This window comes from Bos grunniens, chromosome 4 (assembly GCF_055505025.1).
Source record: "Bos grunniens cultivar Pamir isolate PY7600 chromosome 4, Bosgru_T2T1.0, whole genome shotgun sequence".
In the NCBI taxonomy this organism is placed as follows: domain Eukaryota; kingdom Metazoa; phylum Chordata; class Mammalia; order Artiodactyla; family Bovidae; genus Bos; species Bos grunniens.
This window is the reverse complement of record NC_141168.1, coordinates 3,036,192-3,106,325: the sequence shown is the minus strand read 5'-3', so window position 1 is coordinate 3,106,325 and position 70,134 is coordinate 3,036,192. Positions and strand designations below refer to the sequence as shown.

The 70,134-nt window shown below is 54.6% G+C and overlaps 1 protein-coding gene across 3 annotated transcripts; it reads left to right on the top strand.

Annotated features, from left to right (window-relative positions):
* Nucleotides 1–18,240: 18,240 nt before the first annotated feature.
* INSIG1 (insulin induced gene 1) lies at nt 18,241–30,975 on the top strand. 3 transcript variants are annotated; one of them, XM_086398143.1, is made up of 6 exons: nt 18,241–18,329; nt 18,970–19,401; nt 21,511–21,635; nt 22,820–22,986; nt 23,526–23,625; nt 29,101–30,975. In XM_086398143.1, the coding sequence occupies exons 2-6, from the start codon at nt 18,993–18,995 to the stop codon at nt 29,128–29,130; spliced, it is 831 nt and encodes a 276-aa protein (XP_086254269.1). In that variant the 5' UTR covers nt 18,241–18,329; nt 18,970–18,992; the 3' UTR covers nt 29,131–30,975. The 3 variants fall into 3 exon arrangements, with proteins under 3 accessions (XP_086254269.1, XP_086254268.1, XP_086254270.1); XM_086398142.1 differs by lacking the exon at nt 23,526–23,625; XM_086398144.1 differs by lacking the exons at nt 21,511–21,635; nt 22,820–22,986; nt 23,526–23,625.
* The last annotated feature ends 39,159 nt before the right edge of the window (nt 30,976–70,134 follow it).

Here is a 70,134-nt window from a genome sequence, read left to right as displayed (position 1 = left end):
AAGTGCCTTTCTTACCGCACACCCTTCAGAACCAGTTTGGATCAACCACATGACTTGTGGAGACAAGTTTCACCAACGCGGCATGAAGGGAGCAGACCCCCTCTGCTCTAGACTGTGTTCAGCCATGTGGTTGTCACAGGTCTGTAAGAGATCCCATAGCCCTGCCTATGCTCGCAGGATGCCCATTACAAAGACTGAGCGTGCCTGCCAAGTCGTGTCTGACTCTATGAGACCCCATGGACTGTAGCCCATCAGGCTCCTCTGCTCATGGGATTTCCCAGGCAAGAATACTGGAGTGGGTTGCCATTTCCTCCTCCAGGGGATCTCCTGATCCAGGGATCAAACCCAGGTGTCTTGTGTCTCCCGCACTGGCTGGAAGATTCTTTACCACTGTGCCCCCTGTAACCGAGTAAATACGTGAGGGGCCAGAGACCACAGTGCCAGGAGCCGACACGACCCAGAAAAGGGCTTTGTGCGGTTCCCAGATCCTGGCACATCCTCTTTATCATGTGTGCAAATAAACAACCTCAACATCGTGGGGTTTATACCAGTGTACATGTAACACATACAACAGCTGTAGTGTAAGTAGGGTGGGGAAAACAGGCTTTTTATACAGTTGCAATTTTTTACATTTATGTGAGATAATATGACATTAACTCTAAAGAGACAGGGACCACCAGGGAATGTACATTATAACCCCTCGAACAACACTCGTTCAGTCACTTTGTGACTCTTTGTGACCCCACAGACTATAGCCCACCAGGCTCCTCTGTCCATGGGATTCTCCAGGCAAGAATACTGGAGTGGGTTGCCATGCCCTCCTCCAGGGGATCTTCCTGGATCAGAGATTGAACCCGGGTCTCCTACACTGGCAGGTGGATTCTTTTAACACTGAGCTACCAGCAAAGCAACCACTAAGAAAATGCAAGCAAGGATAACAGATACATTTAAAGGGAATTCTAAAACTCAACCACCTTTTAAACAAGGACAATCAGGCTACAAATAGCAAAATGATGGACATCATATCACATCACTAATTACAATAAACGTAGAGGATCAGACTCTCCAAAGAAAAGACAGAGATATTCAGAGTGCATTTTAAGAAGCGAGACCTAGTTGATACGCTGTTTATAAGAGACGTACTTATAATACACAGATAAGCTGAAAGTACAGGGTGGGGAAAGGCACGTACTGTCAGTAACTATGTCAACATCAGATCAAAGACACTTGAAGACGGAGTGTCCCCAGGAGTAAAGAGGGGCATTTCATGATAACAAAAGGGTCAATTTGTCACAAAGTCCTAACAGACACAAAGGTTTATGCGCTTCATAACAGAGCTTCGAGCTACATGTGGCAAGACTGGGCAGACGGAAGGGAGAGGCGGACAGAGGCCCAGGGAGCCTGCATGCGTGCGGGTCAGCATACAGACACAGGCCCCAGGCCAGCAGCCCCGGGCATGCTCTGCGTAAACCACCTACCGATCAAGAGAAAAACCCTGCCCCTCCGGAGCCGAGAGCTCCCAATGCTATCAGGTGAATGCGGGCAGCCGGGGAAGTCCCCTGCTCCTCGCTGCCTGCCGGGGGGTTCTTGGTGGTGAGTTTGGCTGCAAGAGGCATGTTGTTTCCAGCTGCTGATGGGTGACTAGGTAAGCTGAAACCGACCCTGGGCGTGTCAGGGGGCCGCTCTGGAGGTGGTCCCATCTCCCTCTGAGGTGGAGGTCATCTGCTCCCTAGGTGAGGTCACAGGGCGTCCGCACACCCGGACTCCTCCTGGCTGGTCCCGCTTGGGGCAACCCTCTGATCAGAGCATAGCAATGACCTTGAGTGTGGGAAGGCGGGGACTCACCTCTTTTCTCAGCTCGGAATACAGAGAAAGTTTACACCCAGGAAACAAGTCCAATACTCAGTGATAATCACTGAATTACAATTCCCCAAACTTTACCTGGGATTCCCTGGTAGCTCAACTGGTAAAGAATCTGCCTGCAATGCAGGAGACCCCAGTTTGATTCCTGGGTTGGGAAGGTCTCCTGCAGAAGGGAATGGCTACACACTCCAGTATTCTTGGGTTTCCCTGGTGGCTCAGCTGATAAAGAATCCACGTGCAATTCAGGAGACCTGGGTTCGATCCCTGGGATGGGAAGATCCCTTAGAGAAGGGAACGGCAACCCACTATATAGTCCATGGGGTTGCAAAGAGTCAGACACAACTGAGCAACTTTCACTCATTCACTCAAACTTGACTTATTGCAAAGGGAAGAAGTCCACTAGCAGATTAAATTGCTTTCCAGCAAAATTAAACATGTAACGAGAACAAACTAAATCTAGCCCCAGTGAAGTGTGCCTGCCTTGTTCATGCATAGCCACAAGTCTTATACACTCATTTTAAAACAGCAACCCAAGGTCTAAAAGTGTAAGCAGTGGAAGGAGTTCCTATTAAACCACAGTTCAGCTCTGGTTTAAAAAATAATAAGAATAACAGGGAACCAGGAAGTCACTGCGAATGAAAAGCAGAACAAGAGCCATTTGTCCCGGGAGGGACTGATGGAAGGTGAAGAGGAGAGGTGAGATTATCCCTCATTATTTTTTGCTTCCACCTGAGGAGCCACAGCAGCACTGCACCAGAGAGGAGAGCGGGAGGAATGTCAATCCCACGCTCAGAAACCAGACTGGCTGGCAACACGCGATCAGGAACGGCACACATTCAGCAGGATGTGCAGGTCCATTATTTCATGGATAAGTGTTGGAATGTATCCTGAGGAAACAAGGATGAAGATGCACCTAGGTATTCAGCAATGAAGATACTGGGCTCCCTGGTGCCTCAGTCAGTAAAGAATTCGCCTGCAGTGCAGGGGACTCAGGTTCAACCCCTGGGTCAGGAAGATCCCCTGGAGAAAGGAATGACAACCCAGTCTGGGGAGATGCCATGGGTGGAGGAGCCTGGAAGGCTACAGTGCATGGGGTTGCAAGAGTCAGACACGACTTAGAGACTAAACCACCACTGCTATGAAGATACTGTTGAAGCTTTGTTTATGATACTAAAATGTATGAGGCTCTCTATAAATGTTCAGTGATAAGACATGATAAGAAATCACACACACAGACACTCACACATACTCACACTCACACACACTCACACTCACACACACACACATCTATGCAGCAGGAAACTTGTTGCTGAAAAATGTGTACTTCTTACCCTGAATGATGTTTACCCTGGATTGTTGGAGGCGGGGCTAAGTTGAGAAACGAGACAGAATATTACATCCTGTAGAGTTCTAATAGTAAAATCTTTTTCCTTTTGGCCGTGCTCTTCGGCATGTGAGATCTAGCTCCCTGATCCGGGATCAAACCAGGGCCCCTCCATTAGGAGTGCAGGGTCTTAACCACTGGACCACGAGGGAAGTACCATAGTTATGAGATCTTGTCCGTAAACTTACATGTGTACTTGTGCATACAAGATGCTATCCATGACTATTCCTGGGTTTCGGGATTATAGGTGATTTCTGTGTTCCAGTTTTTACTTCTGAGTTTCCTACAGGAATAAAACCTACTGCCCATAACTCTACTGTACCTAGTAACCAAGCCCAGTGAAAAGACAAGCACAAATTTGACCCTGTTTGGGGCTTTCCTGATATTACGGGATAGCTCTCCTCCTGTGATCCTAACCCCCCTAGCTCGGGGCACTCAGTGACCAGCCTTCCAGGGATCTGGGAGAAGTGGCCGTGTCCCTCATTCTCCTGGAAGCTGGAAGCCCCACAGCACCTGGTGGGCCTTGAAGATGGTTTTCAGAAGCATTGGTGTCATCGCTGGTAACCTGAGGCGAGGGCTAGCGGTCTTGCAGAGACTTCTGGAAGCCTCTTGCTGGGAGAAGAGGTGGTGGTGGTCCCACAGAGACCTAGTAGGACTCGGGTCTCCTGGGTCGTTTAAAGAAAGAAGCTTTGCTGAAAATACTCCCTGGAGGGGAGGCCAGGGTGAAGAAAACAAACAGGCGAGGGTGGGCGTCCACAGACCAGCCGTTGAAGGTGGCCGTTCCCACCCCAGAGCCGGTGGAGCTGGAGGGGCTACCGGGGGGCACGCGTGGTCATGGGCAAGAAGGGAGCAGGAACAGGGCACCCCAGCCTCATGCCACCCACCCTCCCGTCTCTGGCCAGCACCTCCCGCTGGCCAGAGCCCACCCCAGGCAGGCAGCAAGGGCGGGGGGCTCAGGGAGATGCAGCCTGCAGGGCAGACCCGTCTGCGGGCTGAGAGCAGGTGGGCGGCGCTGGGGATGAGGGACTCAGGGGAGCCTCCCGAGAGGACCCAGCCAGGGGCGACCCCCAGGGACCTGAGAGCACTCTCGTAACCCAGCTGGCCTTTTGGCCAATGCTGGCGTTTGGTGTGCAAAGACCGTTGACAATCAGAAGTCAAGCACCGGGAGAGCAAGGAAGAGAGGTCATCGAGGACGAAGGAAAGAAAAAGAAGCTTAAAGGGCAGATGACTCGTAGCAAGGGCCTTGCAGCCCCACAGGTGGTGCTGAGCGCGGCAGCTGAGGAGCCGGGAGGAGGGCCCCTCGGTCTCTCTCTCTCGTCGCTGTAACCAGGGGCCCCAGAAGGCAGACTCTGCAGTCACCAGAGGCAGAACGGAAAACCAGGTCACGGTCAGGTGTGCCTGCTTCTTCTTTTTGCCCACATTTAAACAACTGCGGTCAAACATATATAAAATGTACCATTTCAATGGCTTTTAAGTGCACCATTCAGCAGTATGAAGCACATTTATGTCGTTCCGTAACCATCACCACCATCCATCTCCAGAACCTTCCTAAATTGTAACCCTGTCTCCATTAAACACCAGCCCCTGGTAACCACCATCTTAAGTGTGCTTAGTCGCTCAGTCGTGTCCGACTCTCTGTGACCCCGCGGACTGCAGCCCTCCAGGCTCCTCTGTCTATGGCATTGCCCAGGCAAGAACACTGGAGTAGGTTGCCATGCCCTTCTCCAGGGGAGCTTCCCCACCCAGGGATGGAACCCGTGTCTCCTGCATTGGCAGACAGATTTTTTACCACTGAGCCCCCCTGGGAAGCCCAACCACCACCTGCTTTCCACAAATGTGACTCCTCCTGGGACCTCATATAAGTGAATCTCAACTGTTCTTGTGGCTCTTCACTTCAGCATAACGTCCTCAAGGTCCATCCCTGATGGTGCAGGTGACAGGATATCCTCACAAGTCCTTGTGAGGACCACAGCTTGTTTGCCCATCATCCATCGCTGGGCACGTATGTCCCTTCCATCCCTTGCTATTGTGAAGAGCGCTGCCGTGAGCACAGAGAGCAGACATCTGTTCCAACTCCTGCTTTCCCTCTTTTTCAGATATAAATCCGGAAGCGGAATTGCTGAATTGTATGGTAATTCTGTATTTAATTTTTGACAAGTCACTCTTCTGTTTTCCATGACGATGGTACCCCTGTACGTTACCACCACCAAGGCACAGGGTTCCGAGTCTCCACATCCTCGCCAACACCGGTTCTCTGTCGTTGTTTTTAATCATAGCCAACCTCGTGGGCGTGAGCTGGCATGTCACGATGGGGTTGACTTGCGCTTCCCTGGTGATTAGTGGTGCTGAGCCTGTTTTTGTGGGCTCGTTGGCCAACGGTATGTCTCCTTTGCTTCCTCCATCTTGTATACACGATCCTGTTGAAATCTGCTTGGGTCCAGAAGCCCGCGTATCCAACTGCCTTCCCACCGTCAGCCACTTACTGCCCACGGCCCCCTAGACGTTCATGTTTGACAATAAATCCACTCCTCTCCCCGCCCCCGACCCCACAGCCTGAGCTCCTTCTTCTCCAGGATCCAGGGGCACGAGCTGGATGGAGGCACTGCCACCCGGACCCACGGGGAGCCTCTGCGTCCCCAGGAAATTCCAGGAAACCTTCCTGTTAGGCGCCCGGCAGCCTCTGTCCTCCCCGCGTTCCTACCATCACCCACTTTGTCCCCTGAGCTCCATGTCTCCTGTCCTCCAAGCTCAACCCAAGCCTGGCTGGAAAACACGAGGTAATTTTTTTACTTTTTCTCTTTCTTGTTCATCTTGAACAAGGGCGCATATGAATGCCCTTTTTTTTTGTTTAAAGATTTTGTTGCCGGAAAGTGACGAGGGATTAAAAGCAACAAGCAAAGCAAGCCCAAACAGTAGAGGCACAGTCCCCAGGCTATAACTGTTGCTCAGGCCTTTGCATCTTTGGCCCTGAGGCCCGGGGTCTCTGCCCCACCTCGTCTCCCGGCTGAGGCCAAACGTGAGACACGCATCGTGTCTCCCCTCCTCCCTCACAGACTCTGGCCCGAAAGGCCACGTGGCAGGGGTCATGGGCTCCGTGCTCCCTGAGACCTTTCAGCAGCTGGCTCACGCAGATGGGCCACAGCCTCGACCAGCTGCACCCCGGGGATCCGGGGCCTGGAGGGGAGGAAGGACACAGCAAACCCCACATTCTGCCCCAGGCTCCCAGACTGTGGCTCCCCTCCACCCCACCACGTGAGCCAGCGCCGTGCTGTGGCTCGTCTCCCCACACAGCTACTGTTGCACCTGGTCTGGGCCCACCCAGGTCTCCAGTCTGATCATCTCCTGGAGCAGACAATGTGAGCGTCACCTCCCCACCCCGGCCCCGAGCTCGCGGGACACCCCACATCTGGAGCGGCAGGCACCCTAGGGCCGCACCAAGTGTCTCCAAACAGAAATTCATTTCTGCTAACATTTACCAAACAGGTTGACAGGGGCACCTCTGCTCAGCCTGACCGTCAGGTGCGGGCCACACCTGAAGTGCCGTGTCCAGGCACACGTGCGCACACCACCGTGAGGAGCGTGACGGTGGCACCATCCGTTGTGTCCAGTCCAGAGCACTGCAGGCCCTGGCGTGGCTTATAGGTAACCCTAACCTATAGGTGTGCCTGTCTGCTGTTGCTTCCTGGGGCCTCTGGAACAAAGACAAACCTAGACAGCATGTTAAAGACCAGAGACATCACTTCGCTGACAAAGGTCTGTATAGTCAAAGGTATGGTTTTTCCAGTAGTCATGTATGGATGTGAGAGTTGGACTATAAAGAAACCTGAGCGCCGAAGAATTGGTGCTTCCGAACTGTGGTGCTGGAGAAGCCCCTTGAGGGTCCCTTGGACTGCAAGGAGATCCAACCAGTCCACTCTAAAGGAGATCAGTCCTGAATATTCACTGGAAGGAATGATGGTGAAGCTGAAGCTCCGATACTTTGGCAACATGATGCAAAGAGCAGACTCATTGGAAAAGACCCGATGCTGGGAAAGACTGAGGGCGGGAGGAGAAGGGGACGACAGAGGATGAGATGGTGGGATGGCATCACCCACTGGATGGACATGAGTGTGAGCAAGCTCTGGGAGATAGTGAAGGACAGGGAACCCTGGCGTGCTGCAGTCCATGGGGTTACAAAGAGTCAGACACGACTGAGCAACTGAACAGCAACAGATACCTATTCTCTCACAGTTCTGGAGGGCAGAAGTCTAAACTTGAGGTGCATCAGACCGTGCTCCCTCTGGAGGCCCTGGGGGAGGGTCCCTCTTGCCCCCTCCAGCTGCAGGGGCCCAGGGCCGCCCTCGGCTTCCTGGGCTCACAGCCGCACCCTCCCTCGGCTCTCTTCCATCACGGCCTGGCCTTCCCAGGCATCTCCTCTCTCCGTGGCTCTTCCCCTCTTATGAGGACACCATCGTGCTGGGTTAAGGGCCAGCCCTGCTCCGGGATGACCTCATCATGACTAATCACAGCTACAGTGACCCAGTTTCCAAAGAAATCCTGTATTTGTCTTCTGAGGTCCCAGGAAGAACCTGAATGTGGGGGGACACTCTGGCCCGGGGCATCCTCTCAGCTACAAGCCCACCACCCCCCAAGTCACGGGGCCTCGAGGGTGGGCCCAGGCCTCCTGCACAGACCCTCTGGCCTAAGCAAGTCCACCTCAGAGGAGCCGACCCGCCCGGCCTCCGCCTCTCTGACCCCTGACCCCGTGGTCCGGGTGACTCCTCTGCACCACGGCCGCCGCCCAACCCCAGGGCCGCTCTGTGACTTGTGACCGTCTGCAGCTGCTGTCCCTCTGAATCTTCCTGTCTGCCTGGAGTCTCTCCTCCTCCAGACTCTCTATCCAGTAACGTGTGTGTAGGGGCCGGGTCGTGCCAGTGGTCAGAGCACAGATCCCCGCACGGAGGAGGGAACGCCGAGTTCTCTGCCTGACCCCCCGTCCTGGGAGGGCAGGGGGGTGGTCACTGTCCCTCCCTGAGCCCACTCAGCTTCCTCCTGGCCCTGTCTGGACTCTGAGAGCGCCACGAAGCACTCCTCAATGTGCCACCCTCCCAGCCCTGGGGTTCTTCCTTGTTCCACCCGGAAAAGCCCAGCTTCTCAAGCCTGGGATGCTGGCACAATGGACTCACCTCACCACCCTGCAGACCTTGTGGAGTCACGCCCTAAAAGGCGGAGGAGGCCCCCAGGCTGAAACCAGACTGCTCTCCGTCCAGCAGCTCCTCCTTCCTCCCCAACACCTCCCACACGCCTGAAACCCTGGCGGGCAGGCCCACCCGGTGGCCCACCCACCTGGCCCCAGGCCTCCCTTAGGGCACCCTCCTGGGGACAGCAAACATTCTCACCCAACCTCTGTCCAGCCTCTGCAGGCTCCTTGGGGGAATTGCCCACACTTTCTCCTCTTTCTTTCTCCCTTTGTCTACTGGACTCTTCCATCAGCGCCGAAAAACGGGTCTCTCTGAAGACCACGCTCCGCTCCAGCCTGGTTCTCCCCTCCTCATCCACACCTGCCTCCTCATGGAGCACCAGCGTGACTCTTTGCCGTGCCCCCAGCCCACATCGCTGCATCTTTCCGCCAGGAGCGAGCCTTTGTCCCTGCTGACTCCCCTTCCTGGAACACACCTCCTTGGATTTCTTCTTCTTCTTCTTTTTTTTTTTTTTAACATGGAAGAGATGTCTGTAAAGTTTGCGTGTAATCCTTGCTCAGGGGCCACGCTGATCTCTACATCCTCCCAGGTTAGTGGGCGTGCTGCCAAAGGGAGCGCCTCCCTGGCTTTCTCAACCATCCTTTCTTCCTACTGTGGGACCTTCCACCCCACTGCCCCCTGCCGCCTCTTGGCCTCCTCTCCACCCCCAGGCCGTCATGTCTTCATCCTTCGTCCCACGCGCTCTGCCTTGGCCCATCCTTGCCAGTGGCTCCAGTCACCGTAGGCAGTGGTTTCAGTGAGACTCACCAACAGCTTTCCACATCAAAGCCATTTGAAACAGGAGGGCAGGGGGCAGGGCACAACTTTTGAAGGAATGACACAGTCCAAGGCCACGACAGAAACTGATTAGAATCAAGTCCATCCAAGATGGAAGACAAGTCGACTAGACCTTGATCCTCAGTATAAGCTCCTTGTAACACATCAGCAAGCTAAACGACACACCCAGGGGTGCCATGACAGTTCCAAGGTCAACCATCAAAGATCAAAAGGGAGGTGGTGGCCCAATTCCTGGAAATCTCCACCCCATTCCCAAAATATTGCTGCTCTTGTTCAGTTGCTAAGTCAGGTCCAACTCTTTGTGACCCCATGCCCAAATTATTAATAGTTGGAATAATCTTCCTGCTCATTAGCCTATGAAATCACCCAGCCCATAAAAGCTAACTACAGCACATTTTGAGAAGTACCCACCCTCTGTGATGGCGCACACTGTGTCTGTGGAGTGGGTTTCTCTCTGAATAAACCCACTTCTTACCTCTCACTGTGTCTCTCGCTGAATTCTCTCTGCGATGAGACACCCAGAACCTGAACCACGTCTGTGATCTCAGGTGGAAGGCCATAGTTTTGGCTCAGCTTGAGTCCTGGAACATGGGTTCAGGGTTTCCCTGGTGGCGCTAGTGGTAAAGAACCAGCCTGCCAGTGAAGGATATAAGAGACTCGGGTTCCATCCCTGGGTCAGAAGATTCCCTGGAGGAGGGCATGGCAACCCACTCCAGTATTCTTGCCTGGAGAATCCCATGGACAGAGGAGCCTGGTGGGCTATTGCGCAGAGTCGGACACGACTGAGCGACTTAGCACACATGCTCACGGGTTCAAGTCCCAGTCTGAGGTAAAGGGCTTCCGGCATCTCTCCTGAATCTTCTGTTCCCTTTCTGAGTGACTCTGATCCGCCTGGACATACAGCAGCAGCCCTGGCCCCCTCCCACCACTGCCGAAACTGAGCTGTGCTCACTGTTGGCATGGACCCTGGCTGCCCAGTGGACACACGGGGGCGTTGAGTACCAGTCAGAACAGCAGAAGACACAGTGACTGCGAGGAAGAGGTGACCAGCCAGAGAAGGGAGTCAGAAGGCTAAAAGATACTCTTTCTTTTCTCCAAAAACATGTTTCTTTCTTGCAAAACATGTTTCTCCATAACCCATATGGGTGACATTGTTGGCATGACCAGCCCAGGGGATGGGTTTTTCTTGGGCTCCAAAAATCACTGCAAATGGTGACTGCACCCATGAAAATAAAAGACGCTTGCTCCTTGGGAGAAAAGCTATGACAACAACAAACCTAGACAACATATTAAAAAGCAAAGATATTACTTTACCAATAAAAGTCTATCTAGTCAAAGCTATGGTTTTTCCAGTAGTAAAGTATGGATGTGAGAGTTGGACTGTAAAGAAAGCTGAGCACCAAAGAACCAATGCTTTTGAACTGTGGTGCTGGAGAAGACTCTTGAGAGTCCCTTGAACTGCAAGGAGATCCAACCAGTCCATCCTAAAGGAAATCAGTCCTGAATATTAATTGGAAGGACTGATGATGAACCTGAAGCTCCAATACTTTGGCCACCTGATGCGAAGTACTGACTCACTGGAAAAGACCCTGATGCTGGAAAAGATTGAAGGCAGGAGGAGAAGGGGACGACAGAGGATGAGATGGTTGGATGGCATCATCGACTCGATGGATATGAGTTTGGGTAAGCTCCGGGAGTTGGTGATGGACAGGGAAGTCTGGCGTGCTGCAGTCCATGGGGTGGCAAAGAGTCAGACGCAAGTGACTGAACTGAACTGAACTGAGGGCTGGGGAGTGGAGGCTGGCAGGGTGGGGTGAAGAAGGATAAAGGGAATGATGTCTAGGCACAGTTTCTTTTTGGGTTGATGAAATGTTCTCAAATTGACTGGGGCTTCCCTGGTGGCTCAGATGGTAAAGAATCTGCCTGCAATGCAAGAGAGCCGGGTTTGATCCCTGGGTCAGGAAGATCCCCTGGAGAAGGGAATGGCTACACACTCCAGTATTCTTGCCTGGAGAATCCCATGGACAGAGGAGTCTGGTGGGCTACAGTCCATGGGGTCACAAAAAGTCGGACACAACTGAACGACTTTCACTTTCTTCTCAAATTGATTGTGGTGATGGTTTCACAATTCTGTGGATTTACTAAATGCTATTGAATTGTACAGTTTAAATGGGTGAATTACATGGTTTGTGAATTTTATCTCAATAAAGCTGTTAAAGAGTGATGATGTAGTCAATGCTGACTCAAAGATACTCACAAGCTCCAAAGAACTAATTCCACTGTATATGAAGTATTATTCTCCTTGTGTTTTGTTTTAAACACTCATACGTGAATAGGAAAAATATCTGGAAATACCCCCAAGAAGTTACAGTGAGTATCTCTAGGTGATGGCATTATGGATTTAAATATATATTTTCATATACTTTCTGTATGTCTTATAATAGGCACGTAATCTCTATTGAAAAATACTATACTTAATCATCTACCCTATTTTAAAAAATAGATTATTTAAATAGGTTATTTTTAAATGGCTATTAATGTTATCAAAAGTATATCATGAATAGAGACTAAAGTCCATAGATTGCTCACTGCATACACAACATCTCAAAGTCCTTAGAACACGTCCCCCTGCCCCCCTAATACACACCCCCATGATCCCACGATTTGTCTGTGTTCAGAAGACCTACTCAGCATCATGCCCTCAGTGGCTAATCTGGGGAGACAGCACAGCACTGGGCTTAGTTCGTAAGCGAAGGTAAACTCCTCTTGTGTAACAGCACATCTATAATTGAGAACTGTAATAAATGGTATTCTCATGAGCACATTTCCTCCGATACTCTACTCCGAGTCACTGGCTGGGGCTGGAGAGAACAGATCCCATTATGCTCAACAGAAAGACTCCATCGGTAACAGCCTCACTGCAGATGTTGGCATTTCAAACCATCAAAATACCTGGATATGGTTTCTGGTAGCAAGGCTCCAGTCTCCAAGGCAGTAAACTCAGCTCCTTCCATTGTCGTTCCCTGGACTGACTTCTTCATTCATGGGCCCAGACTCCACAGGCATTTAGCTTATCCAAACTCATCACTGGGGGTGCAGTGATGAATACCAGGTGAAGGCGAGGCCACACTGACAGCCCTAGCTGCTGCTGCTGCTGCTAAGTTGCTCAGCCGTGTCCAACTCTTAGCGACCCCATGAACTACAGCCTACCAGGCTCCTCCATCCACGGGATTTTCCAGGCAAGAGTACTGGAGTGGGTTGCCATTGCCTTCTCCAGACAGCCCTAGCAAGATCTGGCAAAACACAACCCATGGGCACCCCTCCTGCCTTCTCCCATATCCGAGGGGTCTCTGTGTGACTCCAGGAGGACCCTGGTTCAGAGTGTCACACGGAGAGGGGATGGAGAGGCAGAGGAAGGGCTGTATTAACATCGGCTTGGGTGGAGAGAGGAAGGCAACTGAGTGAACAGACCTTGATATGCCAATTACCTAGCGGAAGTGACAGCAGTCTCCCAGACAGCAGAGAGACAATGCAGGAGCCCATACCATTTTTATAAGGCATGTACTTGGTATTAAAACAAAGATACTGGGATAGTCTGGATGGCCAGGCAGAATGGCAGAGGGAAGAAAGATGAAGAAAACAATCTCAGATCCCGCAAGACAGGTACACTGCAATCTGCGCTGTCGGGAATGCCTGGGAACAGCAACTTGGTAGCTAAACACTGACCTGTCACCTCGTTGTCTTAAGCCTCACACATCTGAAAATCCCAGGTTTTGAAAGCGGATGTGCGAAAGAGAAGCTTCCTGCATTTTCTGGGGTTTCCCAGTTGAATCCATCGCACGCCTACATTTCAGAGTCATGGCCTGAGGTTAAGAGCTTGATTTATATCAGTGCTTCCTGACCTATGTGCATGGGACTTGAGCCAGACGGTGGAGTAGGGGAAACCCAGCATAGGCTTCTGATGGTTGAAGAAGGAATGACTCTCAGTTACACAGCATCCCATCATATTAGTGTGCCATCATTTATCGAGCCAGTTTCCCGTCAGTTGATAACTGGGCCAGCTTTTTGGAACTTTGTGGGTCCCAATGTTACTGTAATGGTATGTGTGTGTGTGTCTGTGTGTGTGTGTGTGTGTGTGTGTGTGTATACACACACATATATATTACATGCATATATACACACATATATATATTACATGCATATATGTGTATATATACATGTACTCTTTGTGACCCCGTGGGGTGTAGCCCACCTGGATCCTCTGTCCATGGGATTTCCCAGGCAAGAATACTGCACAGGTGGCTGTTGCGTTTTCCAGGGGATCTTCCTGACCCAGGGACAGAACTTGAGTCTCCTGCAATGGCAGGAGGATTCTTTACCATTGAGCCACCTGGGAGGCCCACAGACATCCTCGCTGTTGTTGTGAACAGCAACGGACTGCTATTCGGTCACTAAGTTGTGTCTGACTCTTTGTGACCACATAGACTGTAGCACGCCAGGCTTCCCTGTTCTTCACTATCTGCCAGCGCTTGCTCAAACTCACACCCATTGAGTCGGTGATGCCATCCAACCACCTTATCCTCTGTCACCTCATCCTTCTCCTGCCTTCAATCTTCCCCAGCATCAGGGTCTTTTCCAATGAGTCAGCTCTTTGCATCAGGTGGCTAAAGTATTGGAGCTTCAGCATCAGTCTTTCCAATGAATATTCAGGGCTGATTTCCTTTAGGATTGACTGCTTTGACCTCCTTGCAGTCCAAGGACTCTCAAGAGTCTTCTCCAACACCACAGTTCTAAAGCATCAGTTCTTCGGCGCTTAGCCTTCTCTACAGTCCAATTCTCATATCCATACATGACTACTGGAAAAACCACAGCTTTGACTATACATCCCTTTATTTACAAAGTGACGTCTCTGCCTTTTAATATGCTGTCTACGTTTGTCATAGCTTTCCTTCCAAGGAGCATCTTCTAATTTCATGCCTGCAGTCACTGTCCACAGTGATTTTGGAGCCCAAGAAAATAAAATCTGTCACTGTTTCCACTTTTTCCCCCATCTATTTGTCATATGATAATATATATTATATGTGTGTCTAGTGGCTCAGCAGTAAAAAAATCCTCCTTCAATGCAGGAGACACAAGTTCAATGCCTGGGTTGGGAAGACCCCTTGGAGGAAGGCATGGCAACCCACTTCAGTATTCTTGCCTGGAGAATCCCACGACTGAGGGGCCTGGCAGTCTACAGTCCACGGTGTCGCAAAGAGTCGGACATGACTGAATTGACTGAGCATACACGATGGTATGATCACTCACCTAGAGCCAGACATCCTGGAATGTGAAGTGGGCCTTAGAAAGCATCACTACAAACAAAGCTAGTGGAGGTGATGGAATTCCAGTTGAGCTATTCCAAATCCTGAAAGATGATGCTATAAAAGTGCTGCACTCAATACGCCAGCAAATTTGGAAAACTCAGCAGTGGCCATGGGACTGGAAAAGGTCAGTTTTCATTCCAATCCCAAAGAAAGGCAATGCCAAAGAATGCTCAAACTACCGCACAATTGCACTCATCTCACAAGCTAGTAAAGTAATGCTCAAAATTCTCCAAGCCAGGCTTCAGCAATATGTAAACCGTGAACTTCCTGATGTTCAAGCTGGTTTTAGAATAGGCAGAGGAACCAGAGATCAAATTGCCAACATCCGCTGGATCATGGAAAAAGCAAGAGAGTTCCAGAAAAACATCTATTTCTGTTTTATTGACTATGCCAAAGCCTTTGACTGTGTGGATCACAATAAACTGGAAAATTCTGAAAGAGATGGGAATACCAGACCACCTGACCTGCCTCTTGAGAAACCTATATGCAGGTCAGGAAGCAACAGTTAGAACTAGACACGGAACAATAGACTGGTTCCAAATAGGAAAAGGAGTACGTCAAGGCTGTATATTGTCACCCTGCTTATTTAACTTTTATGCAGAGTACATCATGAGAAACGCTGGACTGGACGAAACACAAGCTGGAATCAAGATTGCCGGGAGAAATATCAATAACCTCAGATATGCAGATGACACCACCCTTATGGCAGAAAGTGAAGAGGAACTAAAGAGCCTCTTGATGAAAGTGAAAAAGGAGAGTGAAAAAGTTGGCTTAAAGCTCAACATTCAGAAAACGAAGATCATGGCATCGGGTCCCATCACTTCATGGGAAATAGATGAGTTAACAGTGGAAACAGTGTCAGACTTTATTTTTTGAGGCTCCAAAATCACTGCAAGATGGTGACTGCAGCCATGAAATTAAAAGACGCTTACTGCTTGAAAGGAAAGTTATGACCAACCTAGATAGCATATCGAAAAGCAGAGACATTACTTTGCCAACAAAGGTCCATCTAGTCAAGGCTATGGTTTTTCCTGTGGTCATGTATGGATGTGAGAGTTGGACTTTGAAGAAAGCTGAGTGCCAAAGAATTGATGCTTTTGAACTGTGGTGTTGGAGAAGACTCCTGAGAGTCCCTTGGACTGCAAGGAGATCCAACCAGTCCATTCTGAAGGAGATCAGCCCTGGGTGTTCTTCGGAGGGAATGATGCTAAAGCTGAAGTTCCAGTACTTTGGCCACCTCGTGTGAAGAGTTGACTGATTGGAAAGGACTCTGATGCTGGGAGGGATTGGGGGCAGGAGGAAAAGGGGACAACAGAGGATGAGATGGCTGGATGGCATCACTGACTCGATGGACGTGAGTCTGAGTGAACTCCAGGAGTTGGTGATGGACAGGGAGGCCTGGCGTGCTGCAATTCATGGGGTCGAAAAGAGTCGGACACGACTGAGCCACTGAACTGAACTGAACTGATATATACCTACAGGGAAACATATCTCCATGGACTTATGCAGGAAATGAAAAGAATGGCCAGGATCCCAATTCCCTTGAGTCAAAAAAGCTTTGAACTTTTGGGAACAAAGTACATAGTGGTGACCAGGGCAGAGAGGGGAAAACCTGTCCTGCCCACCCAACAGGCAGAGCAGAAGATGGAAGACTCTTCTGTGCACACTCCTGCTTTGGCTGGGCCAGGCTCAAGCAATGGAAAATAAGTCACATTATTAGCAAATGCTGTCTTGATTGAACATAAGCATTCAAAAGCAGTTTTGGTTATAATCCAGTGTCAACAAGTCTTTTACGCTTTTATAGAAGTAGATTAGGTGAGGTTCATGCCAGGTTGGCACCTTGGACCGGGGTAGTGGGGGGGAGTAAGCGGGGAGGCGGCGGTGTATGACATCCACACAACCAGGCTGTGTCTAGCCAGTCAGGCAGAAGAGATTTAGAGAAACCAGTTCTGACGCTGGGATAACAGGAAATGTCTACTGAGCACTTCTCAAGTTACCTAGTGAAACATCCTTATGGGCCAGGAGAGTAAGCACACCCCCTGAAAGCATTACTTTTCCTTGAAGTCTCTGGATTATCGTTCGTGTGAATCCCATCCTCACCTCCACCCCCAAAACGAAGTTTGAGAAATGTTGGTGCCTCAGGAAGGCTTTTTTAATCTTCTGGCATTAAGTCAGAAACCCCAGTGTTGAAGAGATCACACAATATGGCATTTCACATTGCCTAAGCCTGTAGGGTCTCTTGGCTGTGAGCGGATTTGCTATTTAGAGCACAAACTTCCTCTCAATCTCTGCTCACCCGCAGACAGTGGGAAAAGGCCGGAGTTTTTCTACTGTTGTTCAAGGACATTTTAAATAATACAATCTTGCTCAACGAGATGTGAGTTTTCAGTTGGCATGGGGCCTGCCCTCCTGTTTAGATGGCCAAACTCATGTGGCAAACAGGATATAAATATATGACATCAACAAGATAAAATAATCTCATTTTTATCCCAAGTGGTTTTGATGGTTTGTTTTCCACTGAGAGACAGTTAGAAACTAGAAGAAACTATTTTATGAGTGAAGATTTCATCATTTACCTTTTCATAAAAGGGCTCGTGTCAGAAAAGTTTTCTGAACCACTCTGGTGCCTGAGAAACACGGTTGAGCCCTTAGACGTGCCAGCACCTTCTGGTCATTACAGGCACTAACCCACTTTATATCAGCAGGTTTGGTGGCCGGTCAGGAGCCTCAGACAGCAGGGCACTGAACGGAAGTCAGAGCATCACCACGTGACACGCCGGGGCAGAGAGTGACCATCTGGAGGGGAGGCTTTTGAACGGGTCATGCCTGGGACTGGGTCCGAAGACTAAGGTCTTCCACCACCGGACGCCAGGCCCGCGGCTGCCAACTGCTGGGAAACCGCCCTCCCGCGGCCGCCGTCCACCCGAGGCCTCGGGCGCTCTAGGCCAACCCCGTCCGTCCGTCCGTCCGTCAGTCAGCGCTCCTTCCCCTCGGCCGGTCTATCGGTCCGTCCGTCAGTCAATGCTCCCTCTCCTCGGCCGGTCCATCGGCCCGTCCGTCAGTCAGTCAGTGCTCCCTCCCCTCGGCCGGTCCATCGGCCCGTCCGTCCGTCCGTCAGTCAGTCAGTGCTCCCTCCCCTCGGCCGGTCCTGCGGGCCGTCCGTTAGCCAGCCCCCCTCCCCGGCTCCATCCTCTGCTCAGTCCGTAGGTCCCCCCGCCTGCCGTCCTCTCGCAGCTCTGTCAGTCGGCAACCCGCCCCCTCCCCCCGAGCCAGTCGGCCAGGCAGTCCCACATCACTCCCGTCACCCCCTACCCCCGCCCCCAGCTAGCGTCCGGCCCCCGGGCGCGCTCAGCCCGCCGTCCGTCCGTCCGCGCTCCCGAGCCAGCGCGCCCCGCGCGGGGCGGTGGTGGCGTGTAATGACGTCATATGGGCCGCCTGCCCGCGATTGGCCGCGGCCGCCTCACCAGACCCCGAGCGGCCGGGCACGCGGGCGGGGCGGAGCGCGCGGAAGCCACGCCCCCGGGCGGCGGGCCCGGCGGCCGGCCGGGCGCGGCCACGTGACCCGGGGCCCCGCCGCCCGCCTTATAAGCGGCGCGGCGCGCGGACCGCCGCGGGCCTGACTTCTGGTGGTCTGGGCCGGTACACTCCTCCGCGTCCCTCCTCCCTCGGCGAGCCCGCAGGCGGGCGCCCCTCGGCCAGGTACGCGGAGCGCGGCGAGGGCGGCGGGGTGGGGGCTCCGAGGCGGGCCGGACTGGGATGTCCGGGTGCCGACCCCTCCACTCCAGAGCCTCCCTTCTAGGCCGCTTTCCTTTGGGGGACTCTCGGGCCTGGGCCCCAGCCCTGACCCCAGCCCCGGTCCCTGCGCGGGGGCCCAGCACCCGCGACCCCCAGGTGCGCTCTGCTGGTGCGCCTCCCGGATCGGGAGGACCCCAGCAACTTGTCCTGGGACAACCTGCCCCAGGTCCTGCCTGGCTGAGTCCATCTCCTGCAGACGGACGGGGTCTGGAAAACTTCTGGACTGGACGGGCCAGAACTTCAGGGCTTCTGTGGAGGGGCGTCGTGGCGGGAGCGCAACGCTCAGATGCACCTAACCTGCCTGCCTCGGAAAGCAGTCGGTGCATCTGCCTGGCCGGGGCTGTGGGCAGGATCCTTGGCAGCTGCTCCCAACCCCGGGGCACCTGCCCGGTGTGACTAAGTCCCGGAGGGCCTTGGGGGTTTTCCTGGACCTGCTGGTGGTGAACCAGAGCAGAGCCCTCCTTGAGTGGGCCTCCCTGGACCTGACCTCCTTTGGAAGTGAACTTGATCTGGGTTCCACCTCCACGCCCCCTTTTCGTTCTAGGAAAGCCTGCAGGCGGGTGGCTCATGCCCAGACTGGACGACCACCTCTGGAGAGGTCCCTGTGCCAAGGGCACGAAGCTCAGAAGCCACCCGAGGGCCAGCGCCAGAGGGCTGGTGGCCAAAGCAGGAGAGATGATCAACTCCTCGGGGTCAGGCCCCTCTCTGCTGGCAGCCCATGGCGCCCTGGGCACTGACCCCGCTCACGGGCCTCAGAGCGCTGGTGTGGGGGGCCAGGGCAGCAGCGGCCACGTCAACAGCTGGCATCACCACTTGGTGCAGAGGAGCCTGGTGCTGTTCTCGGTGGGGGTGGTCCTGGCCTTGGTGCTCAACCTCCTGCAGGTCCAGAGGAACGTCACCCTGTTCCCGGACGAGGTCATCGCCACCATCTTCTCCTCCGCCTGGTGGGTTCCTCCGTGCTGCGGGACAGCAGCGGGTGAGTAGACACTGGAGATGTCTGTTGGGTTAGGAAGTGTGTTGGGCCTCTGAGAACTGTTTATTTGAGAATGGAACCATCCACAGAGGGGCGGTGTGCCTCTCCAGTGAGCGTATCTAGAGGAGAAGGGGCGAGAGGCAGGAGCCCAGATGCCAGGACTCTGGATGCTGGTGATGGGGACCAGGCGGGGCAGTGATTGGCTGTTCCTCGCCCGTGCCAGGCTGACCGAGGTCCTTCCCTCTTTCTGATCTGGCCCTGAGGACAGTGTTGAGGGGCCCACAGCTGTTACCCCGAGCAAGCCGCGCCATTGGCCACCAGCGGAACTGGTGAGCCGAGGAACTGCCACGTGATTGGCTGGCCCTGGGAACATGCTACCAGCCGGGCAACCGAAAACAAACCGTCACGTGGACGAGTGGGCAGAGCTGCCCCAGTGGCTTCTTGCACTTCCTTTTTCAGATGGCCCTGTGAACGTGTCAAAGCCAGGCCTTTCCCCTGCCCCCCTCCAAAAAAAAACACCGGGGTCCCTGGATGAAGGAAAACAAATCTTATTCAGAGTTTAGCCAGCCACAAAACCTGACCCAGAGTCTGCAGTCTTAACAGACTAGACAGATGGACTATACCTCTGAGTAAAATTTCTTGGTCGTCTGGCTGGTTTTAGGTAAAAACACTGAATTGATCTCAGCCCAGTAGGGCGCTTAGGACTTCTCTGGTCACCCAGCGTTTGCTGTGGCCTAAGGTCTGCCGGTGGTTGAAGTGCAGCGAGCAGCCTGCCCCTGGCGGGCGTCCTGGGCTAGGGGGCAGGACAGGTGTGGACCTGGGTGACCAGGCCGGCTCCTGGCTGCTCCGTGGTTGGCGTTTATGGACTGTTTGATATGTTCTGCTTCCCCTGGTCCTTACGAGACTCTGCTGCAGCTCCATTTCACAGCCGTGGGAACCACAAGGGGCCACGCCGAGTGGCAGGCCCGCCGTCCATAGCTGGGTGTGTCCCCTGCACTGGGAACGGTGCCTCGTCAGCAGCCTCCCTTAGAGCAGGGGCAGGCCCCAGGCTGGAGTGGGGACCCTCAGGGGAGGGGTGCTGTGGGGAGAAGGTTCGCACCGTTCTCAGGAAGGTGGGCTCCTGCTCTGTTTTCTAAGCCCTGCCAGCATGCCCTTTTGGGCACTAGGCCCAGATGTGCACTTCCGTCTTCATTCTCATATGATACAGTAGTTTTTTTGACTGAAACAGTTGATCTCAAAACCGTCGAACCATTTGGTTTAGGCTTTATTTGTAACAGAAGCTTCAAGGAATTCCAGGGATATCTGTACGTGATGTCTGGTACCCTAGCTGCTTTTTTTAAGCCATCGGTCAGGAGCATAAAGGGAAGATTCCATAGTACATTTTCACCTACTTGAATCTGAAAGGTTAAGGTTAAGATATAGTGACTTAAGTGATAGAACTGTTTGGGTTCCATTTTTCAAGACTCCAGAATTATGGGAATTCCCTGGCGGTCTAGTGGTTAGGACTCAGTGCTTTCACTGTGGTTGTCCAGGTTCAATCCCTGGTCAGGGAACTAAGATCCTACAATCTATGCCATGTGGGTCCCCACCCCCCTCAAAAAAAAGTCCAAAATCAGAACTGGATAAAATGTATTATGAAATTGGAACTATTTCATCGACTCTTGGCCTGAGGCTGTGTTGCTTGTTCCTCTGTTTGGGACCTGAACTGGGCCCTTCTCGTGGGACACCAGGGGCGCCGTGCATGACTCTCAAGCCTCAGTACCTGGCTGACTCCACCTGGCCTGCCTCCCGGCCAGCCACCAGCAGAAGTGCGGGGGTGCTTCCCATGTGGATAATTAAACCCCTGGCTCCATTCCTTCTATAGGTCAAGCCAAACAACCCCAGTTTTATTTAAAATTGTACAAAATGATGTGGATTTTTTGGTTTGTATTCAAGGAGAACAAAGATATAACATTAGTTTAAAAATAAAAGATGTAAAGTTAGTTTAAATATCTGATGGCTGGTAAATCTAGGAAAGGGAATGGTTTGAATATCGCGTTAATGATCCCCATGAGGCAGTCGCGTCGTCTCTGCTGGCGTGCTCAGACCCTGCCGTCTTGTCTTTCCCCGCAGCTGTGGTCGGCCTGCTGTACCCCTGCATCGACAGTCACCTTGGAGAGCCACACAAGTTCAAGCGCGAGTGGGCCAGCGTGATGCGCTGCGTGGCCGTCTTCGTTGGCATCAACCACGCTAGTGCTGTATCCTAAGACGTTACTGTTAATGGGTGTCTGTCACGTCCTGGGTCAGTTGAGCTGATCTCTTACAAGCATGATTTCAAACCACGTTGCTCACTTTCCTCTCAGCAGAGCTTTCAAAGTGATCCTGAAAAGTCCTTTCAGTTCATTTCAGGAGACAGTTAAAATGACCCTGGGAACAGAGTGGATATCTTTAGTCTGTCCCTTTCTTGGTCACTACCTGTTGGATCCTCCGAGTTGGTTTGGTAAATTCCCCGTCCATTTCTGCCTCCCATCCTTCCACGGTGCAGACCTGGTTCCTGTGGTGCAGTGAGACGTTGCGGGAGCTTCACTCTTCTTGGCTGACCCTTCCAGAAGGCAGAGCAGAAGCCCATCTGCTTCTCCGCCCTCCCCGGTCATGACCAGGGAAGGCCCAGCGCTGATCAGAGGAGGTGGCCTCAGGAATAGGGTTCCCAGTGGAGGTCACATTCAAGGTCAGGTTCTGGCGTCCACCAGTGGGCTGCCTGGCAAAACACGGTGCAGTTTTCAGGAAGACGGGCCATGGTTTACCAGGCGTCAAGACATTTATAGTTTCTTTCTGACAGCGAGATTATATTTTTAAATTCTGGAGAAAGCTGTTTTTAGAGTTTCTGCTGCTTAAATCTGCTTTACCCTGATTTTAATGATAAGAATGTCAAGAAAAGGTATTACAAGAGAGCCTGGCTCTGACACATTTGTTTTGTCCCCTGTTGGTAAAGTAGTGTTGTGAAGGAGGCCAGCTGTGTCCCCATCAGCTGTGACCGTGTCGTGTTGAATGCCATTCCAATGAGGTGTCTCCTTGCAGACACAGAGTAAAGACTGTGCTTGCTCAGTTCAAACTGCTAATAAGAACAGGAAATAAAAGTGGGACTGTGGATGACTTACTAGAATATAGTTGTTTCGTGGTTGAAATGAATCCAAGCAGGGTTTTATGCATAGTTTTTAATACATTGACTGGTAAAGTCAAGTTTTCGACGCAGGGATCCCAGAGATGCCCCAGGTCATCCTGATCAAGTAGCCTTGTATCCAGCACATGCTCTCTGCAGCTCACTGGGCAGCATCTGAGGCTGGAGAATTAGGTGGTGCACACGTGTAGGCTCCGGGGCTCGCTTGTGTGTCTTTGACCGTGTTAGAAATTGTTGCACTTTTCCTTAACTTTGCGTCACCAGAAACTGGATTTTGCCAATAACGTTCAGCTCTCCTTGACATTAGCAGCGCTGTCTCTGGGCCTCTGGTGGACATTTGACCGTTCAAGAAGTGGCCTGGGGCTGGGCATCACCATCGCCTTCCTCGCCACCCTGATCACGCAGCTGCTGGTGTACAACGGAGTCTATCAGTAAGCACGTGCCCCCAAGTGTCACCTCTGCCCGGGAGCTGTCAGTCCAGTTTTGCTCAGAATACCCACGAAGCTTGAGATGCCGTGTTGTTTGTAATTACATGGCATGAGCTTAGACGTGAAATCTTTAAAAGCACTTCTTATTGTTGATTCAGATAAAAATGCACCATCTGTAATTTAAGGACAGCCAAGCCACGGTGGAGAGCTTTGCATTGTCCTTCAGCCTCTTAAGCTGTGTCCAGGTCCTTGTGACCCACGCTGGGCTGCAGCACACCGGGCTTCCTTGTCCTCCACCATCTCCTGGAGCTCGCTCAAACTCATGTGCGTCGAGTTGGTGATGCCATCCAGCCATCTCATCCTCTGCAGCCCCCTTTTCCTCCCGCCCTCAGTCTTTCCCAGCATCAGGGTCTTTTCCAAAGCGTTGGCTTCCCGCGCCAGGGGGCCACGGTGGGCGGCGAGCGTGGGTGTCACGTGCTCACGTGGCTGGTGTGCTGTGTGCCTGCCCGCCGCGCAGGGCTCATGCCTCCCTCTCCCTGCAGGTACACGTCCCCAGACTTCCTCTACATCCGCTCCTGGCTGCCCTGCATCTTCTTCTCGGGAGGCGTGACGGTGGGGAACATAGGACGACAGCTGGCCATGGTGCGTAGTCCCACGGGCGCCTGATGCTGGCTTGCAGCTGGGCCAGCTGGGTTTGCCTGGGACGCTATCACTTGTGTCAGTACGTGTGTAGGCAGGAGCAGCAGTTACTCAGATGAGCATACACTTTAAAAAGGTGCATCCCCAGGCCATTCTTGGCTAACTTGTAAAGGTTCAGGGATTTGTAAGCTCACAGTGAGAGCTGCTGAGGAACCAGAGCTCCCCTCACATGACGGATGCTGTCAGCGGCTTTTCTGAACTGCTTCTCCTGTAATAACTGGCAGAGACGAGTTACAGAAATGGCTAACTGAATGATTTATGATGAGTTTCCTCCCCGGCTTCACGACTCGGGTACAGACAATGCCGTGCTAGGGGAAGGGAGACACGCCAGGCCCATGAGAGTGCGGGCGGGGCTGGGGGGCCGCTGAGTGTCCCTGGGTGGGTGGACTCCGGCCTGGACCTTGTCTAAGGACTAAAGGGAGAGACACTGAGTCCCAGACGGAGCCGTTTCCCAAGACCCAGAAAGGCAGACACAGTCAGGATACCTTGGCAATTCTGTTTGGGAGTGAAAGATCGCGACACTTGAGCACTTTGATGAAGGAGCGTGCAACATGGACATTTAACTGTTTTGAATGGACTTCAACTCGAAGGCTTAAATAAAATGAATTTTAAAAAGAAAAGGAAACTAGAGTCTTATAAGGGCCATTTCTCTCAGAGACACACTCTGGGACTTCCTTAGAAACTTGTCTTGGTCCCTCATGCTTTTATTTTAAAAAGAGGACATTTATTTGTGCCCCCTGAGCCTGGCTTGGGAGCCGCCTCCTTGGCTGTTTGACAAGAATGGAAGTAGTTTAGAAAGGGAAATTTGTGATGTGTCCCACTGGCTCCTGCGTCCACGCCATCATTCCCCCACCCCGACCCTTGTGATGGTCTGGACCCGCCGCCAAAACCAGAACGGACCACGGTTTGTCTCAGGACCCCTTGTGAGCATGCGCGCGGCCCTGCCCTGTGACCACAGCCTCGCGACACCCCTGTGCTGATCCCGCAGCCCTGGGGATTCCGGGGAGAATGAGGCAGCTGCATGCTCGCCGTCCGCCTTGATGTTCATTTCGGTAGTATTTAGTTAGGATTCTTAATAAGGCTTTTGAGATGAGGTTGTCTTCAGCTCCTGTGACTCTTCATGGAGTTAAAGTTGACAAAATTCAGCCAACTGGTTATTACTTCAGGAGGAGGGGTGGTTGCTGTCATAGGTTTATGATGAAGGTCTTCTGAACAAATTTTGTAAAGAAGCGTCCTTCCGATAGAGGTAGACGCTGCATACCAGGCACAGGCTCGTAGCGCCAGGAGTGGTTGGAGGAGATGCACAGGAGCCACATGGCCATGCCTTTGGCAGCAGCACTAACTGAAGGTGCTTTTAGCAGCTGTCTTTCCATCTTGTCTTACTGCTGCTGTTCAGTCGCTCAGTTGTGTCTGACTCTTTGCGACCCATGAACTGCAGCACACCAGGCTTCCCTGTCCTTCACCATCTCCCAGAGCTCGCTCAGACTCATATCTATTGAGTCAGTGATGCCATCCAACCATCTCATCCTCTGTCACCCCCTTCTCCTGCTACCTTCAGTCTTCCCCAGCATCAGGGTCTTCTCCAATGAGTTGGCTTTTTGCATCAGGAGCTTCAGCTTCAGCATCAGTCCTTCCAATTAATATCCAGGGTCCATCCCTTTAGGATGGACTGGTTTTTTGTAGACACTTTCATTTTTTTTGAAAAGATGAGTGAAAGTTTTTAACAGAACTTAAGATAACTGGCATAATTGTAATTCCCCTTTATTAAAGATGTTTCTTTTTTTTACTCTTCAAAATTGGGGACAGTCTTATCTTTGGATGTTACTGTTGTGTCTTGAAACTGGAAGAGGCTGGTGAGCATTGTAGTCATCAAAGGGAAAGAGCCCCCACCCCGGTCTCTGAGTCCAGCCCTCCTGCTGTCTTTCCACCCGTGCACATTTATTTATGTGTGTATTTGGCCACGCCTCGTGGCTTGTGGTATGTTAGTCCCCAACCAGGGCCTGGACCCCAGCCCCAGCAGGGTGAGCTGCTGATGGGGAGACCGGTAGACTCCTCAAACGTGTGAAGCCAGAGGGGCAGTCACAGCTGGTTTTACAGATGCCCCCTCTGCTGCATCTTGAGGAAGGGCAAGAGCAAAGCACCTTTGCCCGAGTCCCCAGACCCCAGCAGAGGACACGGTCTGCATGATCACAGGCAGGGTGGTCACAGCTTGGGTCGCAGCTGTGTTTCTGGCACAGTCAGGGAGAGGATGAGGGAGGGTTACTTCTGTTACAGCTACTCAGGGCCCAGGAGTGAGGCACGGGGTTCAGATGGTCTGAAGGGGTCAGCCAGTTGGACTGGCAGAGGCGTGCAGTAGTGAGGAGCCGTATTGGTGGGGGCGGGCAGGGGGGCGCTCTGCAGGAAAGAAGTGGCCACTTCTGACAAGTAGGTGGTTGGGGTTGTTCTTTTCTCTTTTGTAATTTTAAAGTTTACCATTGTTCTGTAGTTGACCCTTGAAGAACAGGTGGATTAGGGGCACCAACCCTCGTAGAAATTGAAAACCTGAGTGTATTGGATGAATCCTGTATTGACGGATACAACCAACCAGGGACCATGTTGAAAAGATGCGTCTAAGTGAAGCCTTGTTCTCAAAGCCTTGTTCAGGGGCCAGCTGTACTTGTAACTGCAGCACTGGCGTGTGTACAGGAGCCCGTGGCTGTGGTCTCTGCAGCGGGCAGACCTGTATCAGGAGGGGGGCAGGCCCGTCAGCTGTGTCCTGCGGAGGTCGTCCACGGGGCGGCCACTGCAGGACCGTGGCCCTCTGCCCTTGCGCAGCGCTGTCTGTGCACTGGGAGCAGAGCCTTGGCCCTGGGTTGTGGGTGACAGGAAGGCAGAGAATCGGTCCCCCACCCCCTGCAAAGCCCCCAGACCTTCATCCCCACCCCGGCCTCCCCTCCTTCAGTCTGTCCTGCCTGGTCCCTGCCTTTCTGTTTGTCTCTTCCATCCTTCAGGGCATCGTAAATGAAATAAAGTGACATGAACGTTGCTCAGTTATGTCCAACTCTTTGTGAACCCATGGACCATACAGTCCATGAAATTCTCCAGGCCAGAATACTGGAGTAGGCTACCTTTCCCTTCTCCAGGGGATCTTCCCAAGCCAGGGATCAAACCCAGGTCTTCCGCATTGCAGATGGATTCTTTACCAGCTGAGCCACAAGGGAAGCCCAGCAATACCGGAATGGGTAGCCTGTCCCTTCTCCGAGGGATCTTCCCGACCCAGGAATCGAACCAGGGTCTCCTGCATTGCAGGCTGATTCTTTACCATCTGAGCTATGAGGGAAACCCCTCTTAAATGACTCTTTCCTAAAAGCAGTAGGGAATCTTAAAAAGCCCCGCTTTGTCTGGCAGGAATTACACAGCCTTCACGGCATATCAGTTGACCTCTGAACCTGACACCGACCCCTCCTCTTCACAATCCCTCCATGCACTTCAGCCTTTCCTGCCGTCTCCGTGGGATGGCGGCCACCTTCCCACAAGGTGCTGTTGTTGCAGGAGCAAAAAGTATGTGAAGCCAAAATTGTATTTTTCATGAGACTAGAATTGGAAGTGTAGGAAGTTATATTTGGTTCAGATTGCATCAGGGCTGAAGAACGAAAAATATATTTATAATAAGGTTTGTCTTAGAAACCTGTAACCACCCATGACTTGACCGTCCCTGCCGGAAGGACCTTCTGCTCTTCCCCACCACCCAGCAGCCAACAGCTGTGATGGGCTGGAGCAGGGGCGTGGCCTCTGCCCTCTGCCCCTGCCTGACCACCCACCACCCAGTCCTGGTCCCCCGGAGAAGTACCCAGGGCCGGGCACGGAGGCTCGTGCCCCCCAGCGCGCTGGGGTGTGCGCCCTGATGGCTTGGGTTTGTGTCTCTGTGGAGTCTCAGAGCTCAGCCTGGACAGCGCGGCACCTTGCTAGACTCTCTTGAGCAAGTTAAACATTTTTTTTAAAGAAAGAGTTCGAATACTTTAGCCAGGTTTTTAATTTTTTTCTTCTAAGAAAGGGAAAAAGCTAGTAGCTGCTATGTGAAGGTGAGCTTACTCATCACTTAGAATTGGAAAGGACTCGGGGCCTTAAAAATGGGGTCGCTTGGCACCTGGCTGATGGGCCTGTTTGCACGTCCATGGCCACTGTCCTCGCTTTCAGAGCAGCCACCCTGCAGCCCTCGGACAGAGGACACTTCTGAGACGTATTCTCACAGCAGCGTTTCAGGATGAATTTTTGGTTTGAAACGTCTCCAAGTGAGACTTTGTAGTGGAACATGATCTGAGCGCAGAAGAGAAAGGGCTGCAGCCATGGACCCAAGGTGGGCGCCTATCAGTCCGCTCGGGGCCAGAGTGTCCCGTGTGACGCGCCTGCAGCCCGCCCCCTCCCATCTGCTCAGTTCTGCCCATAAACGTGCTTCCTGGCCCGGGCAGGCGTGCCCCAGAGCCACAGGCTGGCTCTGCTTGAGTGTTCAATGGTTCACGTAGCTTTTTCTGTATGGTATTTGTCGTCCGCCTGTAGGTTTAAACGGGAGTCTGTAGCATCATTTTATCGAGTTCGTGTCTGTTGTCTGCAGATGAAAGTCTCTTCTCAGAAAAAGTAAGGCTTCGCACTGCCGCATGAGGAGTGTGGCCCTGTTCCCAGAGCCCAGGCCCCAGACGCCGCGTCTCCAGCATGCCTCTCCCACTGCGGTGCGGCGGCTCCTGGCCGTCATGGCCGTGGTGTCGTCGGGCTGACGTCCACTGGCACTTGGTTGAGTCCTGCAGTGGCAGTATGGGGGCAGGACTGTCAGCCCGCTTTGGAGATGGGGGTTGGAGCCCAGGAGGCTGAGCGCCTGGCGTCTGGTGCAGAGCGGGCTGGCCCTTGTGGCTCGCTCAGCCTCTCAGCAGGGGTCAGGGTGGACACGCAGGGACCCCGGCTCTGGCAGGAGGCAGGGGGCTCTCCTCACACAGCCCCGTGACCTCAGGAAGGTCAGCCTCTGGTCTCGGACCTGCTGCTCCAGTGGGGTGTCCATCCTCGGTTGAGGGCCACCAGGCCAGGCCCAGACACCGGCCACAAGTGTGGGGTGCCCTCTCTGGGTGTCTGTGCTGTTCGGCGACGAGACGTGCATAGACACAGCTTCTGGGCAGCAGTACCACCTCCTGTCCTGCCTGCTACACCCCCGCCCTGCCTGAGCGGGACAGACCAGGTCTGCTGAGATGTGGGCTCCCAGCTCAGGGCCCCGAGGGCATCACTGTGGGGCCGGGGGAGCCTGTCTGCTGCTCCGTGATTCTGGTCTCCACCCTCGCCTCTGGCGCAAAGGGATTCTTCATCTCTCACTTTGTAGGGTCCGCTTAAATTGCTAAGTAAAACACGCACACATACAGCGCTAACATCCTTTTTTTTCTCTCTTTCTCCACATAGGGTGTCCCCGAAAAGCCACACAGTGATTGAATCCTCAGGCGCACGGATCCTGAAGAGTGGCAAGGTTTGGGGAGAAAGTCCGCGATACTGGGTAGTGACGAGACTATCTCTTTTCCTCAGTAACCTCTTCAGATGGGGCTGACTGTACCAGTGACTCCTGGAAAACACTTCACCTGTTTCAGAGCAGCCGAGCGGGTGGATGGCCGCTGGTGGTGGGACGGTGCCCCCGCCCGCGTCCACTGGGGGCACCACGAGCAGGCCGGCTGGGCACCGGGCCCCGAGGACTCAGTTTCTCGTGTTATTAAATGCCAAGTTGCCATGTTTGCTAGCCTCGAACTAAAGCCTGACTGCCAGCTCTGGTTCCGTGTCAGCGCCCCGGGGACGGCTTGGTGGTGCTTACAAAGATGAAGTGTGGTGAGACAGGAATATCACTCATCCAAAAGATTTTAAAAATAGGGCTGTGTTATGAAAAAAGAGAAGGCAGGGGTGGCAGCAAGCGCAGGGTGGCCGTGCCGGGCAGGCGGGCATGGCGTGCCCTCGGTGCCCGTGTAGGGTGCTACGCAGACAATCCTGCAGAGGAGGCAGTGAGTGGGAGGTTGTGGCTCTGCGCTGCAATGGGTTGGACTTTCCACCCTGGTGTTCACGGAATCCGCACCGTCTCGAATGGGGCGCCCGTCGGCCACACGTCTCCGTCTTGGCCCAAACCTTGCGTTTTCTTTGCTACTCAGAAGAAGAGACGGCTTTTTCCCCACAGCCCTATGGGATCTGCAATCTGTGATTGCCTTGTAAAAAGAAGAGTGCGCACGTCACTGCATCACATTCGGTGTCTCTAAACCCTCAAAGGACGCGGTGAGCACAGTGTACTCACTCAATGGCACAGCCCACGTTGGGCCCGGTGTGCAGGTCCTGGGCCTTCGACTTCAAGTGCAATGTATAGGAAAACCAATCTGAGCCTTGTATTCTCTTTAAATATTTATTATTATTTTTTTAAACGTGTGAGATGCTAAAGAGGGTTCTCCATTTCAGTGCTGCATGGAGGCAAAATTCAGCAATAATTTCTTTTCAGCTGTGAAGTTACTTTGTTGTGCCCTCCCGCCCAGCCCCAGTCCTTTGAAATACTCCCAGTTTGGGGGTTTAGTAAACTTGTAATTTTTACTTACAAATTCACCCTTTCTGTATTTTGCAATTTAAAACATTTTGGTTGTTTTGAATCCTGTGAATGTGGCTTGATGGTAAGATTCCTCTGGCAGCTGGCAGTCGGGGGGCTGGGGACACGGGAGCCCCTGCCGGCAGCCGTGGACTCTGCGAGTCCCTGGCTCCTCTCACCCGATGGTCCCCATCTCAGTTTGCTTTTGTTTTAAGGAGGATATCCTGGAGTAAATTTTAGGTTACTGTAGCGACTTTGTTTTAGAGGAATTTTGTTTAAAAGAAAATAGTACCATTCTGAACTTTGCGATGACCCCCTTATGACATTTTCTGAAAATGAAAACCATCAGCTATGCGAAAAGATTTTTCAATGAAGATGTCAGCGTTTGTGAAAAAACCAGAAGTTATTAGATGAAAGCAGTCATTGAATCTTTCCAATATACTTGATCATGCACAATGAGTATTTTTCTCTCTTAAACTGGAAATAAATCTATGTCTGTTAGAAGCAGTATAGCCAAAAGATGTGAATCTGAAGAATTTTATTGCCAATATTTTCTAGCAAGTATGTGAACCAAAGTCATTTGAGTTTGTGAAAATGTTAAATAGTATGAGCAAAATTTGCACTATACCAGATTGGAACATCTAGTGAGATTCACATTCATACTAAGTTTTCAGCATTGTGTTCTTTTGAATTCATTTTTTTTACTTTTATTAAAGGTTCAAAACCAAGCATTGGATTTATGGGTTTTTCTTTTAAAGGGAGGAGGGGGAATTCCCTCTGTAGGATAGTCACATTTGGAATAGAAGAATATTTTATAGCTTTCCAAAATTTACTAAGTTGCCACACAATCTCTTGGGAAAAATATTTTTTCCTCATGGTGGAAACGGAGGTGTTTAACCTCCCGCGCCACCCACTGATTCTGGGAATTGGGACGTCTTCTCCGGCCTGCCCGCCCCCAGGAAGGCTGTCCTCCATCTTGAAGTGAGAGGGCCCTTCTCCTCATCCTAGGACACGGGGTGTCTGGGCACCCAGGAAAAGGGCAGAGGGAGCCTCCAGGCTGTTGACAGCCAGTGCGTCCAGGGGCCCTGAGCGAGGGCCCACGTGGCAGAGGTCCGCTGTCCCTGGCGCCTGCTGGACGGGGTCACCCCAGGTGACGAAGTTGTCGCAGATGTGCTGTGTGCACACACACCACCTGGTGTGAACGCCCGCGCTGCCAGGGCTGGGTGCTGGTTGGACAAGAATCAGAACTGGCCTCACAGGCTCTCATCCCAGGGTGAGAAACACAGACCCCTGGGCCAGGCTGGGGAGGGAGGTGGGTGTGATGGAAACGACCGAGTCAGGTCGCTTTCACTTTCGCTGTGAGACCCCCAGCACAGACAGCAAGCCCCCTACCCAACAGAGAGTGGTGTTCCAAGAGCGAGGTTGTAGGCCAGTTTGTTCTGAAGTCCCGCAGGGCTAGCCTAGGTCCCAACTAACACAGGCAACTGTGCAGTACTGTGATAGGTTTGTAATGCTTTCCACTCAAATAAGACATAAAAAACAAAAAGTAAAACATTTTAAATCTTACGATACCTTGAAAAGTACAGTAGTACAGTACATCGGGGGCTTCCCGGGTAGCGCTGGTGGTAAAGAAGCCACCTGCCAATGCAGGAGATGCAAGAGACTCGAATTCAATCCCTGGGTCAGGAAGATCCCCTGGAGGACGGCACAGCAACCCCCTCCAGTATTCTTGCCTGGAGAATCCCATGGACAGAGGCGCCTGCTGGGCTACGGTCCATGGGGTCGCAAAGAGCTGGAAACGGTTGAAGCGACTCAGCATGCGCGGACAGTACGGCAGCTGGCGTCGAGTGAACAAGAAGAGTGTTCGCGTCTTTGAAAATTTGCACTTAAAGGTTCGTATGTAGGGGACTTACTGTGATGCCTGCACTGAACTAGTCTAACCCTGTGTTTCAGAGTAAAGTTTGGGGAGGGAAATGTTTTCTGGAATTTCTGGTTTGTGAGCAGGTGGTTGAATTACCTCAGTTCATGAAAGGTCACTCTGTGAGTCAGCAAGGATTTCCATGTCCTGTCTACAGCTGCAGATGCACGGCTGAGCAAACAGGAGCTCACAATGGGGATACAGGTATTGTTTATTTAGCCAGTTTCCTGAGTCTCCTGAGATCCTACCCAAGGAGTGCTTCTGGAAGTTCATCTAAAGAACAGGATTAGACATAATCAAGTCATGTAGATTATAGATAATGCCTTTATCTTGGTGGTGAAAAGACAGGAGGGAAAGGAGCCAATTTAAATCTAAGCTTGCCTTTTCTACTCCATGTTTAAAAATAGACCTTTTGCTAAGAAAACTTACCTGAGAGTTTCAGATGATCTATTTGTAAACTGTAACTAGCAGATAAAGTCTTAGAGTTGGAATATACCTTTGAAAAGTATTAATACTGTTGTTGTTCAGTCACTAAGTCATGTCCAACTCTTTGTGACCCAGACTGCAGCACGCCAGGCTTCCCTGTCCTTCATTATCTCCAGAGTTTGCTCAAATACGTATCCATTGAGTCAGTGATGCCATCCAACCATCTCAAACTCTGTCGCCCCCTTCTTCTCCTACCCTTAATCTTTCCCAGCATCAAGGTCTTTTCCAATGGGCTGGCTCTTTGCACCATGTGCCCAATATCATGAAGTATTAATAAAGATATTCAAACTCAACTCTAACACATCATATCTTACACAGAAGCTGGCCAACTACCCAGTTACCTACTTACTGGATCCCAGTTACTTCACGCTTACTCTTGAAGAGGCAGCAGACTAACAACAAACTGGCCACAGGGAATTTCACATCGATCCCTGAACACAGCCGAACTGTGCAAAGAAGGATGCGTGAAACGTGCTTCCAAGTCGTAGGACCCACTTGGTCCTCTGTCAGTTTTCTGCATAAATCTTCAGAGACGCTAATGGGAAGAATCTCGTCCTGAGCAATTTTAACACCGAGTGTCTGGCTCAAGGCTGCTGGCTCTGGGAAGAACAGAGCTGCTGAGACAGTGTCCTGGGTGTGGGGGTTCCTGCCTAGGTCTGTGACTTAGACACGGTGGCATGTGAAAGGCAGTTACCACGTTTTCATTCATCAGCCACCATTTTTCCAGTGCTTCGGCTCCGTCTAATGAATTCTGTACATGAGAGAGACCATGTTGTCCCCTGTCATATGCCTCCTGCAGTTCAGGGTATACGAAGTCAAGGGCGATGAGTTGAAAGTTCACTAATTTTCTCATCAGGATCTAGCTCCTTGTGTTTTTTCTATCTTCTCTCAGGTAGGTTCTCTATTGAAAATCTTAGAGTTTAGCTTTGGTGGAAAGTGGCCTCAGGTCAGTTCCATTGCTCAGTCGTGTCCGACTCTGCAACCCCATGGACTGCAGCACGCCAGGCCTCCCTGTCCATCACAAACTCCTGGAGTTTACTCAGACTCATGTCTGTTGAGTGGATGACGCCATCCAACCATCTTATCCTCTGTCGTCCCCTTCTCCTCCCACCTTCAATCTTTCCCAGCATCAGGGTCTTTTCAAATGAGTCAGTTTTTCACATCAGGTGGTGAAAGGATTGGAGTTTCAACTTCAGCATCAGTCCTTCCAATGAACACTGATTTCCTTTAGCATGGACTGGTTTGATCTCCTTGCAGTGCAAGGGTCTCTCAAGCATCTTCTCCAACACCACAGTTCAAAAGCGTCAATTCTTTGGCGCTCCGCTTTCTTTATAGTCCAACTCTCACATCCATACATGACCACTGTAAAAACCATAGCCTTGACTAGATGGACCTTTGTTGGCAAAGTAATGTCTCTGCTTTTTAATATGCTGTCTAGGTTGATCATAGTTTTTCTTCCAAGGAGCAAGCGTCTTTTAATTTCGAGGCCTCTAAAAACGGTTCGCTATTCACTTGACCCAGAAAACCCCACGAAATCACGCAAGTCAAGAGGTTCAAGCTCCGTGTTTACTTTAGGAATCATCGTGATGTTGCCCAGGGCCGTGAAGGGTGCGTGGAGGCTGTCCCTGGGCCCGAGGCGCCCCAGCTGCTTGCTGTCCTCCTCGTGTGCTGGGTCACATGACTGCTGTCCTGCCGCCCTTCAGACTGCGTCTCATGTGCCATCTGATGGCTCCCAGGCCCATCGTGACCCTCCTTCCTGCCCGGGGCCCTGTGACCGTGCCAGTGAGAACCGCTGGGATCACCCTTTCCCCTAATTCAATCTTGTTAGTTGCAAAAGGACCCAACTAGGACGGGGCAGTGGCGGTGGGGTGGGCGTGAGCAGATAAGCTCTGAGGGAGTCTGAGATGAGGGGGCAGCTTGACAGGAGCCCCTCCAGCCTACCCCTAACGATCTGCTCTGCGGCCAAAGCACGTGCGGGCAGACCTCCAGCCTGCCATGTGACCGACTGTGGGCCGGTTCCGCGGCGGGCGGGGGAGCCCACCGACGGAAGGTCAACATGCCAACAGACCCCTGGAAAGATCATTTCCAAGCTCCCTGGGTCTGAGGCGGGAGTGTGCACTTCACTGCCCTCATGGGATCAGAAACGGCCCTCGGGTCCTCTCAGAAACCTGGGGTACACGGGGAAGCCCTGTCTGGGGGCTTCTCACAAAGGAAACCCTTGTTTCCCAACATCCACAGACAGCTCTTTGCACCTGTTTAAATGGTCGTCGAGAAACAGACGAAATGTTCCTGAACCCTTGACCGACGTGCGCCAGCAGGTACAGCGCGTGCGCTGGGGGCGGTCAGATTCCTGCCCTGATGCCACGGCCCAGCTCTTCACCCAGGAGGCCCAGTTTATGCTTCCAGAGACACAAAGCTCTTTGGGGACCCTGTTTCTGCTTAGCAACCCTAATCCTTCTCCGTAACAGGTTTGTGAAAGGAATCTGGGAAGGAGGAAGGCCGGTAGGTAGGTAGGGTGTCAAACACTCAGCTGCCGGTCATCCTGAAACCAACTTTTAACTGAAAATAGCCCAGAGTTTTAAATCCAGCATCTGGACCTAGCACTTGGCTGTTGGATAAAGGCATTGGAGGACCTTGGCTCTCCACTGAGCAAGAAGAAAGTCAGGAAAAGCTTTCTTTTTTGAAATAGTGTTGCCTCGTCTTCAACCCAAAGGCTGCTTCCTCACAGACTCGGGCTTGCCGTCCTTCCCCCTGTGTGTCATGGGAGCCGACCCCCGACCTCGATGGGACCTTACCTGGGACGAGCCTTGGAGGATTTAAGCTGACCCAGCGGGATGAGGGGAGCTTTGGGGGGCTTCCCTGGTGGTCCCGTGGCTGGGACTGGGCGCTTTCACGGCTGGGCCCCGGGGTCAAGCCCTGGCTGGGGACGGTGGACACAGACCAGGTGGAGGGGACAGGGAGGACTCCTCTGAGGACAAAGGATTGCCCTGAGGAACGCCGGAGGCTGTCTCAAGCACAGGAGCCCTGGGCCTTCGGAGGGAGGATGGTCCTACACCTGGACGTGAGATTTCTGGCCTCCAGAACTGGAAACAACAAATCTCTGCTGTTTTCTTTGGTTTTCTACAGCTCTTACTTCTCCAGAGGCATAAATGGATGTCCTATGTATTCAATCATTTCATCTGAACTTGGAGAGCTGCTTCTTCTGTACACTTTGTTGAAACCTGGGAGTCTGTTGTGGCTCAGCGGTGAAGAATCCACCTGCAATACAGGAGACATGGGTTCAATCCTGGATCAGGAAGATCCCCCGGAGAAGGAAATAGCAATGCATTCCAGTATCCTTGCCTGGAGAATCCCATGGACAGAGGAGCCTGGCGGGCTATGGTCCTTAGGTTCACAAAGAGTCGGACACGACTGAGCAACTAAACCACCAACCCCCACCATGTTGAAGTCTGATTCGAGCCATCCACCCCGCCCTAAGGTGGGCTATCCAGGTGCACTACAGACAGAGGAACACAACAGAAGCATTTGCCACAGAGTTGACTGCCGGATTTCTTATTTAGAAGTCTCTCTTGTGTGGGCCCACTCTATTTCTCAGGGAGGGAAGAGAGCCAGGTGGGAGAATGCCACCCGGTAAACCAAGTGGAACTAAGCGGCTCTACTTAGTCAACAAGGAAGAGTTTGCTGGTCTTTGAAAACTTAATTGGTTGAGATTAAAATCAGCACTAACCAGGTAGGATTTCAACACCCAGGGTAGAATTCTCCTGCTGAGAAGCTCAGTTAATCTCCTCTGTGCAACTGGGCCTTAGGCAGCTGACTTGAACAAGTAAAATGGGGAAAACAGAGGCCAGGGCTCCCTCCCCTGGGGGCCCTCAGCCCAGGCTCAGTCCAGACTGGGCAGCCAATCCCTCTCCTCCTGCCCCACAGCTGCCCAGGGACCCACAGACGTTCCGCCCGACCATGGGGACACAGGGCTGGAATGCTCCTTTATCACTGGGCACATGATCACAGTCGAGGGGAATATCTCAGGAACCGCCCACAACCTCCCCTTCCCCACTTCCACATCACAGCTGAGGAGGTGACTGCCCAACAGGAGACTGGGCAAGCCGAGCCTGTCTAGCCAAGATCCCCGGGACCTTCTCAACCCAGGGACTGAACCCGAGTCTCCTGGGTCTCCCGCGTGGGCAGGCGGGTTCTTTACCGCCGTGCCACCTGCTTTCCCCGGTTGTTTGATCTTTGTGCTGAGTCACTCAGTCACGTCCGCTGCGCCCCCGTGGCCTGGCCCGCCAGGCTCCTCTGTCCCTGGGGACTCTCCAGGCAACAACACTGGAGCGGGGGCCCCCCCTCCTCTGGAGGATCTTCGTGTGTTCTTTGGTTGTGGCTGTTTCTCACTTGTAGGGCCTGCTTGTGTATGAAGAGGCTCCCTCTGTCTTTCTGTTCAGGGGACTGTATGTTCTGGCTTCCTGGGACAGTCCCAGCTCCTGCCTGTTTTCTCAGCATAATTGCTAGTATCTCTCCTTTCATGCCCTGAAGTGTCTGAGTTGGAGGGATAAACAATATCTAACCTAGCAGCCCAGTTCTGTATGTCTCTCTCTGGGTCCCCAAGTCTTATGTACAAAGGCCGAGTATTAATACGCAGTAGATTGTCTATAAGCTGATAAAGCTGTCTGTCACTGGAGGTAAACATTTCAGTTCTTCTTTGGAGCAGCTCTTAGTGTTAAGGAAAAGCACCAGGACAGACCCTTCAGTGATATAAATACAATACATGGTGACAGTGCTTAGCATAGATAACCAGTCTACGTCTGCGGAATCAATGAGCAAATGCACGGAGGAGTCGCAGTAGGGTGTTTCTGTTACATCTTTAGCTGAAAGTCAAACAGTGGGAACAGACCAAAGAAAAATCAGATCTAAACCAAGGGCTCTGGACGAAGCAGAATGAAGCACCTCTAACCTCCCCTCCTCCCAAGTGTTCTGAAGAACAGAACCTGCCTGGGACCATGCTACCAGCCACACGCTCTGTTATGCAATCAACAATCTCAGAGAAAGCGGAGAAGCCACACAGTGCATGAAAAGCTTGGTGGGTGGAGAGCCAGGGCCTCCTCACCACTGAGCACCCAGGGACACACGGGTGTTTGCTCCGGAGCCTGACAGATCCGCACGCTCATGCTGATGATGCAGCCCTCACCTAAAGCCATGGGTCACTCCAAGTGACCATGGAGTGGCCAGCACAGAGGTCATAATGACCAGCACACTCATAGAGGATCTACTGGGGCCTGGATGTGTGCCGGCCACTGTTAGCACTTGGTCTGCATCATCTCGTTTAACCCTCACAATAACCTGATGCTTTTGAACTGTGGCATTGGAGAAGACTCTAGAGAGAAACTTGGACTGCAAGGAGATCCAACCAGTCCATCCTAAAGGAAATCAGTCCTGTATATACATTGGAAGGACTGATGCTGAGGCTGAAACTCCAATCCTTCGGCCACCGGATGCAAAGAGCCGACTCATTAGAAAAACCCTGATGCTGGGAAAGATTGAGGGCAGGAGGAGAAGGGGACCACAGAGGATGAGATGGTGGGATGGCATCACCAACTCACTGGATATGAGTTTGAGCAAGCTCTGGGAGATGGTGAAGGACAGGGAAGCCTGGCGTGCTGCAGTCCACGGGGTCACAAAGAATCGGACATGCCTGAGTGACTGAACAGCACACCTGATAAAGTGGAGCCTGGTCACATTTCAAGATTAGGAAACAGGGCACAGGGCAGACAGGTAACTTGCCTAAGGAAGCACAGCGAAGGGCAGAGCCAGGGTTAGAATCCCGACAGTCTAAGTGGTGACCACAGGTCCAAAGGAGAGCAGTGAGAGCAGCTCAACAGATTCTGAGCGTAGATGAAAACCTGGGAGCCAACAGCGGACAGAACGAAGAACACAGCGAGCGCCTGGACTACAAGCTTAAAAGGACTGACGCATGGCCCAGTTTCACGGAAACGCCTCTACAGATCGCATCTGCTCAGTCATATTAACTTTAAAACAGTCTTCAGAGCCCAGGCCAACCTACGTCAAGGAGTCCTTAAGCCCCAGAGCTCAGGGACCAGTAATCAAGATGAACGCCTGGCCAACTTAAGCACTTACATTAAGGGAGAAAAAGTGTGAGACTCAGGAACACGCGCTGTCAGCTGCTCACGTGGTGCCCTCTGGCCGTCCAGGGCGGGGGCTGGTATTTCCAGCCACTTGGCTACAGTCAGTGACTAAAGTCAACCCCATAATCCTTGGTTCATTCAGAATTATACCCAGGCGTGGTTTGGGATTTTTTGCTTTGTTTGTTTTTAAGGTACTGGGGTTGGCCAAACGCTCATTTGGGTTCTTCCGTAAGGCGACTCCAGCAGCCCTTGGTTGTCTTTAACTTCGTCCGAAACAATTTTGTTAGATTGTATTGTGACAGCTGTCATATCAGCATTTAAAAAACCTATCAGAAGTGGTGAATTTTTGTGTGGCCATTTTAATTTAAAGACGGAAGGAAAAAAGCAACATTTTCAGCATATTATGCTTTATTATTTCACTAAAGGTAAAAACGCAACTGAAATGCAGAAAAAGCAGCTCTGTGCAGTGTATGGAGAAGGCACTGTGACTGGTGGAACACGTCAAAAGCGGTTTGCAAAGCTTCGTGCTGGAGATGTCTCGCTGGACAATGCTCCAGGAGAGGGTAAACCAGCTGAAGTTGATAGCAACCAAATCAAGATATTGATTGAGAACAATCAACGTTATGCCATGTGGGAGATAGCCGACATACTCAGGAATATCCAGATCAAGCGCTGAAAATCACTCGTGCCAGCCTGGTCATTAATCGCTCTGATGTTTGGCCTCCACATAAGTTAAATGAAAAAAGTCACCTTGATCGTATTTCTGCATGCAATTTTCATTACGGTTTTCCAACAAACTGTGACAGAGGCAGACCAGGAAGCCAGTTCTGTGTCCTCCCGAGTGGACCGTGCTTTATGGGGTACCCTCTGGAGAGAGCCCCAGCCTCCCCAGTGCAGGGGAGGAGGGGCCGAGCACGTTGGGAGGGCAGAGGACCGCTCTCTCCTGTAGCAGCGGAGATGTGTCGGTTCCAACGGGCTTCAGGCCGAGAAAGGGGGGCTTCTTCCAAAGGGGGAGCAAGACCCCTCCTCTGCCTGCTGACCCAGGGGGCCGTCTCCAGCCCCCACTGCCGCTGGCCGGGCTCCATCCCACAGAGCAGGGCCAGCAGTGGGGCTGGCCAGCCTGGGCGATCAGCACTCAGACCTCTGGGGACAGGCTGCCCCAGCTCAAGAGAGCCCCACCCACTGTTCAGGACCTATAGCTGAGAACCCACACAACCAGGCTCCCAACACTGCCCTACAGCTCACACGCAGACCCCTCAGTCCTGGTCACTGCACCAGCAGTTCAGTTCAGTTCAGTCGCTCAGTCGTGTCTGGACTGCAACCCCATGGACTGCAGCACGCCAGGCCTCCCTGTCCATCACTGGCTCCTGGAGCTTGCTCAAACTCATGTCCATGAAGTCGGTGATGCCATCCAGCCATCTCATCCTCTATTGTCCCCTTCTCCTCCTGCCCTCAATCTTTCCCAGCATCAGGGTCTTTTCAAATGAGTCAGTTCTTTGCATCAGGTGGCCAAAGTATTGGAATTTCAGCTTCAGTATCAGTCCTTCCAATGAATATTCAGGACTGATCTCCTTTAGACCGGACTGGTTGGATCTCCTTGCAGTCCAGGGGACTCTCAAGAGTCTTTTCCAACACCACAGTTCAAAAGCATCAATTTTTCTGTGCTCAGCTTTCTTTATAGTCCAACTCTCACATCCACACATGACTACTGGAAAAACTATAGCTTTGACTAGACAGACCTTTGTTGGTAAAGTAACGTCTCTGCTTTTTAACATGCTGTTTAGATTGGTCATAGCTTTTCTTCCAAGGAGCAAGTGTCTTTTAATTTCATGGCTGCAGTCCCATCTGCAGTGATTTTGGAGCCCAAAATAATAGTCTGTCACTGTTTCCACTGTTTTCCCATCTGCTTGCCATGAAGTCTCACTGGATGCCATGATCTTAGTTTTCTGAATTTTTAGTTTCAAGCCAACTTTTTCACTCTCCTCTTTCACTTTCATCAAGAGGCTCTTTAGTTCTTCTTCGCTTTAGGCCCAATGACTTCAACCAGTTCAGGGGCCACATGGTGGGCCGGAGGGGGGCTGTCCCAAAGATGTGGAGTCTGCTGGGAGTGCTCGTCCCCAGACAGGGAATAGCCTATAGCCCTTTCCGCTGCAGGGGAGGGCAAGACAGGGCTTAGTGAGGGGGTGTGCAGTGGAGTGACAGAGCAAGGCGAGGGGAGAGACAGGCACAGTGACCACGAGGTTCTGACCCCTGTTTCCAGGCCGTGGGGACAGAGGCTCAGCCAGACCCTGTCTCAAACCTACTTCTTAGGCTCCAACTTGGAACCCTGCTCACTTCCCAGAGAGTGCTGAGGCAGAGACACCCGTCCAGGGTGCCCCGGGCCAGCTCCCCCAGCCTGGTGGCCACACAGAGGGGCCTGCGGCTGATCCATTTGACCAGCTTTGTCCCAGGTCCTGCATGAGGGCCCGGGATCACAGACCCAGAGGGTCTCCGAGATGGAGGGACCTTCCCTCCGGAGGTCTGCATCCAACAGCCCAATTGTGTAGAATGCCTCATTTCCTGACAAGGACCCAGTAGGCACTCCTCTCGCCCAGCCTGGCACAGAGCAGGTGCCCATAGGTACCTGAGGGGCGAAGGCAGGGAGGGGTCCAGGTGGTGCTGCTGCTGCTGCTGCTAAGTCGCTTCAGTTGTGTCCGACTCTGTGCCATCCCATAGACGGCAGCCCACCAGGCTCCCCTATCTCTGGGATTCTCCAGGCAAGAACCCTGGAGTGGGTTGCCATTTCCTTCCCCAGCGCATGAAGTTGAAAAGTGAAAGTGAAGTCGCTCAGTCGTGTCCGACTCTTAGCGACCCCATGGACTGCAGCCTACCAGGCTCCTCTGTCCATGGGATTTTTCCAGGCAAGAGTACTGGAGTGGGGTGCCGTTGCCTTAAAGGGGCAAATCCAGTGCCCAGAGCCCAAGAGTGAGGGCGCTGTGCCCCCTGCCCAGACGAGGGGTGTCTGGAACGCAGCCCCAGTGCCCGCCCAGCCCTGGGGACCCAACGTCAGGACATCCCCCCTGGATCGGGGCTCCCCAGCCTCAGCACTGGACACGGGGCCCAGGGACCCGTTAGCCGTGGGCCGCCCTGGGCCCTGCAGGGTACTGGCAAGCATCTCAGGCCTCTGCCTAGCTCCTCCTTTCCAATGAAGAATGTCCCCAGATGTGCCCAGTGTCCCCAGGGGTACAGCCTCAGGGACGGAAGCACAGATCCGCCACCTGTGTGCCCAGCAGCGCCGACCCCACACCGTGCCCGAACCCTAGGACTTCCCTGCCTGCCCCCCAGCACACACCTGGGGAAGAGAAGGGGACCCTGCTTCCTCAGACCCCGTGTTCCAGAAAGATCCGCCCTTCCTCCCTGTCTCCTACCAAGCCAATGTAGATTTCTGATGTCCCAAGACCCACCTCCCAGGAAATTACTTCCCACTGCTATAGACCCGTCTGGGCAGGGCCCGCCTCTGCTTCTCAGACCTGCCCGTGGCTGACCCCAGCAGTGACCCTGTTTTGTCCGTGGTCAGCGAGCTCCGTGGAGCGTGGGCTTTCCCGGACCCCTGGGGGGCTGCATTTGAGGAGAAAGGGGTTCCTGTCCAAGACCGCCTCCATCACTTCACACCTCTGCACCCCGCCTGGAACCTGATCACCTCCACAGACACATCCCCCAGGATCCCTGCTGACCCCCGGTCGCTGGCTGCAAGGCCCCGGGTGGAGGCGCAGGGCTCATTCCGGATAACGTGGAGATTCCCGCTGAGCGGCGCCAGGGCCCCCTAGTGGCCAGTGCGGCACCTGCGTCCTCCTCCGCATCCCCCGCACCCCCGACCCAGCCCACTCCTCATCAAAGACCAACTGGAGGCTTAGAGGTACTTTTTTAAAGGCAAATCTCAACGGGAATTTGATGCTGAAAAAAAAAATGTATGTATCCCATTCTGTGTCTTAATCTGCACACAAACTGGATGGAGCTCTTGGCAGTTTATTCACTGAAGTTACAGGGGCTGGGGCTGGGGCTTGGCTTGCCAGATTGTTCAAAATGAGAGTTTGAGAAAGGGATGACACTTCAGTGGCCAAAACATAAACCAGCAGAAAGTTAAGTTCTCTATGCAGTGGAAAGAAACACCAGATCCACCCAGACTGCAATCGGGCCACCTCACAGCCTGCCTGGTTTCAACCAGCTGCTGCACCAGGCTGCAAACTGACTCCCTTCAGTGGGTTACCAGGGTCTGCAGGAACGCCCGGGCACCCACGAGTCCCAGAAGGAAAGTGGGTTCTCCCCTAAGCCCGCATTGAGGACTCAGTCGGGAGGAATCAGTGCAGTGGACATCGTCAGGATTCAGTAACGAAGGGAAGGGGTACCAGGGCCCCCGCCAGGCGTGCACACCTGCCTTCAGGTGTCTTGGGCTGCCAAATCCGGCTGTTTGACCTGGCGGGGGAAGGGGGCCTCCGTTAATTCCCAGCGGCTCCTGCCTGCTGTCGACACCCGGGGAGGAGAGAGTAGACGCTTATGCACGACCCTCTGAAGCCGGCAAGGTAAGAACCTTTGCCCGTGGGGCCCAGGTAAAAACGGTAACAGATGCTGCAGCCTCTGCCAGAATGAATCCTAAAGGAGTCGCTCTGGAAGCAGGCACATTAATGAAGGAAAATGAACTTGTTTTTTCTTCATGGAGGCAAACAGCTGGAGATCATATTAGTAAGGGGAAAACACAGAGCAAAGGCTGGGAATTCTTCCCGCACACCAACGACTGGGGAGGGGCTCCCGCAGTGCCGGAGGGGAGGGGCTCACGACGCCTGCCCGGCCCCCCCACACTCCAGCTTGGCTTTCTGCTCACGTCGCTGCCGTGTCACTGCACAGCTTTGCCCTTTGCAGCCAAGCACAGACCCGGAGCAGGGGGATGACGGGACCTGGCCAAGCCTGACGGTAACGGTGGCTCTCAGCCACTAGGGTCCATGGAAGCCCCTGAGAACACAGAGAGCTCTCTGGGAAAGGCACAGGGTCCGCAAATGCTGTCTACAGGCCCCAGGAACCTGTCCTGGGTGCCTCTCCTCCTGCCGGCAAAGGGTCAGTTGCCCATGGGCAGGGACAAGCTCCCTTCAGCCCTTTCCGATGGGACCCTGGTCCGAGGGAAGCTCAGCGAAGCCTGGTGTTGGGGTGTGACTGAGCAGGGGGGGATGTCCCCTCAGGAGTGGCTGTTGGACAGTAGCAGCTCCTCAGGGGCTGTGGCAGAGATCACTCCCTGCCCCCAGAGGCCTTTCCTCCTCTTAGAATCTTCTAGAACATGGGCTACACCTGGGGCACACTGCAGACAGCCTCACTCTCCAGATCGCCTGCCATGGAGTGGACGCTGAGAGCTCTCCAGGGCTCGCGGGTGGACACCAAGCTTCTGGGCCAGTATTTCCAGGAGGCGGCTCCTCTGCTGTTCTCTGCAGGGACTCAGATGCCCCGCCAGACCCAAGGAGCGCCCTGACCCTGGGGATGGGGGAACCGTCTACACCGGGCCCACATAGCAAAGGCTGGGGAAGGAGAGGGGTTTTCTCTCTAACCTGAACAACTGTGATGAGCGCTTCCAACACAGCAGAAAGGCGAAGCCATTCATTGTTTTCTCATTAAGAGTCTAAATTGCAGATCGGAGCAGGTGCGATATTATCATTTAATTTGTCTCTATTCCATTTTTCAGGCTGCAAGGGCTCTCCTGGGCCCTGGGAGGTACCAGTCAGTTCAAATGCTTTTCACAATTTCAAAGCAGCAAAATAGCAGAGTGTCCCACCACCAAGACATCAGCGCGGTGCAGCCGCTGGACAAGACACTATAGGATGTTAGTTAAAAGAGCGCTTCATGTAAACGCAGGTCCCGTCTCAAAGGAAGCGACAAAAACGATTTTCCCCGGCGCACGGGCAGTCTTGCCTACACACGCTAGGTGTCCAGGTGCGGGTCTGAGTGCTGACCTTCGGGAAGGGCCCTGGGCGTCCAAGGCGCCTGTGCATTGGGTCCAGGCAGTAGACCGCAGGTGGGCCCCAGAGACCACCACCCAAACCGCCTGGTGGCCTGATGCGCCAGCCACTCACAGAGCAGAGGGGACCGGGGAAACGGGACCCCGTCCTGGGGCCCAGTACAGACCTCCCAAGTGAAGGGGCGCGCCAGGAGTCCTGACTCAAGGGATGGACCTGGGGGGTGGGCCGCATCGAGGAGAGGAGCACAGGGAGGCCCACGTGGGAGCCCCCCACTCCCGCCTCGGGTGACGCAGTGCCTGTCGTATGTGGAAGACGACCCCCACCTTTTATTGGATTTTAATCAAGAATGATCCTCTTAAATATTTCAGATTGCCTGCTGAGGATATATTTAAAGGACTACGTGATGAAGAGAAGAACACGGGAAGCATAAATTTTTAAAATTCATTCCCTCCATATAATAATCCACAGGGCGTTCGCGGCCGCTCCGCACAGGGAGAGCCAATGACTAGCGTCTTTCATGTGGCCAATTACTCCCATCCCTGCGGCCCGGTCCACCCGCCCACCCAGCTCTGCCAACATCCGCAAACCAACCCAGACTTTGTAAGAGAGCCTCTTTGCAGCCCCGCCGAATCCACGGCTTCTCTTGGGGAACTAAAGCTTCTCTCTGCTGATGCAGGAAGGCCCAGCCAGAACACATGCACGTGTACACACACACGCGTGTGCCCATATGAACACACACGGGCCTGTACACACAGCCTCCCTCATAAGCTTCGTCCTGCAGCTTCTTCACCAGCAGAGCCCATTATCAACGCCTGAGAGATAAATATAGAATCTGGGTAATAAAAAGAAATCTGTTTTTTTACATATATGTGTGTTTATATATAAACACAATTTTCTTCCTGGTGTTTCCTGTGATTCCACTTGCTCACAGCGGGCCGCATGCAGAGACCTCGCCCCCCACCCCACCCTTCAGATCAGAGTCTCTGCTAAGAAAAGGCTGCGTCGGGCACCTCACTCAGGGCCGTGTGCACGATTCAAGATGGCGGCGGCAGAGGGCCGTGTGCAGAGGCGCTGGGTGCGGCAATACCATCTGGAGCAGGAGCCCCGCCCCCGAGAGCCCCGCCCCCGAGAGCCCCGCCCCCTGCCCCTGAAAGTGAAAGTGTTAGTTGCTCAGCTTTGCGACCCCACGGACTGTAGCCCACCAGGGTCCTCTGTCCACGGGATTCTCCAGGCAAGAATGCTGGAGTGGGTTGCCACTCCCTTTTCCATGGCATCTTCCCGACCCAGGGATTGAACCCAGGTCTGCTGCATTACAAGCAGATACTTTACCGTCTGAGCCCCCAGGGGAGCCCTGAGCAGACCCGATAAGGCCGCTTGTCCGCTCCCTGGTGGGACAGCGAGTGCCCTGGAGCCGGACTGGCACCTCCGGCCCTTCCATCAGAGGACGGAGCTCTCTTCCACTGCTGATTGAGCTCCCTCTTGTTCTACTGGCTCTAATGACACCGGGCAGGAGACCCTGGGCTGGGGACCAGCTCAGGAGGGTGGGTAACGAGAGCAGAACAGAAGGGCAGGAACCACAGAGGGTCACTTGCTCCTGTCTGGGTGCCCAGGCTGGAACCCAGGGCCCCCCCACCCCAACCCTCCAGCTTCCTCTCTTACTGAGAAGGCAGGCCTCCGACACCCCCTTTATCCACCATCCTCGGCCACAGAGGCACAGACGCAAAGACACGCCACCCGAATTTAGGGACACCTGCGGTAGGCACCACTCCTGCCCCCATCTTTCGTGCACCATCACCCTCCCCCTGCAAACACCACTGTTTACACTTCATTTTGCCCCCAGCTGGCAACCCTAAGCCCCCCACCAAGGTGTGACAGACACCCAGGACAGATAACCAGGATGTCAGCCATGCTGATTCAGGGGAGCATTCCCTGGATGCTCTCCTGAGGGTTTAGCTGGAGACTGTTTGTCTCCCAAGTGTGGTGGTGGGAGGCGGGGTGAGGGGCTGGTGGTTCTGCCCCTCGAGGTGCCCACAGCAGGTACCGCCCTGCTACATCCTAGGGTCACCGCCACCCCCAGTGCACAAGGCACACACCAGCCACAGGAGGGTGGGAAGAGGGTAGGGCGCACCTACTGCCCACCTGCCACACGGCCTCCTGCCCTCGCCCACCTGAGGGGGGACCAGAGCCGGGCCCCTGTGAGCGGCTGAGCCCCCGACAAACAGGAGAGTGAGTCCACCGTCCAAGGCAGAGAGGCTGTGTCCAGGGAGACAGTCCCTGTCTCCGCTACACCGAGTAAGAACGTGCACGGGCTGCTGGGTGATCGCCACACCGCGGGAAACAGCTGAGGAAAGAAAGACGAAGGCCCATCTGCACTTGAACTTGTGACTCAGGAAGGAAAGGCCTTTCTGCTCCCAAACTCCGGACGGTGGGCTCGGGAAGCTGCCTTGGAGACCCCAAGGGCAGCTGGGGAGAGGGAGGGAAGCTTGTAGGTGGACACACTAGAGCCCCACCCCCTCACCCCTCCTCCAGCGGCTGTGGCCTGTGGCTGAGACCCAGGTTGTACTGCTGGGTTGGGTCGGACAATCTTTGGTGGCCCCAAGGCACAGGGGGGCAGGGAAGGGGAAAACAGGAGATGGTCCTCTGTTTCGAGGCAAACAGCCCGGGGCCTGTGGGTGGTGTGCACAAAGCCGCCTGACCACACCAAAGTTAAGCACTCTCAGTGGGCTAGTCATTTACACGTTAGTATAAACAAGCTTTCCATTCTGGTCATGAAAGGGGATTTTAGAGAGCGGAAAGATGGGCAGAATCACAACACAGGGGATATGAGCAGGTCGGGGAGTGCGGACACTGACAGGGAAGAAGTGGACAAAGAGTGAAGCCCACAGGCAGTGGAGACAAACCAACTCTGCTCCATCATTTCCCCTGGGATCGGCCCAGACGACAGCCCTCCAAACCTCCCGGTGGGCACAGCTGCTCAGTTACAAGGTCACAAAACAGAGATGATATGCCCGTCAGACCATTTCCCATCCACGTTGCGAAACAGGATTCTCCCAGACAGTTGCAGACGCAGAGGTTTCAGTATTGCTCCCTGGGGAAGGATACTGGGGAAGATGCCTGTCTGTTTACATAAAACCACACGGGCATGTTCACCTCCAGCCTTCTCAGAGCCTTTACTCTGCGTACAGGAGGAGACCCTGACTGCTTCTTCCTCAGAAACCTCCCCCTTCCCTTCTTCAGGACAAATAGCATCAACACCTGGAGAAACTGGTGTTCCGAGGGACACTGTTTGGGAAACACTGACACAGATGTCCGTTCTCTGCAGGAAGTTCCCAGGGACCCGAGGAGGCACCTCACTGCGAGGGTAATTTGGCACAGGGAAGCCTAAGTGAACATCGGCTCCGAGTGACAGTTTCAATCATTTTGATGGAGACGCTGCAGGCCTGGAGCCACACGGCAGACAAAGACGTGCATGCTTCGGGGGAAAAAAGGAAGCAGACAGCCAGTCGTGACACGGGGGAGGAAGGAAGGAAGGAGGCTGAGGGGCGTGGCCGGAGCGGTGGGCTATCCTGAACATATCCTGGGCTTGTACACAGGCCCACCCTTCCCCTGGCCCTCATGTCCTGACCCCCGCAGCGCAGCAGTGGGGTACCGGGCCCTCTTTTCTGCCTAGACATTACGTGGTCTCGTCCACACGTTTCCTAACAGACATGCGGCCAGATCCCACCTGCCCCCCCGAAGGGCGCCTGGCATGTCACAAAGCTGTGTCCCCCTATCAAGGTTACATGGCCCCAGCTCCTGCCTGCTCTAAGCAAAAGCCCATGGAACGCTGTGGGGCTGGTGGGCAGTGGGCAGCAATGTCACGTCTCCTGCGGGCTCTGCCACACTACAACATAGCCAGGGACACCAAGGCAGGCCGGGCGGGAGCTTCAGGTGGGGCCTGGGGGCGGCCGGAAGGAAAAGGCAGAGGGCTTTCAGGGTGCTCAGATCACACCCTGGAGCCCCGAGGGCCTGGCTCACCCGTCATGGGCACACAGGGCATCAATGGGTACCAGATCACAGTGCCATCACAGCCAGTGAGAGGGACCCTGAGCCCCTGGCCTCAGGGCCGCCCGCCAGCCACCTGCCTCGTCCTCTTCTGCAGGGCGTTTCAGCCTCACACGGGGTTTCCTGTAGCAAAGCCCCACAGGCCGGGCGCCTGAAACAGCAATAACGTGCTCTCCATGGCTGCAGGCTAGAAGTGCAGGGTCAAGGTGTGGGAGGGCCATGTGCCCTGAAACCTGCAGGCCTTCTCCAGCTCCTGGGGGTGCCATGTCGTCGGCTTCCTCAGCTTGGATGAGCCGCCCCAGTCTCTGCCCGCACGGTGCCCAGAGGCTGCGTCCTCTGGGGGTCTCCCTGCGTCCTCTCTTCTTCTTGTAAGGGCACCAGTTGGTGTATTTAGGGCGCACCTACCTAGTGGCATCTACAAAGGCTCTCCTTCCAAGTGAGGTCACCTCTGAGGTTCGGGGCAGGACGTGACTGGGGGGGACATACCACTCACCCCAGGAAGAGCATGTTCAGGTCAAGCCCCCCACCCCACCAGGAGTCCTCGCCGGCTCCTGCCTGGGAGGCATGGTGAGAAGCCACAGAGTGGGGCAGAGCAGGACCGCTCTCCCCTTGGGCTTCCGGAAAAGGGAAAGCTGCAGAGAGAGAGAACCTCTCCACTCCCCCAGGCCCCAGGTTCCCACGGCACCACCGAGGGGAGGCAGGCGGCCGGGTCTCGGAAACTGCCAGCCTGCCCCGGCTCACAAGGTTGGCTGTGCCAGGGCATAGGCAAAACCCACGCCTGGCCCTGGGCCAGTGCAGGCTCATGGTGTGGGCCACCTTCCCTCCTGGCACCCCAAGCCTATCCCAGCACCCCGAGCCTGTCCCAGCACCCAGGGCCCATCCCAACACCCCCGAGCCTGTCCCCAGCACCCCGAGCCTGTCCCAGCACCCAGGCCCCATCCCCAGCAGCCCAAGCCTGTGACCAGCACCCCGAGCCCATCCCCAGCGCCCCGAGCTTGTCCCAGCACCCCGAGCCTGTCACCAGCACCCCAGAGCCCGTGCCCAGCACCCCCAAGCCCATCCCCAGCACCCCGAGCCCGTCCCAAGCACCCCCAAGCCTGTCCCAGCACCCCGAGCCCGTCCCAAGCACCCCCAAGCCTGTCCCAGAACCCCTGAGCCCGCCCCAGCACCCCGAGCCCATCCCCAGCACCCCCGAGCCTGTCCCCAGCACCCCTGAGCCTGTCCCCAGCACCCCGAGCCCGTCCCAGCACCCCAAGCTGGTCCCCTCCCAGTGCTCATCCCTCCTCTGTGATCCTCCACCTCGGATGCATTTCTAGTTTCTGGGTGTGGCCAGCAGTTCAGCTCCAGCCGGTGGATGTTTGCAGAATGAAGACACAGCAGGAGGGGAGTGAGCCAGCCACTGCAGGGAGGCTGGTGGGCCTCCCCCGGCACCTCCCAACCTCCAGGGGCCAGGGCCCCACTGGATCATAACTGTCCGCGGACACTGTGGCAAAGCTGCCTGGCGTCCACTCACTGGACTCCCGACAGGACGGAATTACCCCACAGCCAGCAGCACCCACCCCTACGCCCATAGCAGCATTGCAGGAGAAAGAGGCCACCAGCTTCTGGAACCAGGGAGGCCAGCAGATGACCCGTTTCTCCCCCGCCTGTCTCTCTTCTGGTCTTTTCGGTTCACCCTCATGGTCTGTTTTCTCCGAGCGCCTTGGAACGGATTCAGCACCTACGTCAGCAAGACGTGGATATTCACCGTCAAGGTCTCCAGTAGGCGAGGAGAGTCCTGCAGATGCACCCCCACAGCCCTTCAGAAGCTCCAGATGCTGAAACAAGAGAAGGCGTGAGAGTTTCCAGCTAAGACTGCATCTACCGGAGCTGTCGCCACCGGTTACAAACAAGCACTCCACGTGCGGACGGCACAGGGGCTGACAGGTCACCTGTGCTTCTCCAGGGACGTGGGAGCTTCATGCCTTGTCGGCCCATCGTTGGACAAGACTGAGGGGGGCCCGGCCCTCAGGAAGCACAATTTCCCAGGCGTTGTGGGAAGTGTGGCGGCTGCGTGTGGGAACCTCCCAGGGGCACCTCTGAGACCTCAAGAGACACTCTGCGTGAATAGACTGTGTTTGGGTTTCAACAGCCTCGTGGGATGCTGAAGCAGTGCTCGGGGCTCCTGCTGCGGGGACTTCCCTGGGGGAGAGGGCAGAGGGGCGGGGCACTTCGGGGCTCAGGCTGTGTTCGTGGGGCAGGGGCAACACTGCCCCTGGGAAGCAGTCCTCCTGCCCCCGATGGCCAGACGTCAGTGTCTGCCCAGCTTCTCACGCTGGGCACCCTCTCGAGGGATTTGATTTTGTCTGAATGACAATCCATTTGTCCACTGCAAGGTGCACAAGTGCTCAGCCCCCAACTTCAAAGGCTCCGCCTCTACCCCCGTCCCAACCCCCAGCCCCGCACAGCCTCCTCTGCACAGCGAGAGCCGGGCCCCTTTTAATTTAACTGTAATTTCCCATCTGGGTGCAGTTGCTGTCGTCAGGTTGTTTTTTTTTTTTTCCAGCAAAGGTCGTGGGAGGCTTGGTGAACGTGACCGAGGGTTTTCATTTCTTTTACACGAAAGAGAAGACAGAGGCTCCAGAGGCGGGAGCAGAGCCGTGGGAGCTGTTCCTTGGGCCCGCCCCCGCGCCCGGCCCGGCTGCGCCCCACATGCTGTGCTGCTCACCAGCGCCTCCTCCTGGGCTTCCAGAAAAAGGCCACGAAGGGGAAATCTGAGCCGGCCAGATTCCCCTCCAATCAGAGGTCCGGATTCTGGCCGGGCGGTTTCAGACACAGGAGGGCTCTTCCACCTTCGTGGACCGGGCTGAAGGAGAACTCAATAGCAATAGGTCCTCTTCCCGAGACTCACCAAGGTTCTTTCCATCTCCGGCAGCCTCTGACTTTGAAACCTGGAATCTGAATAGAAGTGCGGTTTTGTTTTCCAGGCAAATGGGATGCAGCTGTCCCGCCAGCAGGTAAAGGGGCCCATTGTGCGTCCTCCGCCCGCCCCCGCTCCGCCCAGGCCCACCTCTCCCTCCAGCCTCTCCTCCCCTGCCTGCACCAGGCCCTGGCATCCGGGCCTGCTGGATCACAAGGACTGGCAGAGGGCTTCCCTGATGGTCCAGTAGCCGAGGCGCGGGGGCGGGCCCAAGGAACAGCTCCCACGGCTCTCCTTGTCCCGGATTCGATCCCCCGTCAGGGAACTAGAGCCCACATGCCTCCACTAAGACCTTATATTCGGTGCAGCCGAATATAAGTAAAAACAATTTTTTTTTAAAAGAGTGGCCAAGAGGAAAGCGGTGATGACAGGCATCAAGCCCCAAGCCTTTCACAGCAACCCCTGATCATTGCTTCTGCCCCACTTAACTGCCGAGATGAGACTCAAGAGGGTGAGAGACTCAGGCAAGGCCACACAGCTAGTAAGTAGCAGGGCAGGTCTCTAAACCACATCTGCCGGGCCCCAGAGCTATGCAGGGAGCCACTGTCCTGGAAGCCTCCTAAGTCTTCACTGGTATTTTCAACTTTGGGGTTGAAAGCCTTGAAATGAACTAGAACAAAACGCTTTGTTTTCTAGGGGACCTAAGTTTTCTAGAGTGAGTGAGTGAGTGAAGTTGCTCAGTAGCCTGCCAGGTCCCTCCGTCCACGGGATTTGCCAGGCAAGGATACTGGAGTGGGTTGCCATTTCCTTCTCCAAGAGTCTCATAAAAAAGCACCTAACTTTTAATATTATTTTACTTACTTCAGAGGAAATCATCCAATCTGTTATTAAACACACTGCCTGGCTCCTCTCTGCTGTGTATTAAATATGCTTGACTTTTTCTTGACAGTTTAAGGGACATTTACTTGGGGAGGCGGGATCTGGGCCACCCTGTGGGAAGGGTGGGAAGGTGGGAGGTTTGGGGAACGAGAGTTGCCAGTGGGAACAGGTGTTCGGGCCAGAGAATCCCAAAGAGGCCAGCGCTGCTGCCTAGAGAGTGGACGGAAACAGATGGACAGAGGCCAGGTCATCAGCGGGGATTAAGACTCATCAGATCAAAGCCGAGGAAGAGAGGGAGCGGGAGCCGGGGTCGGCGTATGGAACCCCTCCCGGCGGGGGTGACCGGGCTTTGTGGCCAGCTGTGTCCCTTTGTCTGGGAAGACTCGAGGCATCCGCCCTCCTGGACAGCGTTGGGAGGCTCTGAGGGTGACAGGCTGGCTCCAGGTGGCCAAGAGCGTGTGCCCCTAACTTCTCCTGCCCCCTTCTGCTGCCCCTGCTCACCGATGGAGGTGGGGCTCCTCCAGGGGACAGGGGTCACTTGACAAGAGGAGACACTGCACAGGGCCAAGCTGGGCACAAACCTAGGCTCCACCACTTACCAGGCGGGGAGGCTCTGGGGCAAGTCAACAGACCTGGTGGTGCCTCGGTTTCCTTGCCTGTAAAATGGGAAGAATGAGCACAGGCCCTCTCTCCCGGGCTCGCTGAGGGGCTGCACCCATAAGTGCAAGGAGGATGAGGTGCATAAGGGAGCCATCCGGCCACCAGTCAGCGTTACGGTGGGGCTCTGCTCCTCCAGGCCCTCACTGGCCTCCTAAGAGTCGCTCGCTTCCTCTTTCCAGGACCCCGTCTCTCCATTTGTAAGATGGAGATGGGTGGACCCTTGCTTCTGCCCAAGGCAAAGCCCTGGCAGCGCTGGGCCTCCACCTCCGCTCCACTGCCCGATTTTCCACGGCTACCTCCGGCGTTCTCCATCCGCAGAGGGCGCACCTGTGTACCTGGAGCGGTGGGAGTGGGGACACGCTTGTCTCCCAGGCCCGACACAGGCTCTGCAGGTCCAGGGATGCAGTCCCCAAGGGTCAGGACTTCTCTGCGGAGTGGGTGGGGGAGGGGAGGTAAATCTGCCCTGGGGCCCTCTCCCTAGAGAGGCAGGACTCACTCCCTGGAGAGACTGCTCCTGGTGGCACTAAGCTCAGACCCCGTGGGGATGGACAGGGTCTGTGTTCCCCGGGAAGGCGGCAGAGTGATTGCTCTGTGCACACGGCTTGCTCATCTCCCAGAAACACCGGCCCCTCACTAGTCCCTCACTCACAGGTACGCGAAGGAAACACTGCAGCCCGACAGCTGCCGCTTCCCCGGACCAGACACGAAGGTGAGAAGAAGCCGCAGATGCGAGACGCAGGCAGGCCTGTTAGGCGGTTCTGGACGGACGGTGGGGGCCGTTCACGTCCAGTTGTGACTAGGAGGCTCGTGGGGTGGGGGGAACACAGAGGCTGGAACAAGCACGGGGCTTCCCCCATCACCCTGCACCCGCCTCCGCAGTGTGCCAAGTGTAATGCTGGACCCATGGCCGGAACTTCATAAAACCTATTGGTCGTGGACACCAGAAACCCGGGGGGCCAGATGGCTTCGCCCACAAGACCCCTGCTCACCCTCCCTCTAACCACCCCAGCTCTGAGACTCCCCAACGGAGATTCTCTGACGATGTCAATAATTGAAAGCTATCAGGTGCAAAGTGCTGTCTTGGGGAGGGCCCCCCACTGCTCCGAGGGGGAAGGTCAGGACCACTGCACTCACCCACATCCTGTCTGACCCACCCCTGGCGAACCTCATAGGCTAGGACGGTTCTGCTTCTGCAGAGTCTGGGCTTCACTCCACGATGAAGTCAGCAGGGTGGACAGGTCATGTCCCAGGCCGGCATGTGAGGGGTCCCTGAAGGCGTCAGCAGAGGAGCAATTCTGGAGGCCAAGTCTTGCTCAAGTTCAGCCCCTAGCTGCATGGCCTGAGTTCCTTAGAGGTGCAGGAGAGACAGTCAAGTACCAGTCAGTGAGTGTCTGGAAAACTTTAATAAAATAAATCGGCTCCCCTTTCCCACAGTCCCGGAAGAATGCGCACACGCCCAAGCACCGCGGATGGCCCTGTTTTGGGCGGGCTAGGTACTTTTTGCCAGGGTTCTGCAAGGGCTCTGGCAGGCTCAAGGGAACAGTTTGGGGCCCCAAACGAACTAGGTCGGGATCCGCGGAGGTGTCCCTAACCCAGCAGCCCCTAAACCTGCAGAGGGGTGCGGGGAGTCCACTCGTCCTGGACGCTCTTGGCAGGCGGGCATCCAGGTCTTTGTCAGACGAACAAAGGCTTCTCCGCTCCTGTGCACCCGGGAACGCAGAGTTGCGAGGAGTAAATGAGTCGTAACCCGAACGGCGGTTGTTGGCGGAGAGTTGAACAAACTCCCCTTGGCGTCTTCTGGCTGCGTGATCGTGGATGATAGAGCGAGACGGCAGAACAGGAAAACCACCCCCCTCCTCCCCTCGCCGCTTATTCGCGGAAGGCGCTGCGCGAGTGCGGGCTGCGCGCGGGGTCCGCGCCCCTGACCCACCGAGGCCTGCGTTGGGGGTGGCGGGTGTCTCAGCCGGGGACCTGGGGTGCGACACTCCCCACGTGCGGGGAGCGCCACCTGGGCACCCAGCCTGCCCTTTGCGGGGAGCCATCAAAGGCGCCAAGGCTTCGTCAAAGGCTCCGTGGTTCCCCCCTCTAGATTCTGGAAAATCTGCGCCCCTGCGTTCAGGCCTCCGTAAGCTGGAGGCGCCCTCTCTGGGGGGCCTGCCCAACTTTTGAGCAGGTTCAGGACAGGAAAGGTCAGGCTGGGTGGGACAGCGGCGCCAGGCCACGCAGGAGCCCATGGGTGCCCAGAGTGCCCTGCCTCCCATCCTCCTCCAACCTGCCTTCCTCCGGCTTTACCGTGGAGGCCCAGGCTCGGGGGAATCCGGCTGGCTGTTCGGTTCGGATTTATTCCTAAACATTCTATAGAGGCCGCAGATCCTCCTCTAGATTTGGCCTGAGAGTTTATGTAAGGAGTGGCGGTAGGGATGTGTGAGTGCCACAGAATGTCTGTCTAGAAAGATCCACGGTGCGTGTCTTGGTGGGGCCCTAGACCTAGCACATTTTCTTGCCATCCTGGGACAGCAGGGCAAGGGAGCCGGGCTGCCCTGCGTGCAGCACCAGCTCGGTGTCAACTCCCAGGTCCTGCCCACTACTCCAGCCAGCCCACCTTCCCCACTGGGGTGAGCACTCCCTCTCCCAAATCTACGGGATGTGGCCCACCGGACAGGTGCCCACGCGGCTGGCAGAAGCACCCCCACCCCCAGACCAGGCCAACCTGTGGGAGAGAAGCTGGAGGCTCCCTACCCCAAGGGTGGCCAGTGGGGCTGGAGGCTGATCGAACACAGTGGGGGCATCGCCACCTGCCCTGGGGAGGCCTGATTCCAGCTGCAGAGAGGAGGAAAGTGCATCTGTTACCAAAGACTATTTAGTTTTGGAACAAAATCTCCTGAACTAAGAAAAACAAAAAACCAACCAGGTGGGAGTGAAGCACAGTCAGCGTTTCCCCTTACGTGTTGATGGGCCACGGGGGAAACGTTTGGCCAGGGGGGAACAGAACTCCTGCCCAGCCCGCCTCCCCCAGCAAAGCTGGAATCCTCTTGTGCTGGCCCACCCCACCCATCGCATCCCCCATAAATCAGGCCTCCCACTCAGTCTACCGCTCAGACAAGACTTTAGGACTCAGGGCATCTGTGAAGTGTGAAACTTCAGTAAATTGGAAAGCAGAAGCTGGGTTTCAAAGGCCACCTCGCCTCCAAACATCGGCCACACCAAAGGCCTGCTCCCTAAAAAGGGCTGGGCTGCTCAAGCAAACCGACTGGAATGCGTAACTTGGCTAGGACCCGTCCACAGCCCAAGGCAGCAAAGATTTCACCATGGTGTCAGTCCTTACACTCTAGGCAGCAAAGGAGAATCGCTGCCACCACTCGGAGTTTTGCAAATCATGTTTGCTGCATTCCCTGGTGTTTCTTCTGGAGAGCCTGTCCCCTAGACCTCTCCTCTGTGCCCACGTCCCCCGCCCCCCAGGCCCTTTCCAGGGAATACTCTGCTCGGAATGCTTGCACTCAGGGGCCTCCTTCCGGGTCCTAAGTCCCCTGGAAGACCCCTGGGGCGCACATGGCCTCTGTCTGGTCTTGGAGGACGCTGAAAATCTCTCCGCCGCCGGCCTCCCGGCGTGGAGAACTGACTCGAGGCCCGAGTCCAGATGCTCAGGCTTCCTTGCAGCCCTTTCAACCCTCCGAACACAGATTCATTTATTTATGTTTTTCTAATGTAGTAAATGGACAGCTAAATGAATTGCAATTTGTAATTTTTATGGTTAATTTGAAATCTCGCTCATGTTGGCTAATCCTGTTAGTTGGTGGCAAAACAAGGGGAAAGTCGTGTAGCAGCAGCAGTAATTCTGATAGGCATTTTATGTTAAATTACGGCCACCGGCCAGAACAAAAGGCGCGGCCGGACTTTCGGGCGGAGCAACCTCGGCGGGTCCGCGCGGCCTGCGGCAGACAGAGCGGAGCGCTCTGAGCGCGGAGCTCGCGCGCTCCCAGCCACATCGGTCCTCCCCGACTTCGAAACGAAGAAGCCAAATTCGGCACCCGATTGTGTTTGTGAATAGCCTACGCGTCCCAGATCCGCAACCCCGCGATCTCAGAGCCTCCCCAGCCCCCCGAAGCGCGGGGCATTTGGGGCGCGGAGGCCCAAGGGCGGGACGCACCCCAAGGCCCTTCTCCCCTCCCTCGTCGCCACTCTCTCTCTCCTTTCTCTCTGCGTCTTGGTCTGTTCTTCCCGCGGGTTCCCACAGGAAGCGAACTGGGAGCGCGGCTATTGGGGGGGCGACGTCTCCCCCCTCCCCCCGCCTCCCCGGCACCCCAGCCCGGGACTCGCCAAGCGCAAGCGCCCGCCGGGTTCGCTACGGAGACTGAAGCGCAGGGCGCGGGAGCGGGGGCCGGGACGCAGGGGGCGACCCCGCGGACCCCAGCTCCTTCGGCGATCGGCGCGGGCCGGGTGGGGTCGCGGCGAGCGGAGCGCGCGTGGTCGAGGGCGCCGGAGCGCGCGGCTCGGCATGTTCGCGCGTTGTAGCCCCGCGCCGTGTTTCTTGTCCCTGGCGCCTGCTCGGTGCCATCCCAGTGAGTTTGATTGAAACGCGGCTGCGGGAAGGTTCGTCGAGCGGGGAACGCGGGTTGACGGGCGGGAGGGGCGGGCGAGGGGGCCCGGAGCGGCTCCGGAGGGCGGCGGCCGGTCACCGCCGCGCGGCGCTGCTCGGGGACTGCTATTTTGAAACCGGGCTGCTGTCCCCTCCAGGGCGCAGGATGCAAGGGTCAAGTGTCACTTCCTCTGGCAGTCAATCTCCAATATTCCTTGTAATGTTTCTAAATGGACGAATTCATTACGCGAGGACGGGTGAATGGGGGAGAGGCCGCCAGCGCGCTCGGTCAATAGCGTCCGCTAATGGTTCATTTTGCACAGCGGAGCGCGGCCCCGTGGAACCCAAGGAAGAACCTGATCAATATTGTTTACTTCCTCGCCGCCACGGGCGTAAAGGTCACTTAGAGAAGGCGGGAGGGTGCAGGCACCCCGACAGGTCCTAATTGTCTCTCTTCTTTCCCCTGGACCCGCTGCCCCTTCGACCTCTTGCACCCTCGTACGCCGTTCAAACGCAGCCCGCGGCTGCTGAGCCTGGAGGAGCCGGTCTGAACCGCGGACGCCTCGCACGGTGCCCGTGCACACGCCTCCCCGTGCACACGCGTCCCCGTGCACGCACAACGCGCCCACGCCCGGACCCACGTGCTGGCAGCCAATGCAGCTTGATTCAGCCAAATCTCACAGCCGCGTTTCAAGCAGTGTAGGGAACAGGGTCGCTTTTTACAGTACAGGGGCAGCTCTTAGCTGAGGCGAAGGCAGCGAGGATGGAGCGCTAATAGGGGAGCTCTCTGTCTACCCCCGCCCTGCTGTGTTTAACAGGCAGCATCCAGCAGAAGTGAGATAGCCCCTTGTCCCTTCCTTTGCCACCCCTTTCCATCACCAGCCCCACCAGGACAGGAGCGAGCCAGGAGTGGGCGCGCACAGGACTTGATGAGTCTCCCGTAAGATCCCGGGAAGGGGAAGTCTGCCTTCTTCGCTGTGTGCCAGCAAGGGCTCCCCCAAGGCGGTCCTAGATCTCAGGGAGAGGGAAGCTTCTCTTGGTACATTTAAAATGGTGTTGGCTACAGAGTACGTTCTTGAAGGAATTACCTGATGACCTGCTAAATCCCTGAGTTTAGTGAAAAGAAACGACCCCTAGAAGCCCTGCCATCCCTGTGCACCTCGGAAACCTGAAAGCCGTGTCTCCCTTTCCTTTCCGCTCTGGGGTGGAAGGGGCTTCGTGGACTCAAGCTGCCAGGAGACCACAGACCGGCTAGAACCTACGTAGCTCTGGTTATACACGGCCACCTTCTTCACCTGTGTGTCATGCAGGGGACACGTGGATGCCGTAAAGGGCAGACTCCGTGTGAACCCTGCTTGGCCGAAAAGCGAGGTAGGCAGTTCAGGTCACTCTAGGAGGTGCAGGGGGCATTAATCAGGAGAGTTAACACCTGGTCTAGGGCAAGAGAGGGCCCTTAGTGTGTGTTCCACAAGAAAGGAAAACGAGCTTCCCCTCACAGAGGTGGGCAGGCGGCATCTTTGTTTCCTTAAGAATTGGAGGATAAAGCAGAGACCAAGTAAATAGCTCGCCGATCAAGGCTGTTACTACGTGACTGGTGTGTGCCTAACACTCATCTCCCTAAGCATTAGATGCATGTTTCCCAAAAGGGCCCTTTAAAAAAAGTCAGATATGAAGATGTGGGAACACTGATTCTTTATGATGGGTCCTGCCTTGGTTTACGGTCAGACGGCACCTCTTCCATCAGACACGGATGTTAGTTTGAGCAGGATTTTTAAACTGTTTGCAATTTGATTAGCCTGGAAACACCCCTCCGCAGAGAAGACAGTTCTCTGTGGTTCCATTCCCAACGATGTCCAGGTCAGGTGTGAGGTTATTTCCAAACCTATTCATATTCTCTATCAGTTAGTTACACTCAGTGAAGAGCGATTTGCTAATTCAAGAAAGTGACATGTATAAATAGGTAAATGAAAAAAATGCAACACAGCTAAAATATTTGGCAAATTAAACCCTGAAATTCTTTACAAAATTCCAAATTTACTTATCCAATCTCCTATTATAATATTGAAAAGGACAACTGTTAACAGGACTTGGGTGCCAATATTTTCTGGGAAGTAAGCCCTTTTACAATTTCCCACAAAATACATTCTTTTACTAAAACTGCTCTATAATCAAGCTACTCAAATAATAACAGGAATGCTGTGTCCTCTGCGTCCTGCTTCCTGGACCAAAGTACCCTGAGGTCAAGCACTTGCTCTTTATTTGTACATATTAAAATTTCTTCTAAGAATGGAGTTTTCAAGCACAATGCGTCAGGGCAGGAAGCAAATGCTGTTTTAAGGGAGGGTTCTAATAACAAGTCTATTTATGCATGCATATTAGAGCAGAAAGAATCATTTCTGTTAGTTAACATGTTTGAGCCAAAAAATTAAAAACAAATATTTAACTTCTCGATTTGGAATTTGGGCTGGCATTTGACTTCGAAACTTTTACAGTGCATACCCGATGAGTTAAAGTCTTTACAAGCCGAATAAAACTGCCTTCAAAAATAAGTTTGAATAAACTGTAGGGTAAATAAGATGCATGGAGATGCCCAGGGAGAGAGCTGATGTGTGTGAACTTGGCCAAGAGACAGCTTTTGGACTCTGCTCAATTCAGGGGGTGAAGACACCCAATGAAGCTATATTTAGACAAGACTAATATGAAGTAAGTATATATACTTACACACATTAATAGTTTTTGCTTTGTTCTCTTCAAACCTACTGTACAGCAGTCCAGTGGAAATGAATTTGCCTTCCCCATCTCTCATCACTGGAGTGGCAGGTTTCCAAAGCTCCCCATCTCTCCCTTTCAGATTGGGGTTCCCCACCTGATACAGGGGTCTGTGGTTATGCAAGGACTTGTTTCCTCTAAGCGGGCCTGCAGCGAGAAGCCCATCCTCCAGGCTTGCAAAGGAAGGGGCTTCCTAATGTGGGGGTCCACCCCAAAGTGTCAACCCTGCAGACCCAACGTGGCCTCCCTCTAGCACCCACAAACCTGACCAGGGCTTCCTAAAACCTGGCTTCGCTGACCTCCTTGGCGCTGGGGCTGGATTCTTGCCAGCATTCTCTTCGTATTTCCCCTAGGCTTTGCAAGCATGTCACGTCTCCAAAACCCCTCTCCGAACAAAAACAAAACCCCTCGGAGCTCAGGCTCAGGCTTGAACCGTGGCTTGGGCAGCCATGCTCCTCGAGGGCCTTTGCCAAGGAGAGCCGCTACAGCACCGAAAACCCGCAGCCCTGCAGCCGGCAAGCCCCCAGAGCCCGGAAGCAGAGTGAGCTGGAGGTTGCCAGTCCCAAGGCCAACAAGGGCACAAAGGCCAAGGGCCTGCCCACCTCTCCGGCGGTGGTGCTGGTAGGGTTATTATCTGCAGTATCTGTGGGCTGCAGATGGAGGGGCAGGGGGTGCAGCCGAGGTCCTGAAGGGAGTCTGGACGGTCGTCTTTCTCCCTGGAGGATGCTGCATCTTTACTTTTAATTTCCAGGTAAAGCGACAATGCTGCTAGTAGGAGGAGGACAATATCCCCTAATAAATGCATCCGCTGGTTACAAACCAGCTCGGAGACACCGAGAAACAGCAGAGGGATCTGAATCCCAAGCTCAAAGACGGGTGTGCGAGCGAGTGTGCATGCTGATGCTTCCTGTGTATCCGTCAGCACACAACAGCTCTAGAACTCTCCTTCTGTCCTTCTCTTCTACGGAGACATTTGTGCAACATGTTCCAGTCTGGGAACCACAAGCTCAAGGCTCCAGCACCACGAGGCAGAAGAGGAGGGGCGGGGGAGGGGGGTGGACCACACCTCCTCCCGCAGCATCTGGGCTGGGTACTGGAGCTGACAGCTGGGAACACGGAAACCTCCCTTACAGGTATGGGCTCTGGGAAAGGAAAGCCCTTGAAAGATGCTACAGCATAAAGATAACGAGAGAGAGGAGGAGGCAAAAAGGTCCAGACTCTCCAGGCCTTTAGAACCGTCTGCTGTCGAATGGAAATAAATAACTTTAAAAGTGTAGGTACTGGGTAACCAGAGCAGAGTTTGGACTCCAAAGGTGGTGAGTCTTATTCCCACCTAAGAGAGAATTATAGGTCCTGGACCTCGGCGGCCTCCGCAATGAGCTAGATTATCGATCAGTTGTAAAAGAGCCATTCGTCCGTGAATCTGCAGACCGCGCCATTAAAACAAGGAATCAGCAAGATCTGGCTTTGCAAAAGTTCATTCCTTCTCATATACACACATATCTGCATTCAAACCCCAAAAGAGGCAGAAATTTTTTAAAACAAAACAAACCCAGACTCACTTTTCACTAATCAAAACGGAATTACAGACTTCTTGGGTTTACTAAATGCATCACCCAGAGAACACTATAGAAAACACCATCAGGAATCCTCTCTGCGGGAAGCCCGCGGGTAACAAGGCAGGTCAGAGCCAGCGCTCAGACAGAACAAACTTCTCTATCGCTTCTGCAGAGCTGATGGGAGCCCAGAGTTCCAGCCCTGCCTAGTTCTCTTGGGGACCCTGCTCTGTCTCTGGAGATTCACGTTTCCAAACCATGCCCTACCGCCTATGACAAGTCTGAAATGGAGACAGAAATCCTGTGACTGTCCCGGCCTCCTCCAAAGGGGGAAACGCTCACCAAGCAGAACTTTCTTTTCCTTTGGCCTTGAGCTTTCTCAAACACGTTTCCCTCTCAGCCAGAACTCTGAAAGCCTTTGGGGTGTACTCTTTCCCCTCTTGCTCTCTGTCTGCAGTTCGTCTTGGAAAGGACCTTCAGAAATGCCCCAGACAGTGGCAGAGGCAGCAACTTCCTTGGGGGGACTTCCCAGGGAACCACAGCCCCCTGCCAAGTTTATTGCTAAACGATCTGCAAACTGAAACAATGATTAATGCCCCCTTGCCTTGCCCCAAAGAATTGCATTAATTTAGGACAGACGGAGGAGCCTGATTAACAAATGAAGACTAAATCTGCACGTGACAAAGTGCAGGGCCATCTCCGTCTTTCCAGTAGTACAGACAACCGGTCTTTGCCATCAAACTCTCTGCTCCCCTGGCTTTGCGATCGCCAGTGCCTGTTTATAAGTGTTTAAACACAAACCTGGGGTATTCAAAAAGCGGCAGGGCCAGCAGGCATCTCCCCGGTTGCCTGCGGGGATGGAGCCGGCAGGCAGACGCTCTGCTGCAGCACGAGGGGGGTGTCCTTCCATCAAAGCGACGCCAGGGGGCAAAAGGCGTTAACAAAGAGCCAGCGTCGGCACTCTGCCTTTATCTGCCGAGCGGGTCACACTCTACAGGGCGAAATGTCATTTTGCAAGGTTATATGTTTCCAATTCCACACAGAGCCTTATCGCTCGTCTACCTCTTGGGCACAAACAAACAGCCTCTTTAAATAAAACCAGGGAAGGGAAACGTATACCTTTGTAGAATTAAAAACTGTACAGGAACGCCAAAATGTATTGAACCTTGCTGTTAATCCGACTTACCTTGCTGATACTTTTGCCTAATCCTATTTTCTCCTCGCGTTAGCATCATTCTGGAAGGCCTGTTTTGTTCTTCCAGAGGACAGCTTCCCCGGACAGAGGGCGGAGGGCCGCGCGGAGGCCCAGCTGGCTGGACGTAGGAAAGCGGAGCCTGCTCAGCGAGACAGAAAGCAAACGAAATCACTCAAGGGAAACTTGGCTGGAGACAAAACACATTCAATTTCCTGACTCCTCCGCTTTCTCTCCCGAATTATTTGCTTTCGCAGAGGCACATTAAACAAATTAAACACTAAAAATGGAAGCTCCTTTGCTCCCTGGCTCAGAAAAGTGTGTGTGTTTTTAAAAGGATATAGTAATAATAATAATAAAAATGAGAGGAAAACAATAGCACTCTAGCTCTTTAAAATAAACTCATTTTGTCACCTAAAGTAACAAATGTCACGTAGACCTTGACAAAAATCTCTTCTTGCCGGGCGGTGCAGACAATGGGAGCTTGTGCTAATGGCTTCGGGCTTTGCTAATAGTCCTGGAAGCTTCCACAATGCTTATTAGAGCATCTTTTCACACCTTCACCTTGCAGCCCCTGGCGACGCTGACTCCATCAGCCCGGCTCCCAGTGCAGATGTGTCTTGAGAAAGGGACTTGGTCTGAAGGGCTCTGAAGGGGGCCTCCGAGGAAGACCGGGGGCCAAGGAGTCAAATTTTGTTATCTCCTTTTAGGATTTTGTCTCTCCTGCCCACCCCGCCCTCCCCCTTCCTACCCCCGACTCCCAGTATCGTTTCTCTTTGAAATGTCATGAACTTGGCGCTTTCAGACCAAACCGCTGGGCTCAGGCCCCAAACAATGGGATTGTCAGAGGGCCAGCGCTGAGCTTTTTCTGCGTGTTCACCGAGCGTTAAGCCTTTATCCCACAAAACGGCTGTCTGACCAGGTCAGACAAAAGCCAGCTTCCATCTTCCGCCTCCAGGGGATCTGGGCAAAGCCGGGCGGACAGGACTGCGCTGCCCGCGGCAAGGCAGGGAGGGGGCGTCGGCGCGCGGGCTCCAGCCCCCCCACCCCCGCCCCGCGCTCGCGGGCGGAGGCCAGCCTCGGTCAGTCCTACGACCCCTCGTCTCCGCGGGCACCGGCTTTTCTCGTCCCCTGCCGAGGCTCCGGGGTCCCAACTCAGGTCCCTGGCTTCTGCCCGCTCGCGGGATTGGAGGTGGACCGGCAGAGCTCTCTGCCGCCGCGGCCCCTCCCTTCCCGGGGCCCTGCCCGGGGAGGCCTCTGGATCCTTCCTCCGCACCCCAAGGGCCGGTGCCTGCGGTCTCCGCCCCGGACCCGGCCTCTGAGAGCCAGTGCGATGCGCGGGGCGCGTGTGCAAGTGGGCCTGTGTGTCTGCGCGCGTGTGTGTGCACGTGTGCGTGTGTGCAAGGGGCGGGAGGCGAGCCCAGGGAAGGCTGACTCGGACACCGGCTCTCAGAGGGGAAGGAAGCCCCCCGGTTCCAGAAGGAGCGCGTGCGGTGAGTGTGGGGCGACCCTCCTTTTCCGGCCCTGGCCCGCGGCCGCGCCTGCTAGCGGATCCCGGCGGACGGTGGGTGGGGGCCGACACCCTGCTCCAGCCCCGAGCGCGCCCGGGGACCACCCGCCGGACACTGCTTGGTCCCGGCTCGCGGTCGGATGTCCAAGGCCGCCGAGGCGAGTGTATGGGACCGACCCGGGCCGGGGTCACGACAGGGACGCGACCCGGAGCCCGCAGCCCACCACGCCTCGGAGCGCGGGTGAGCGGGCAGGAACCGGGAACCGCAGGCGGGAGGCTCAGGGCAGCAAGGAGGCAGGGCCTGGCCGTCTTCCCCCTTCCTTCACCAGGGCCTTGAGTTTTTTGTGATGAGCCGGGGGCTGGATGCAGCGAGCGAGAGGCGGGAGCTAAGACCACCCGCCCCCACTTGCAACCCTACTTGGATTCAGGCTCTCATCCCAAAGCCTCTTCAGTAGGTCTGGGAAAGAGAAGCCTGCTGGCTTCCTGGAGGTGGCAGCGGAGGCACAGCTGCGCTGGGGGGTGGAGGGCCCCAGGCTGGAGGTGGGGGTGGGTGGGAGGATGGGCTGGGGACCTGGTGGGAGGGGGCAGGGGTGGCCATGAAGGAGCTGGAGAAAGAAAGGGGCAGATGAGCAGGCAGGAGGGACCCGTTCCTGGGGGCGCCCGGCTGTCACCAACCACCTGAGAGTGACCCTGAGTGTGACCCTGTGACTCTTGGTGTGACCTTGAGCAGGTCTCATCTGGGAAAACCCTGAGTGCTGGCCACTTCGCAAGTTGCTTCTGCCGGGAGTATTTTGTTTTCTGTGCAAAGTCAACCCGCCAGGAAAGACTAGTGCAAACATTTTGCTTAAACCCCATTGCCGGGTTGGTGGAGCCCCGGAAAGTCCCCAGAGGCCTTAGATATCCGCATGGGGGATGGACCACCCAGCATGACCTGGGGTGGGGGAGGCACTCGTATGTATAAGAGATGACGGGAGTGTAGCTAAATCAAAACAGAAGTATTTCTCCAAGTGAAGCAAATCAGGGAGAGTGGGCGCAGGCTGGAGGGGAGGCGAGAGGGCCAGTGTGGGGCCCTGGGGCCATCCCCTCCGTGGAGTGGTCCTGGCTGGGCCGGACTGGGCAGGCGAGTTGTAGAGCCGCATGAAAATAAAGATATACTTTGTCCCAAACTCCTCCCGTCCCCACCCCGGAGGCTGAGGCCCTCTCACTGTCTGGCTGAGCGGCTGATTTCATTTCGGGAGGGAGTACCCCGGCACTGTTCTCAAACCTCTCATGCTTCAGTGTTTCCAGGCTGGGATGTGAAGGGGGCTGGGGGTCACATGGGTGGCGGCCAGTCCAGGGGCAACAAACGGCCATCGGCTTGTTCTGAGCCTCTTCTGTGTCCTAGACACCCACTGGAGGCTAGGGAGGCCAAGAGGACAAGGGTCATCTTCTGGGGGCTCACACCCACCCTGCTTCCCAGGAAGGACCCACAGGTGGGGGCTCTGGCCTCAGCCCTCTCTACCCTGGTGCCCTTGCTGGGCTGTGCCTGGCTGTCACATGGGGTTATGGACTTGGGCACCTCTGAAAGGTCCCCGGTCGCCACCCATCTCCCTGCACAGCCTCCTTGCAGGTGTTGGTTGCTGGAGCTGGCCTGCACAGTCTTCCCTGGCCTCCCCACAGTTCTGTCCAGCAGCACTTTACCCATCTCTGATAGCTTCCTGGGGCGACCATGACAAAGCCTCGTGAACCGGATGACTTGAGACCACAGACAAGAAGTTCTGGAGCTGGGTGTCTGAGAGCCTCTTCCAGGGCCTGGTGGTGGCCGCTGGCCCCAGTGCTGCTTGGCCTGCGGGTACAGCACCCCCAAACTGGCTGCCTTCTCCCACAGAGCTTCCGAGAATCATTTCTCCTCTGTGCTCTGCTCCTCTCGAGCCTGAGGGTGGCCCCGGGGGCCCCGAGAGAGGACCGTGAGTCCTAGAAGGCCATGAGGCCCTGGCAGCACAGAGTGGGGGTCCTGGCAGGCCCCCTCGCAGCTCCCGGGGAGCAGGCCGGCCTCCTCCTCGGCCAACTGTCCTCCAGGAGACCCAGGATGCTCCAGCCACCTTTGTCCCTGGAGCCATCGCCCCAGCCCCTCGTCCCTTGAGAGCTGGCATCCAGGGGGCGCCGGCACTACGCATGGCAGCCCAGGCTTGCAGCCCCCACGAGGCATCTGTGATGAAACAGCTCATCCTGGGGAGACGTGGAGCCCTGTGGCCCCCTTGAAAGCAAGGGGTCCTTGGGAACTCACAGCTGTGCCCTCAACAGCGGCCCCACTGAGTCCGGAGACTCACAGCCAGGACCTCCGGCCAACGGGGGGCAGGCACTGGGCTCGTGGACTCTACTCCACGCCTCTCGTCACATCTGTGATGTTTGACAGCCCCCTTGGCCCCCGCGGATCGGCCTCCTCCCAGAAACGGAAAAGCCATCCTCTGTCCCACACACCCAGCAGGCTACGCACACCAAACAAGACGCCGGAGTGAGCAGCAAGGCCTTCCTGTGGAGCACAGGGAACTTTATTCAATATCCTGTGATAACCACGGTGGGAAAGAATGTAAAGCGAATGAATATGTATATTCCGTAACTGAATCCCGGCTGTATGGCAGAAATTAACACAACATAGTAAATCAACTAGACTTCAATTTTAAAAAAATGTTAAAACCTAAAATAAACCTGGACACAGGATATCCGGTTTTGTGCACTGAGCTCAGGCCTCTGGATTCCAGCACCTTCTGGCTGCGTGCGGAGCCCCCAGGGAGCATGTTAAAGCCCTTCCGGTGATTCTAAGCAGTGCCAAGGTGGAGACCCTCTGACTTACCTTTGGGGTCTCTTCCCCCTAAGCCTGCCCCTGCTAGCTAGTCCCTGGCAGGAGGACCCGGGTAGCCACCGTCGCTCAAAGCCCTGGGAGCGGGAGTGCGCCTGGTGGGGCCAGGCTGGGGGGCCCAGGCCGGGCGAGCCGCCTGTGAGCCACAGCTCTCACTTCCAGAGAGACTGTCTTTGTTTTCTTTAACTGTCAAAACGTCCTGAGCACAGAGGTCTCTTTCAGTTCAGATTCTCGGAATCTGTATCATAAACTATCAAAGCTAGTCGCCTCCCCGAGAAGGCCTCCTCCGGGTACTGTTCCCCAACCGGCTCCCCATCCAGGTTGGGAAGGGCCCTGCCCCGGGCCTCCATAGCACCAGGACCACGGTCTGTCGCGGCATGCACCCCAGGGTGCCGTGGCACTGTTTCCCTGCGGGTCCTGACACCGAACCTCGCTCCTCCTGTATCCCCAGGTTGACAGAGCCTTTCACAGGCATGCATGCGTAGCTGTCTAATTAATGCAAGTACAAGCATCTCTGGGCTTCCCAGGTGGCTCAGCTGGTAAAGAATCTGCCTGCAATGTGGGAGACCTGGGTACGATCCCTGGGTTGGGAAGATCCCCTGGAGAAGGGAAAGGCTACCAGTATTCTGGCCTGGAGAATTCCACAGACTGTATAGTCAGTCCATGGGTCGCAAAGAGTCGGACACAAATGAGCGACTTTCACTTTCAGAAGCATCTCTACCACCTCTTTCTCCATGGGAATAGAAGGGACATTTTACTAATTTAAGCCCCTTTGCCTGGAAATTGTGTCCCAAGAAGACAGGACTTATGGTAGCATAAATTCAAACATTTCTTTTTCTAACCTAAGCTCTGGTATATAGGGGAATAAAAGTCTTGTTGCCATACGGAAGGAGATGAAGTGGATTAAAACCTGGACAAGCGGTCCCCAACCCAGAAAATTCAGGGTTCCAGCCTGCGTGTGCTGGAGTTCATATCCTGCCTAAGCAGGGTGGTGTCACAGAGGGCAATCAGGTAGACCAGATGGCTGTGGTGGCTCTGTAGCCAGGACTTTTGCACCCTTGGTAAATGACACATGAGGTCAGTGGCTGGGGTGAACGTGAGACTCGGCCCCCAACTATGGGTTGATACCTCAGGCCAAGGAAGTGTTCTGATCTCAGACGGAGCACCTTCACCTCCCAAAGAGCCTGCTGCTTCCTCCAGCCTGCGGAGGAAGCAGATGCTCTTCCCTGCCAGCCCATCGTTTCCCTGACCTTGCGCACAGGTGGAATTGTAGGGACAGTGAGGGTTGTCCCCACACAGCAGAATTCTGAGTGAGTGCTTGTCCGGAGCTGAGACGCTGCCACCATCACTCAGATGCTCAGGCAGCAGGTACCGGGGACCAGCGCTGTCCCACACACACTCCGTGGATCTGCTCACATGGTCCTCGTGGCAAGTCTGTGACAGTGGCATTTTCATCACTCCCCACTTTCTAGAGCGGGAGGCAGGTGTGTGTGGGTTAAACGGCACCAGGCCCATGCCTACAGGAGCATGAGCTCTGCTGTTGGGAGTGGAGGGTTATCACAAGCCACTGCCCAGGCTTTGATATCTGGACGGACCTCTCAGCTTGACTCAGTGGCCACCCCGGCCCCCTCCTCCCGTCTCTGAGACCAGACACTGGAGTTCCTCTGGTGGAGTGTCTGCACAGAGTGTGTGGGTCAAGGCGGATCCACCTGGTCAGCACAGGGCGTTCTGCAGAGCTCGGGGAGTGTGCCGGAAGGGGCCAGGGCTGGGCTGCTTTGTCTGAGTCCAGGTTTTGAAGGGGTGTTTCCTCTCTTCATGCGGTCTCTCAGGCAGGCTGTTCTGTCATCGCAAAACGAGGCTACGAAAGCCAGCTCCGTGGGTTGTGAGGTGCCTCAACGGGAAAATGGAAGGGACTTTGAAGAGTGTTAAGCGGTGTCCAAAGGCAGCTGTTTGCCATCGTCACGGCGTGTCATCTTGGAGGCGTCCTCAGCAAAGAGCGGACGACCTGGGGCAGGGGTTCTGGTTTCTTGGATCAGAGCGCTCAGCCTTCCATCCCGGCGCGGGGAAGACAGAGCTGGTCTGTGGGTCACACCGCTGGGTTTCAGCCTGTCGAAGCCATTTGAGTTTTCTGGCCTGTCCAAGGGCGTTTTGAGTTAGCTTACTTTAAGGGCTCTTTTGGGCTTCCCAGGGGCGTCAGTGGTAAAGAACCCACCTGGCAATGCAAGAGACATAAGAGACTTGGGTTTGCTCCCTGGATTGGGAAGATCCCCTGGAGGAGGGCATGGCAATCCACTTCACTATTCTTGCCTGGAGAATCCCCATGGACAGAGGAGCCTGGCAGGCTATAGTCCATGGGATCACAAAGAGTTGGACGCAACTGAAGCAATTTAGCCCACAGCACAAGGTCTCTTGTAGGAAAAACTGTTTGCCATTTTTAATTTGGA

Bases quoted from the DNA above. Each gene is read 5' to 3' on its own strand.
- INSIG1 (XM_086398142.1), top strand. From the start codon at position 18,993: ATGCCCAGACTGGACGACCACCTCTGGAGAGGTCCCTGTGCCAAGGGC. The intron at 21,636-22,819 runs GTATCCTAAGAC...TTGCGTCACCAG, and splicing joins GCATCAACCACGCTAGTGCT to AAACTGGATTTTGCCAATAA. The intron at 22,987-29,100 runs GTAAGCACGTGC...TTCTCCACATAG, and splicing joins GTGTACAACGGAGTCTATCA to GGTGTCCCCGAAAAGCCACA.